This window comes from Manihot esculenta, chromosome 1, assembly GCF_001659605.2.
Source record: "Manihot esculenta cultivar AM560-2 chromosome 1, M.esculenta_v8, whole genome shotgun sequence".
Taxonomy (NCBI): domain Eukaryota; kingdom Viridiplantae; phylum Streptophyta; class Magnoliopsida; order Malpighiales; family Euphorbiaceae; genus Manihot; species Manihot esculenta.
In genome coordinates, this window is record NC_035161.2 from 25,855,979 (window position 1) to 25,921,293 (window position 65,315).

The 65,315-nt window shown below is 35.4% G+C and overlaps 3 protein-coding genes and 1 long non-coding RNA gene across 5 annotated transcripts; 3 read left to right on the plus strand and 1 right to left on the minus strand.

The window, feature by feature from the left end:
- The first annotated feature begins 10,366 nt into the window (after positions 1-10,366).
- Positions 10,367-13,656, plus strand: LOC110627688. Its single transcript, XM_021774039.2, has 2 exons — positions 10,367-10,889; positions 12,772-13,656. Exons 1-2 carry the CDS (start codon positions 10,612-10,614, stop codon positions 13,349-13,351), a joined length of 858 nt encoding a protein of 285 aa, XP_021629731.1. The 5' UTR covers positions 10,367-10,611; the 3' UTR covers positions 13,352-13,656.
- A 4,429-nt stretch (positions 13,657-18,085) lies between these two features.
- LOC110620471 lies at positions 18,086-23,392 on the minus strand. Of its 2 annotated transcripts, none has more exons than XM_021764239.2 (4): positions 23,138-23,392; positions 22,947-23,031; positions 21,759-21,831; positions 18,086-21,192 (listed from the first exon to the last, which is right to left on the minus strand). In XM_021764239.2, exon 4 carries the CDS (start codon positions 21,189-21,191, stop codon positions 20,352-20,354), a length of 840 nt encoding a protein of 279 aa, XP_021619931.1. In that variant the 5' UTR covers position 21,192; positions 21,759-21,831; positions 22,947-23,031; positions 23,138-23,392; the 3' UTR covers positions 18,086-20,351. The 2 variants fall into 2 exon arrangements, with proteins under 2 accessions (XP_021619931.1, XP_021619914.1); XM_021764222.2 differs by having other exon boundaries at positions 22,947-23,034.
- A 435-nt stretch (positions 23,393-23,827) lies between these two features.
- On the plus strand, positions 23,828-25,627 carry LOC110601485. Its single transcript, XR_002485836.2, has 3 exons — positions 23,828-24,039; positions 24,149-24,235; positions 25,436-25,627. It is a non-coding gene; the product is annotated as an uncharacterized LOC110601485 (long non-coding RNA).
- A 5,753-nt stretch (positions 25,628-31,380) lies between these two features.
- On the plus strand, positions 31,381-41,204 carry LOC110627697. The gene is made up of 8 exons (XM_021774050.2): positions 31,381-31,896; positions 37,024-37,086; positions 37,244-37,996; positions 38,126-38,260; positions 39,255-39,338; positions 39,439-39,498; positions 40,242-40,328; positions 40,674-41,204. The coding sequence occupies exons 1-8, from the start codon at positions 31,558-31,560 to the stop codon at positions 40,920-40,922; spliced, it is 1,770 nt and encodes a 589-aa protein (XP_021629742.1). The 5' UTR covers positions 31,381-31,557; the 3' UTR covers positions 40,923-41,204.
- Positions 41,205-65,315: the final 24,111 nt, after the last annotated feature.

Genomic DNA, 65,315 nt, shown 5'->3' on the forward strand with positions numbered 1-65,315 from the left:
CACTCCTCATCGTTTCTTTCCGTCAATGAAATCGTCCCTCCCTATATTTTCATAAATATATTAAAACGTCCTTATCTTTTTTCATATCTATTAAAACGTCCTTATCGTTGCTTTTTTTCAATGAAATAGTCCCTATCTTTTCTCACATCTATTAAAATGTCTTTATCGTTTCTTTCCGTCAACGAAATAGTCCCTCCTCCTCCTTCTCCTCCTTCTCAAAAAGGAAGAAGATGATGATGATGAAGAAGAAGAAAAAGAAGATGATGAAGGAGAAGAAGAAGAAGAAAAAGAAGATGATGAAGGAGAATAAAAAGAAGAAGAAGAAGGAGAAGAAGAAGGAGAAGAAGAAGAAGAAGAAGAAGAAGAAGAAGAAGAAGACGCAGAAGCAGAAGCAGAAGAAGTAGAAGAAGAAGCAAAAGAAGCAGAAGCAGAAGCAGAAGAAGAAGCAGAAGAAAGAGGAAGAATTGATGAAGAAGAAAAGGAAGGAGGAGGAGGAGGAGGAGGAGGAAAAGAAGGGGTAAATTGGTCTTTTACTATATTTTTAATAGCAAAAATAGACGGAAGGACTATTTCATTGACGGAAAGAAAACATAAGGACATTTTAATAGGTTTTAAAAATACAGGGACTGACTTGTTAATAATGGCAATACACAGGGACTAAATTGTAAATCTCCCTATAGTTTATCATGAACTCACTTCCTACTCAATGTGGGGCATTTTACATCAATTATAACGCACTGAAGGATAAGTGGAATATTGATAAATTGTCTAGTAAGCTTATTCAAGAGGAAGCGAGATTAAAGAAACAAGGAGTTCATTTAATTAACCTAGTGGAACAACGACCTGAAAAGAAAGCCAAACCAAAGGCCAAAAGTTTCAAGAAGAAACAGCGACCTACTAAAGCTCCACAGGTTGCTAATGATGAAAAGAAAGGACATAAGTCAGTATGTCATTTCTGCAAGAAAGAAGGGCATTTCCAAAGGATTTCCTGAAGCATAAGGCTTGTTTGAAAAGAAAGGTATACATTATGCTTCTATATGATTTGAATCAAATTTGTCTGAAATTTCTTCTAATATTTGGTGGTTTAATTCCTGTGCCACTACTCATGTTTCTAATATTATGCAGGGATTTCATACGATCTAAACCATAAAGTCAATTAGCAACTTTGTATTTGTGGGGAACTGAATGAAGGCCCTAATTGAAGGCATAGGGTCTTATAGACTGACATTAGACACTGGGCATCACTTGGATCTAATGAACACTCTCTATGTAAATTTAATTTCTAGGAATTTAATTTCTGATTCTAGACTTGAAGCTAGTGGATATACTTTGAATGGTGGAAATAGTTGTTTCAATTTGTATAAGAATAGTTCCTTTATTGGTAATGCAACCAAACATAACAAAAAAGGAGCCACAAGAAGCAGTCAACTTCTTGAAATAATATACACTGATATTTGTGGACCTTTTGATACTTCATCTTTTAATGGAGAAAAATACTTCATCATCTTTTTAGATGATTTTTCACCTTATGGATACATCTATTTGCTGCAAGAAAAATCTCAATCTATAAATTCCCCTGAGGTATTTGTAAAGGAGGTTGAAAAGCAATAAGATGGAAAGATAAAAATTATAAGATCTGATAGAGGTGGTGAGTATTATGAAAAGTATGATGAATCTGGACGGTGTCCTGATCCATTTGTCAAGTTCCTTGAAAGTCATGACATATGTGTACAATATAATATGCCAGGCACACCACAACAAAATGATATAGCAGAAAGGCGAAATAGAACATTAATGGATATGGTTAGGAGTATGATGATCAATTTCTCATTACCCAAAAGTTTGTGGATGTATGCACTTAGAACTGCTGTGTATTTATTAAATAGGGTTCCTAGTAAGTCAGTTCCTAAAACTCCTTATGAGTTATGGACTAGAAGGAAATCTAGTTTAAGACACCTACATGTTTGGAGTTGTCCAGCAGAAGCACGAATTTATAATCCATATGAAGGAAAATTGGATTTTCGAACGGTTAGTGGTTATTTTATAGGTTATCCAATGAAATCCAAAGGTTATAGGTTTTACTGTCCAAACTACAGTTCTAGAATTATTGAAACAGCAAACGCCAATTTTTTAAAGAATGATGAAGTTAGTGGGAGTGTTGAAAATCAAGTTGTGGATATTAATGAAATAAGGGTTAATGTTCCATTGATCATAAATGTTCCTAATCCAACAGCTACTGTAACGACTCGAAAATCGGACCGCTACCGGCGCTAGGATCCAGGTCGGCTTAAGGCCGCCGGGACCCATAGCAAGCCTGACATGCAACCTGTAAACCTGTTTAATCCCATACATGATCAACAACATACATAAAAATTAAAACTTTTTTTTCATACATTCTCTCATACACCAAACTCAACCTGTGCATGCACATGAACATAGTCATAATCATAAGCATTGACCCCCTCTGTGGGATCTCATCAATACCCCAAAGGGCGATATAACATACGTTGAGCTGGTCTACATGAGCATCATAAAACATCTAAGATCATGTATAAAAGGGGATACCTTACACATTGGGTCAAGCACAATCTCTAATCCTCAATATCATTACATACATTACTATTCATAACTTTACATCGTTTTACAATTTATCATGTCCACACTCTATCTATTACATACACATGACTTCATTACCCTTGCTGACCTCCTGGTCTACCCTGTACCTGCAAACCTGGGGGATTAGGGAGAGGGGTGAGCTACTAGAGCCCAGTGAGCAGAATAATAAAACATTTAAAAACATATGATAACATGGAATGCATCACATCACAATCATATCACATCAAGGATGAATTTGTCACCAATAGTCCTCTACATAGTCCAACTGTGCCAGAACGTAGAATGGGTCCTGGTCTTTCTCTTACATGGCATAACATAACATTCCAATGTGTCAGAATGTAGAATGGGTCCTGGTCTTTCTCTTACATAGTGCCAGCGAACGTAGAATGGGTCCCACTGGTCTTACATTCTGTACCGTACATTTCACATCGTCACATCATAGATCAAGGACTATGAATCATCCAACATTCATCCACAACAACAACAGTAGAGTATGCAATGCAACAAATTAGTGAATTCTAATGCAAACAACCTAGTGCATCTCATGGTATTAATGATGCGTGAATCATGCTACAATGTCCATTATTTGCTTTAAAAACGTAATAGGTTATTCCACTCACCTCTGGATAGCTCTGACCAGACACTGGAGCAGCTGACTCACTGCTGGGGTCCTCGGTTCCTCGGGTCCGAACCTACACAGGTAGACTCAAATGAGGGACCAAACATACATGAACATAACTCTAAACTACTCCCCAAAAACCCCCTAAAACAACATGAAACAATCATAGGAAAACATGTAAAGGAAGGCTGGACAGGGCACTTTCGGCGGCAGGTTCGGCGGCCGAAAGTCCCTCAAGAGCCGAAAGTCAGGCAGGTTCGGCGGCACCTTCGGCGGCCGAAATGCCCAGACAGAGACGAAACTCATGCATGTTCGGCGGCACTTTCGGCGGCCGAAACTGCCCTCCAGAGACGAAAGTCCTCTTTCGGGGGCAGGCTTCGGCAATACCCTTATCTTTTCTAAGGTTAGTTCCTTGTGAGTTCTTGTGCTTGTATGTATGTTTTGTTTATGCCATGCTATGTGTTAGTTGGTGAACATTCGGGGATGAATGTTCTTAAGGGGGGGAGAATGTAATACCCGGCTAGACTCCGGTATCGGGATTCCTATCGTCCGGTGGAATCTCGGGTGTCGGAGACCTCTAGAAGGGTAAAACTATGTTTTCATAAAATGTTTTAATGTGTTTTATGTTTTGAGCATGAAAGAAAATGAGTTTTTGCATGAAAACAACCTTGGAGGAAAACTTAGGTTCGGCCGCCGAACATACATGCACTTCGGGGAGTGCTTTAGGCCCCCGAAAGCATAAGTGAGGGAAATCCAGGTTCGGCTGCCGAACATGGCATGCATGCGGAGGCACTTTCGGCTCCCGAACGTGGCCTGGCCAGCCACCTATAAAGGGGTCCCTTAGCCGAAAACGGGCGAGCTTTTCTCCCCATTTTCGGCCAAGGTGAGCTCTCCACCATCCCTCACCGGTTTTGAGTTCCTTCCTTCAAATCTTTCTCGATTTTCATTAGTTTTACCCTTGTTTTGAAGATTTTGAGCTTTTGAGCAAGTTTTGGAGCTAGGAGGTTCAAGGAACTCTCTCTCTCCCATTTTTCGAGCTAGGGTCGTTACAGCTACAACAATTGTTGTCCCTATTTTGGAAGAACAAAATAATCAAGAATAACATTTGAACAATAAAATAGCGCCCCATTAAGAACATAACTTACAACCAACTCGTGTGAATGAACTAGGTGGTATAGCCTTATACAAACCCATAAGGGTTAGAAGGTCAGCTATTCCTGATGATTACGTGATTTATTTGCAAGAGTCAGATTTTGATTGTGGCATTGATAATGATCCTATTTCATTTTCACAAGCTGTGGATAGTGCTAAGTCTGAAAGATGGATTAATGCTACGAAAAAAGAGTTAAAATCAATGGCTCAATATAATGTCTGGGATATTGTAGACTTGCCAGAAGAATGCAAAAGAGTTGGTTGTAAATGGGTTTTTAAGACCAAACGCGACTCAAATGACAATCTTAAAAGACATAAAGCTAGACTTGTTGCCAAAGGTTATACTCAGAAAGATGACATTGATTATAATGAGACTTTTTCACCTGTTTCAAAGAAAGATTCTTTGAGAATAATTTTGGCATTAGTAGCTCAGTTTGATTTGGAGCTACATCATATAGATGTGAAAATTGTCGAATGGGGACCTTGAAGAGGAAGTTTATATGGATCAATCTAAAGGTTTTTCCATTAAAGATAAAGAACATATGGTGTGTAAATTGAAGAATTCAATATATGGACTTAAACAAGCTTCCAGACAATGGTATAATAAGTTCAATAATACCATTACTTCTTTTGGTTTTGAGGAGATCAGCTTTGACTAGTGCATTTACCGAAAAATTAATGGAAGTAAGTTTATATTTTTGGTTCTGTATGTTGATGACATTCTGCTTGCTGCAAATAATTTAGGTTTATTGCATAAGACTAAAGAATTTCTTTCTAAGAATTTTGAAATGAAAGATATGAGAGAGGCATCCTATGTGATAGAAATTTCAATATTCCGTAAGAGATCAGAAGGTTTATTGGGGTTGTCTCATAAAGCCTATATTGAAAGAATTCTTGAGAAATTTAACATGAGCAAATGCTCTGCAAGTTTAGTTCCTATTCAAAAGGGAGATAAATTTATTATTATACAATGTCTAAAGAATAATGTGGAACGTAAAAAATAGAAACAATTCCATATGCTTCAGTTGTGGGCAATTTGATGTATCTTCAACTTATACCAAACCCGACTTCAGTTTTGCAATAGGGATGCAGGGTATATATCAAAATAATTCTTATATCGATTATTGGAAAGCTGCAAAAAAAGCGTTAAGATATCTTCAAGGAACAAAGGATTACATACTCACTTATAAGAGGTCTGATCATATAGAAGTGATTGGATATTCAGATTCAGATTTTGCTGGGTGTGTTGATAGTAGAAAGTCAATGTTTAGTTATTTGTTCCTATTAATTGATGGAGCATTCTCATGAAAAAGTGCCAAACAGTCTATCATTGCTTCATCCATTATGGAAGCAGAGTTTGTGGCTTGTTATGAGGCTACTATTCATGCATTAAGGCTGCGAAACTTTATTTCAGAGCTTGAAATTGTTGACACAGTTAGCAGGCCGCTAAAAATTTATTGTAATAATTCTATACCAGTTTTCTTCTCTAAAAACGAGAAATACTCCAGAGAAGCAAAACACATGGAGTTAAAGTATTTTATTGTGAAAGGGAAGATTCAGAAACAAAGAGTGTGTATAGAATATATTAAGACAGATCTTATGGTTGTAAATCCACTGACTAAAGGTTTACAACCTAAGACCTTCAAAGAACACGTGCTTAGGATGGGTCTTGATTGTAATGATGATTGCTGATGATTTTTATGTTTTGCTTTAACATTCTTGAGCTTAATTATGACATGTTTTTAGATTTTATATTTCTTATTCATAATGTTTATATATACATAATTAATTGAATAAGAAATTTATTTATATTTTCATAACTAGTATGTGAACTTTATGTTATTTATATACAACTCATGAACCTGACATAATAAGTTCTTAATGTAGTGGTGTATGAAAGGGAGTATGCAACTATACTGTGTATAACTATCATAACCCACGTTATGTAATTTATTGTGTTGGAGTACTTGTGATGACTAACAATTTATAAGATTTAATTTTGCTAACTTTATGATATTATTATTAAATTGGGTAATTTACGATTTAGTCCCTGGGTATTGTCATTATTAATAAGTCAGTCCCTGTATTTTCAGAAACCTATTAAAACGTCCTTATGTTTTATTTCCGTCAACGAAATAGTCCTTCCGTCCTATTTTCCGTTAAAATTAGATAAAGGAGGAGAGAGAAAATTTTTAAAATCCAATTTTACCCTCAAATAAAACCATTTATTTAGTCCTTGTATATTGTAATTATTAACAAGTTAGTCCTTACATTTTCAAAAATCTATTAAAATATTTTTATCTTTTTTCATATCTATTAAAACGTCCTTATTATTTTTTTCCATCAATGAAATAGTCCCTATCTTTTCTCACATCTATTAAAACATCCTTATCGTTTATTTAAGTCAACGAAATAGTCCCTCCTCATCGTTTCTTTCTGTCAACGAAATCGTCTCTCCCTATATTTTTAGAAATATATTAAAACGTCCTTATTGTTTCTTTTTGTCAACGAAATAATCCCTATCTTTTCTCAGATCTATTAAAACATCCTTATTGTTTCTTTTTATCAACAAAATAGTCCCTATCTTTTCTTTCCTTTTCCTCCTCCTCCTCCTCCTCCTCCTCCTCCTCCTCCGAAAAAGAAGAAGAAGAGGAAGAAGAAGAAGAAGAAGAAGAGAAAGAAGAAAAAGAAGAAGAAGGAGAAGAAGAAGAAGAAGGAGAAGAAGAAGAAGAAGGAGAGAAAGAAGAAAAAGAAGAAAAAGAAGAAGAAGAAGGAGAAGAATGAGAAGAAGAAGAAGAAGATAAAGAAGAAAAAGAAGAAAAAAAAGCAAAAGAAGAAAAAGGAGAAGAAGCAGAAGAAGAAGGAGAAAAAACAGAAGCTGAAGAAGAAGAAGCAGAAGAAGAAGAAGCAAAAGGAAGAAGAATTAATGAAGAAGAAAAGGAAGGAGGAGGAGGAGAAAAATAATTGGGGGTAATTTAGTCTTTTACTATATTTTTAACGGCAAAAATAGACAGAAGGACTATTTCGTTGACGGAGAGAAAACATAAGGACGTTTTAATAGGTTTCTGAAAATACAGGGACTGACTTATTAATAATGGTAATATCCAGGGACTAAATCGTAAATTACCCTATTAAATTTAACGTTGAAAACATCCGGCCAAGTGGGAGAATGTAAGAAATACAGGCATGATGTTGAGCCGTATTTTAAGCCCACTTATATTAGGTTAGGGTTTTTATTTATTTAATAGTGTATTAAATCTAGACCGTTAAAATCAGTACTTGATGGACGTACAAGATCTAAAGTTTACATGGTATATAAACTAGTTCTCTCTCAACCCTAATGGCAACACATACATTTCATTAAATAACTGTTATATAAAAGAGAGTTAAGGGAGTGAAACTGGTTTACAGATTATCAATATCTTTTTATAACAATGACGAATTTCGCACAAAATTAGTAATTTATTATGTTTTTTTTTTCCTATGTGGTTATTATCATATTCAAGATCCAATTAAATGCATAATTACTTGTAGTTAATTTAAGGTTCATGTTGTTTTGATTGTACTTGAATGATTTTAATCGCAATAAATTATTAATAATTTTACATTTAGTGCTATTTCATTTGTGACCCTCACTTATAGTAGATTAGCATTCGATCGATTTAGTTTAAAATCAAACTGAACAGAATAAATAAAAATCAAAATTTTAGTATTTATGAAAACCAAATCGAATTGATTTTGAACAGAAATCGATTTGAATTGAATTGATGTGATTTTGTTCAATTCAGTTTGATCGCTTGGCCTTTTTAATAGACTTTTTATTTTTTACATCATAGTTTTAATATTATAAAATTTAATTAAAGTATTTCAATCTTGGTTATGGTCTAATTTATCTATATTATTAAAAATAATATACTATTGTCACTAATCAGTTTGATTTTACTATTTTTTTCTGATAAAAATTGAATTGAATTACAATAATATAAAGTTTTGTAAATAAAAACTGAACCGAACTTAAAAGAATAAAAAATCGAATTAAATTTTGAAATTAATTCGATTCGATTGATTTTTTCAGTTTGAACTGAATATTACTTGCCCCTATTCTTGCATATTTAAAACCTTAAAAGCAATATGCAATAGAGTAGCAGGGATGTGGATCGATTATGAGAAACTAAGATCAAGCATTATGTCTCTAGCCATTATGCCAAATAGTCTACACCTTATTGCTTTTTCATTTGGATTTTATGGTATTTGTGTTTTTTAGGAGATGATAATTTTACCATATAAAATTTATTAATTTAAGAATAATTTAGCAATAAAATAATGTAAGTGGAAGACATTATTAAGAAAGAAATATTCTTTATCTATATTAACTATATTTTTTAAATTCATGTAAAAATAATCATACATCTTATTTTATAAGATAAGGAGAATGATATATTATTAAAATTAATATATAATATTTTGAAAGGAAAGCTTCTATCTTTGGTGTGGTTTTGTAGCGATTTTATATTATTGTACTTTCTTTTTTTGCCTTTGAATAATAAAAGTTGTTTGTTGTTTCTAAACCTTTCATTCTTTGATTTTCTCTTTATCGATGGGCATGTTTTGTTGGCTCGTTGTATTTTGTGTTGTTGTTTTTATAGGTTTGTATTTATCGACAATGAGAGTTTTTCTGTCGAATATGTGGTTCTCGTTTATCTTGAGGGTGATGGCTCAGTTTGTTTTCCGCAAGAGAATTTTTGTATTTGGGGTTTGCCGCTCATAATCATACTACTATGTCTAACGCTCCCATAGGTTGTCTGAGTTTACAGTGTCTCCTCCTTTAATATGTTTGTTCTTCTTTCAACACCATCCTATCCAATTGAGTTCTCTGAATTCTTTTTGTATTGCATGCATGCTCTTTGCCTTGATTTCTATTGTTCTTCCCGTAGAGATTTTTGGTGTCGGATTTAGTTCTTGCCGCTTGCCGATCGTTTTCTTACCTATTCAGTGTTGCGATTCTCTAGCGATGAATCGGTGGTTGCATTCTGAATACGTTAGACCAGTCGGTGGTTTCAGTTTGGGCTTTGAATTATATAGTAAAGGAATTTAGAATGGTTTCAGTTTGGACTTCGAATTATACAATATAAGTTTTTAGACAGTTTATTCTAGATAGTATTTATGGGTTTGGATTGTGGTTGGTTTGATCATTTCTTGCATTTTTAGTTTAGTTATCCTTCATTTTATTTATGTTTTAGTTCATTGGACATTAAAAATGGAAGTTTGATTATATGGTAAAAAAAATTAATTTAAAAAAACTCAAATCGCATTATTTAAAATTTCAAAAAAGAAAGCAAGAATATATTTAAAAATAAAAACATCGAAAAAAGACAGTTTAGAAAAGTTGAACTACAAAATATATTTTTTTAATTATAATATTTGCGGTAATTTGTAAAAAAAAAAATCGTTCATAACAAATATAAAATTCAATTAGAAAACTATTTTATTAATAAAACAGCTTTAAAAAGCAAATTATTTCACTACATTTTACTTATTTTATTAGAAATAATGTAAAAAAATTAATTGTAATTTTAATAGGAGTAATTAATTTGCAGATTTATTAAAATGTTAATAGTTTAATAAGTGAATTTTAATAATAAAAAATGTATAAATTTTATTAAATTATAAAAATTAAATTTTAGTTTTACACCCTAATAAAATTTTTAGATGCATATTTAATTCTGCTGAATATATACTTCGAGTCATTATTACGACAAAAAACAAAAAAGATTTTTTCTTTTCTTAAAAAAAAAAAAAAAAAACAAAAGATTTTTCTCGACAAGTAGAGATCGTTCCAAGTGTCCAACTTGTATTTGCTTGCTTTGAGTCGGCTGAGCCGCCGAAGTTGACAAATTTCAGAAACGTCCAATTTTTGGACCCGCGTGAACATTCCGTGCTAAATTTGGGCTTAGACTTGGATCAATGACAGTGATGGGCTGATTTTAGGCCTCTGGGATATTGGGACTTGGAGGCTGCGAGAGCGAGACGGAAATCAAACGACGCCGGTTTCTCTTCGGGGAGCCAACCCTGTCGTTTCTCTCATTTGCTCCTGCCGTTTCGAGCCCAAGGACAGAAGCTCTTGCCCCCACGACACTGCTATTTCTGGTTCTCCGATACTCGTTTCTTACATTCTCTCCTCAACCACCAACTGTTCGTCTAAATTCCTTGCGCTTCTTAATAACATGGGCAAGAGAGGAGGCGTCAAAAAGCTACCAATCGCGCCAACTCTATCTCATAGTTCTGTATCGTTGAGAGAAGAAACAAGCGGTAAAATACAAGCTAAAGGCGTCTCTCGTAATCCCAAGTCTTTTTTGAAACTCGAACACTTGCAAAAGCTAGCTGTATGGGCAAGCGGAGAAACTTCAATTCCTTCTCTTGGTGCTTTTTTCGGCCGCCAATTCGCCGCAGCTGGAGAAATCTTGGGGGTTTCTCCTGATCCCTCTATAATTCAGTGCCAGAGGTTTGTCTGCTGCGCTTTTCCTGTGTATATGTGTCGTTGTTAACAATTAGGAGTTCTCTGAAGTTTTTGTTTTTACTTCGATTTTTTTGTGTTCTGTGTGTTATTTAGAGCCATTTATATCATGTACTGGTTTTTCTTTATCCTTTGGTTGGAATTAGAATTGCCTCTTCGTTTCAGTTGCCAATGCTAGTGCTAGATGGCTTGGGATGTGGTTACTGGGTGGATAAAACTTCTTTATATCTCCTTCTGTTCCTTTACTTTTTGCTTACGCTGGCTACTTGTTCATGTTTTAAATGTACCTTGAATTGTGTAAATTGAAGTTATAAAACAATGAGGATTGTCATGTGGATCATCTCAATTTGGTGCAAATACTGCAGATTAAGCTCTCTCTCTTGAGAGGGGGATGCTAATTGTGGTAGTGTAGTCCTTCCTTGCAACAACATTAGCTTGCACCCAAGTTTCTATATTCATGTTTTTAACAATCATAGTTGAATTTGCTAATATAACTTAAGTTGCTGAAAAGTTTCTCATTGATTGTATTTAGGTGCTGGTATCATGGTTTTAAATAACTGCCATTACGCTGTTATGTGACCCAACGGCCATTATTTACAGGTTTTGGAGAAGGCCGTGGCCGGTATTTAACGGTAATAAAATTTTGTTAGAGTCACCGCCGTTATGTAATGGTCACGGCTGTTATAGGCTGCGACTTAACGGCCATCACTTTCTTTTATCTGCAGGAATTTGCAGAGAATGTTATTTTCTTGTTGGGACAGCCTTCTCCATGTGATGTTTGAATAATTGAAGGCTTGAAAACTCTCTTTTCAGTCTTATCACTACATTTTTCCAAGCCAAATTGCCAAAACTAAAAAAAAAAAAACATGAGATTTCCCTCAATTCTCAAGCTCTCTTCTCAGCTTTCTCCTAAATTTCTGTAAGCTTGACTACTAAGGATTGCAGATTCTTTTGTTCACTTCTTCAAGAATCAAGAACTCTATATTTTAGAGTGGTTTCAAAATCTATAGTGCAGAAAAGTTAGTTTAGAATGTATAAATAAAAATGATTAGAAGTTAAAATGTTCGATAACTTTTATTAGAAGATCAAAGTAGATCTACTTAAGAACCTTTTAATGGTAATTGAGGTTAATTATCAAGCATGATGTTTAGAAATTGTAAATTTTGTGTTTATTTGATATATTTATACTTATTATTAAGTTGTATGACTTAGTTTTGATTGCACCTTTAAATATTTGTTAATTTTATTAACTTTGCAAATTTTTCAAAAAAATTTATGCATTGCAGCGACAGGCCGATACTGTTATGTTATTACCGTTATAGGCCTATTTCTATTACCCGCGGCAGCTACCGCGATTTAAAACCATGGCTGGTATCTCTAGTGCAACGAAATGCAATTATTATTCGGTTTTCGGTAGATTTTGAGCCTTATTCCTGTGAATTCAAACTTCTACAAGAGTAAAAGATGATAACTCATCCAGTTTTTTCAATAGACTGTCTTTCCTACTGATAAATTGTTGTCTCACTGGCACATCAAGTATAGTGCTTGAAACAGCTTTCTCCACTTTACATAGATTCCAAAGTAAAAGCATGCTTAACTACTGATGATAATGATTATTCAATTAGCATACCTAATTGAGAAATAAATTGTGCTAGATATCTCACTTTCTCTTCATATTCAATTATAGAGACAATGCACTTATCACCTGTATTCTTGCTCTCGTAAGGATACAATTGATTGCATCATGTGTTTGTCAGTCTAAGTATCTGGTCCTGTGATTTTAGATCAACATATTCTCTATTTACAAAATGCTGTCTTCTTATGAGTGGTAAGAATGCTTTAGCCTGTTTGTAAATCCAATGTGTTGCAGATGTGAGACAATTCTTCAGCCTGGCTTTAACTGCACGGTGCGAATTGAGAAGAATCAAACAAAGGCAAGGCAGAGACAAAAGAAACATAATACTCCAATGCAGAATAATGTGGTTTACAAATGCCACTTCTGTTCACATCAGAATCTGAAGAGAGGAACTGCAAAAGGCCATATGAAAGAAATATGCCCATCTAAGCCAAAGCCAAAGCCATCCGCCAAATCAGAAACTTGTAAGCCCATGGCTCAGAAGTCTGCCAGCTTGGAGAAAGTCACAAAAAGCAAGGATGAGATAGCTTTGCCCCCACCATCTGGGGAACCTTCCATTTTAAACAGCCCAGCAACTCCATCAGTGAGAAGTGGGGTGACTTTATTGGATGCAAAGAGAAGAAAGAGAACTAGATCAGGATCAAAAAAATCAGAGGAATCTGAAAGCAAGAATGGGGCAGAAGGTGGTGAAAGAACAGTCAGCGCATCAAGTAAAAGAAAGAGAAAATCTTGGACAAGCCTGAAGGAAATTACTGCGAGTAATGAGCATGATAGCATTCGAAACATTACTTTGGCAGCCCCATTTTTTATATAGTAGGTTAAACCTTATGGCAGTTAAGAGGACCCAGAAGATTCTAAGTAAGTCTCTCTGATTATTTGGCATCATTTGCTAGTGAGAGAGAGATAATATAGAGGAAGGGAAGGATAGGAAATTTGCAGTTTTACGTATTGGTCAAGGGAAAGGGATGTCCTTTGGCTGGTGAATCAGAAATTTGGTTCTTCACAATTTGTTATTTGTACCGGTTGATCACTGAGTTTATTTGTTTGTTTAGTTTCCCAGGGAATATCAAAGTAAAGAGATAATTAAAGTGAACAAATAATTTTTGTTTTTATTGTCAACTCTGCGTTGTTTAGCCAATTAGCCAACGGAATTTCAACAGTGTAGCAAAGTTTTTAACCCCCTGAATATGCACCCTTGTTTTCTTGTTTTTGAATGATGATTTTGTTAATGGCAGATGGGAGTTTAGTCTTAAATTGGGGATATGATGCTAGAGTCTGGTCGTGTACAATGATTTGGTGCTTATTTTCATCTAAATTGACTTGAGGTAAGCTGTCCACTTATTTGATAGATTGAAAAAAATTCATAACTGAACACACATGCCTTTTAAAAACTTCCTAAACATTGTGGAAATGGTAAGTTATTTTTCAATCCATGATTTTATTGAAATTAATGACTTGGTCCTTAAATTATGAAAACTACATATCTAATTAATACTTAACATTTGACACTATCAATGAGTTGGTCACTCCATTTAGATTTTCTTCTACTCGATGGATTCTTAGACTAGCAAAGAGATTTTCTTTTAACCTAAAATACTACATTATCTTCCCTGCTTCCTGTTCCTTGTTTCTTCTCTGTCTCTCCTGTTTTTCTCTCTCACTTCCTCTATTTCTCTCTCACTCTCTTGTGTTGATTCACTTAGTTTTGACTCTTAGAATGAAATTCATCTCATTAGAAATAGTTTATCGAAATCAAAATTAAATTGAAAGATTGATTTCTACTACGAATAACTTGTATTTAGAGTTTATAGAACTATAAAAAAAATATTTTGTGAGAAATTTTTTCCATCAAAATAATTTATTTTTTATTATTTAATTTTAATTTAACAAATGAAATATATTAATAAATTTATATATAGAAATTTTAATAAGAACAAACGTGAAAAATGACTTTCTTTTTAAAAATAGAAAGTCATTTTTTTAAAAATAATTTAATTTTTTTATTAATTAAAATTTTTAAATATTTTAAACGTTAAAAAATATAAAAAAAATTAAAAATTTTTTTTTCATGAAATAAACTGAGACTAAGTTGTAATTGTACTACCAAATTCTTCCCACAATGTTTAGTTCAATTTTATTTCTCACGATTTGAGAAATTTAATTGAATTCTAAGTTTTATTGTGATTTAAACAAAAATTAAAATTCAATTTTATAAAATTGATCTAACTAAAACCAATTTTTATTAGATTTGATGTAATTTAAAACAAAGTTTATAAAACTTATATAACAATAGTTTTCGGACTAAAAATGTCAAAAGTTTTTCTCTATATCAACTATTTTCTTAAATTTATTAATTAAATAACTTGTCAAGTACTATTTAAATAATTAAAAAAATTTAGAAGAGAGATAATCATTAATATATTTTTAATTGAGTTTTATATGTTTGTTAATTGTTTATATGATTATTAGGTATTATAAATTTATTTGGTATAATATTTTCTTATAGAGTAATTAAAAAAATTATGTATATATTTTAAATGTTTTACTCTTGAATGTAGTTTAGAAAATAAAAGCAAGTCAAATCTAATAAAATTATATCAAACATAAGTTATATAGATTCAGTAGAATTATGTGTTTTGTGTTACCTTAGGGAATAAAATTTATTTGACATGAGTTAGAATTCAATTAAATTTCACAAAATTTTGTGAATAGAATTACCCAAATAAAAAAAACATAGTAAAATAATGATCTCTCCTGCTCTCCTTCAAATTGAAGGAATTGGTCTCTATTATATTTGATTACCCAAATTAAAATATTGGAACTCCTCTTTCTGCTTCATTCGGATGGGTGTAAGAATGATAATGAATGAAAAGAGTAAGAGTGAGTAAAATACAAAGGATAAGAAGGGTTATAACAAAAAGAAAATTGAATGCTAGGGAAATGGATAAATTAATAAAAGGATAAGGGAGAGTAATATAGATTGGGATTTGGAAAATTATCTTACTTCTCCCTTTTTACGTTTTGAAAATTAGGGTTTTGAAAATTAGGGTTTAAAAAAGTTAACATTTAAAGAGGAAAAAAAGTGTAAGGCTTACATTTATCATCCCATTAATTCATCTCTTATTTACTCTTCACCCCTCTCACCCACCAAACTTAGTATTGGTATCCAGGAATAGGAGATTTAAGGTTAGTTGAACTCTAAGTGTCTTAGGGAGAGAATTCTCTCTCAATTTCTATTGTTCTTTAAGTTTAAGGCTTACCACATGTGCCACTATTGGTTTCCCTTTGTCCCTCCTTCTAGCATGGGGGACCTCTTCCTTTGACATGGCCATGAATTTGCCCTCCATGGGATTTATATAATCTTTGATTTGTTTAGTTTACTACAACTAGTCTTCAAATGCAAGGGTTCTTATTGACTACTAATATCTTTGGTTTTCGTTATTTGTATTTGTGTTTTGTTGTTATTTTCAATGAGAACTCCTTAGATCTAGATTTTCTAAGGTTGTACTTAAGTGATAGGAGGTAATAATAGCTCACAATTTTGGGATTTAAAAAACACGTTGAGTTGGTGTCACTAGGTTCTTTTTTCTTTCTTTCTTTCATGGGTTATTTTATGTTTTGTGTTTTAGAGACCCTTAGCTTTAGATCGTTGGGTCATTAGGTACTTTTGTATTTTATATTCTTATCAAATCATAAAGGCTTATTTTATTTATATAAATTGGAAAGGGTTTGGCCTAATCTTATTAATTTATCCTATCAATGAAATCTTTTTTACTTTCAAGTGAAATAAAAAAGTTAGTCGAATAAAAGGCTCTCTTAGTTATAAAATTTCAAAATAGCTAGAATGAAAAAGTATTTGTTCTCGATTTAGTAGGTATCTTTTGCTTATGTTTACCGTTTTCAAATTCTTTCTCATCAAATATTTCAATTTCTTTTATATATTAAAATTATGTTTTGAAAACTTGAATTACTTGAGTTAGAATTCTCTTTTGGGTTAGAAAACTTAAATATTTCTTCAATGTAATCCATTGCTAAGAGGTAAGTTAATCTCCTTTCAATTTTTGCTTTGGCTTCACACAAAAAAAACACAATGAGTTGGTTACATGTGGGTTGTAAGATGAATTGAAGGTAGAGTATTGACTTGCACGATAAAAATGATATGTTTTTTGGTGTGATATGCTTGATTGATTTTCTTTTTCATGTTGCTAGTTAGGTTTTGTTGTTGATTTTAGTTGTTTTTAGTCTATGAAGGTCTAAGATTGCCTAAAATAAGTTTGTATGGATGTTTTCAAGTGGTTGAAACTCGCAGAATCGATGCCAAAACACAGTTTTGACCGTAAAAGGGTTTTGCCTCCGAACTTGCACTTAAGACAACTACCTTTGGCTGCCACAAGTACTTTTGAAAGTTGCCTTTGGAAAAATTTTGGGACTTTAGGTTGTCAAAACTATTGTTGAAAGTCCCATGTTTAGCCTTTTCCATTTCTTTTTCTATATGTTTTCTTATATATTTATATTTTTTAAGATTTATTGGAGTAGTTTTACAAATACAAAAGTTTATATTTAGTCCATCATTTGAGTCTGTTTGTGTGGAGCTAGACTTTAGGAAACCATCGAAACTAGCAGTGAGATAGTTGTTTATACTGGGCAGTGTCTCTGTAAGAGGTGAGTAAAACTAAACTAAACCTTACACGCATTATAAATACTATGAATTATTATAGATTATTTTGTATTAGATTCATGAATAGGTTGCATTGTATTTTTTTATCTATTAATATTAATAAACTTTGGATGATTCACTAACCTTTATGATTTCACTACTACATATTTATGTAATAGTATCACAATAGTAGTTATAAAATTATTATCTTAATTCTACTAAATAGGAGTAAATAGTATTTGATTCAAATCGAAATAACTGACCGAAACGATTCAATTTATAAATTCGATTCGATTTTTTATTTTTTTTAGTTCGATTTTAATATTCAAAAAATTTTGTTATTTTGGTTACAAAGGGAACTTATTAGTTAGCAATACTATGTCATTTTAATAATATAGGGAGATTAAACCCAAAACAAGGTTGAAATGCTTTAATTAAATTTTAGAACACTAAAAATAAGGTGTAAAAAATTAAAAGTCCATTAAAAACTCCAACTGATCAAACTAAATAGAATCAGACTTATTTTATTCAGATTGGTTTCTCCTCTAATTCAATTTTGTTTTTACAAATGCTTAAATTTCAACTTTTTGTTTATTCAGTACAATTCAATTTTAAATCAAACCAACCAAATGTTCTTGTAACATTCCAAAAATAAAATAAAATAAAATAAAATAAAATAAATAAAATAAAGTAAAAATAAATAATAAATAAATAAATAATAAGAATAAAACTCATATTTGAGTTGAATTTGAGTTGAATTTGTCTGAAAAGAAGTATAAAACTCATGTTTGATCTGAGTTGAATTTGTGTTGATGTTAAAAGAAGTATGGGGTTAAGGTTGAAATATATAGAAGTGTGATATTACTTTTCACAGGTGGAATTAAACTCATATTTCAGGGGAAACTCTGCCGAATTTTTAGAAAAAAAAAGTCATGAATTACATGATATAAATGATAGGAAAAATAAGAGAACTGTTACAAAATGTGATATCTCCAACACGGTTAATTAAATGACCGGGTAGGGGGTGTTACATATAGTGGTATCAGAGCAGGTTTAGTCGATTCTAGACAGTATGTGGGTAAACAGTTAGATATAAGAATATGTACATGCCATATATATTAAAAATATAAAGTAACTCTGATGCAGATCTATTTTATGAATTTTAATATTATAGAATGATTGAAGAACAGAGAGAATTTCAAGTCGGAGAAGAGGTAGAAAATCATGTACCTACTGAGGCCATTGGCCATGCACCGCCACAGGCTCCTCCTGGTGCTAGAAGGCCAGAGCAGGAGGTCTTATTGCAGCAATTAACAGAGATTTTCAGGCAGGTGGCCGGAGTAGCTCAGCCAGCTATAGTTCCACCACCGGCTCTTGCATCAGCACCAGCCAAGCCGCCTATTGATAAACTGAGAAAGTATGGTGCTACAGAATTTAAAGAAAGAAAGGAAGATGATGCATCCGCAGCAGAATATTAGTTGCAAAGTACAGACAGGGTACTTCAGCAGCTACAATGTTCTCCAGAAGATAGTCTCGTATGTGCAGTGTCACTACTGTAAGAAGAAGCCTACCAATGCTAGAAGGCCAGAGCAGGAGGTCTTATTGCAGCAATTAACAGAGATTTTCAGGCAGGTGGCCGGAGTAGCTCAGCCAGCTATAGTTCCACCACCGGCTCCTGCATCAGCACCAGCCAGGCCGCCTATTGATAAACTGAGAAAGTATGGTGCTACAGAATTTAAAGGAAGAAAGGAAAATGATGCATCCGCAGCTGAATATTAGTTGCAAAGTACAGATAGGGTGCTCCAGCAGCTACAATGTTCCCCAGAAGATAGTCTCGTATGTGCAGTGTCACTACTGAAGAAGAAGCCTACCAATGGTGGGACACTGTGGCCCAGACAGTGCAACCAATACAGAGGACATGGGAGTTGTTTTTGAATGAGTTCATAAAGAGATACGTAGGAGACATATATATGGAGGAGAGAAAAAGGGAGTTTATCCAGTTGAGAGACTGTGGATAGACTGAAATCTAGAGCACCTGCCAGAGTCTATGCCATCAAAGCCAGAGAGGATCAGGATTCCCCAGATGTTATCATGGGTATAGTTTCTATCTTTGGCCGGTCTGTTCATGCTTTAATAGATCCTGGTACAACTTCTATGGCAAATTCTACTTCTCTTTCTGGAGGTAATCCTAGTAATTCGTCTGAAAAGACGTCAGAGAAGTCGCAAGCAGTAGGTATATCTTGCACAATAGGTTTCTCCTTCTTAGCCTCCAAAATACAGGCTAAGTATGCTTCACAACCCTTTCTTATCATTCTTCTGGCTACAGTAGCAGAAATAACATTGGAGAGAAAATCTGATCTTTCGCCCACAAGTACTACTTTTTCACCATCCAGTGTCATTAGCGTGATTCTCTTCTTTCTACAATCAACTATAACTTGGTGTCTAAACAACCAATCCATTCTTAGAATCACATCAAACTCCCGAAAAGGTAATTCAATCAAATCTCCATGAAAAATGTGACCGTGAATCAAGATGGGAAAATCTTTAAATACTTTACTGACAACTACACTGTGGCCAAGAGGATTAGTTACTGCTATATCCTGGTCTAGTATGTCTGCTTGTAGTTCTTTTTATTTGTGATAGGTATGCAAATATAAGAGTGTGTGGAACCAGGATCTATTAAAGCATGAACAGACTGGCCAAAAATAGAAAATATACCCATGATAACATCTGGGGAATCTTGATCCTCTCTGGCTTTAATGGCATACGCTCTGGCAGGTGCTCTAGATTCTGGTCTATCCACAGTCTCTGACACTCTTTGACTAGAGGTACCTGTCGGCTCATTTCTACCTTTGCTTCTGGTCTTTTGAGTTACTGGTGCAGTTCTTTCTGTTGCTGGTGCTGAGGCTGTATGCTTCTTAGGACAATCCCTCATAATGTGATCCATAGACCCACATATGAAACAGGCTCCCATCAGCAGTCTGCAAGTACCAATGAGTCTCCTTCTGCAGTGGTTGCACTCTGGTGGAAGACTTCTTCCTGAGCCTCCTGAACTGGCCACAGAAGCAGTCTGTTGAACAGATCCACTTGCTAAACTCTGAGCTGATTTTTTGCCCTGCCTTTGAGACTGGCTTGATCTAACAGATTGAAAACTTTTCTATCTCTTACTAGAGCCATGTGAAGCTATCATCTGTCCTTGACTCTGATTTTGACTGTGAGTCCTTTTTTGCTGACTCTTCTGTCTTCTACTCTGGTCTTCTTCCCTCACTTTCTCTACATTTAAAGTTGCATTCACTAGTGCTGAAAAATCTCTTATCTGAAGAGCAACTAGAAGCATATTGATCTCAGTGTTTAACCCTTGCTCAAATCTTTTACATTTTGCCTCCTCTGTAGGAATAATCTCCCTGGCATATCTGCTCAATCTAATAAACTCTCTTTCATACTCAACTACTGTCATACGTCCCTGCCTCAAATAGATAAACTCTCTTTTTATCTCCTCCAAATAAATATCTCCTACATATCTTTTTCTGAACTCATTTAAGAAAAACTCCCATGTCCTCTGTATTGGTTGCACTGTCTGTGCCACAGTGTCCCACCATTGGTAGGCTTCTTCTTTCAGTAGTGACACTGCACATACGAGACTATCTTCTGGGGAACACTGTAGCTGTTGAAGCACCCTGTCTGTACTTTGCAACCAATATTCTGCTGCGGATGCATCATCTTCCTTTCGTCCTTTAAATTCTGTAGCACCATACTTTCTCAATTTATCAATAGGCGGCCTGGCTAGTGCTGGTGCAAGAGCCGGTGGTGGAACTATAACTGGCTGAGCTACTCCGGCCACCTGCCTGAAAATCTTTGTTAATTGCTGTAATAAGACCTCCTGCTCTGGCCTTCTAGCACCAGGAGGAGCCTGTGGCGGTGCATGGCTAATGGCCTCAGTCGGTACATGACTTTCTACCTCTTCTCCGACTTGAAATTCTCTCTGTTCTTCAGTCATTCTATAATATTAAAATTCATAAAATAGATCTGCATCAGAGTTACATCATATTTTTAATATATATGGCATGTACATATTCTTATACCTAACTATTTATCTACATACTGTCTAGAATCGACTAAACCTGCTCTGATACCACTAAATGTAATACCCCCTATCCGGTTATTTAATTAACCGAGCCGGAGACATCATATTTTATAACAGTTCTCTTATTTTTACTTTAATTTATATCATGTAATTCATGACTTTTTTTTTTACTGAAAATCCGGCAGAATTTCCCCTGAAATATGGGTTTAATTCCACCTGTGAATAGTAATATCACACTTCTATATACTTCAACATTAACCCATACTTCTTTTAACATCAATACAAATTCAACTCAGATCAAACACTTCATAAATCATCTCATTAATCTCAACATAAAAACTTATACTAATAACTCATATTTACACCAAAATTAAAATCTTCAAATATATTTAATTCAAACTATATACAACTTTATCTCTAAAACCTTATGTACATGCCATATTTCCAAAATTAACTTTATATAAAATTTACAAAATATACCCCAATATAGTTAACGATGTAACTCTGACTGAGTTAATGCAGATCTTGATCTACTGCTCCTTGGATCTACAACCTGCGCGAGGAAAAATAAATTCCTATGCGCTAAGCGAATTGCTTAGTAGTGCTCTAACTTCTTTTTTTTTTTAAAAAAAAAACAAATCATGTAAATCAAAATTCATTTGTCAATAATAAATCAAACAAATAACAATAAACTATATAACAAATAATTTGAAACAATTCTAAATCATATTATTATTTCACATATATACAAATTTTAATTTCAGTCTTTTTCTTTTTCTTCATGTAAAAAGTTTTATTTTCTCTTAATACTTTTATTTATTTATTATTTTTCTTTTGGCCTCTATAAATTTAAATGAGACTGTTAAGTCAGATAAGGAAACTATATATGTATGGCACAAAGTGTCAAATAACTGTATGGCTCAAAAGTCGAGTTTATAACTGTAGGGTACCTCATTGTATCCCAAAAATAGTGTAACTATAGTGCAGTACAAGATTGTATATGGCATGCCACACCCTTAAACTAACTCACAATTCCCATCAAACTTACTAGGGCCAAACTTTAAATAATTTATATATTTAAACAGAGGGATAAAAACTTTCAATACAGTGTAACTTTCAATTATTCAAACTATAATATTTTATCATATTACAACGGTGCTTTTAAACATTGTCATGTAAATCTATTAATTTAATTCAATTACATAAATTACAAATTCATAATTTAATCCTTAATTAATTAACTATTATTATTTTTATTATTATTATTTTTACCATATCTCATTTTTCTTTTTCTTTTAATTTTTATTTCTATCCAACAACTTTCTTTCAACCCTAACTTAACTAATTTACAATGTTTCACATAGTATTCCTTATTTAGACTAATAATTAATTTATTATTATTATTATTACTATATCTTAACCAAATTACATCCCTATAAAAGAAAGAAAGTAGAGACATTCCACTTGGTTCATAACTTGAATTTTGCTAAAATTACATATTAATTTCAAAATTTCCTATTTATCAAATTTATCATTTCGTCAAACTTTAATCATGCTATATAACTAAAATATTATTTACTTGATCTAGTTCTACTAAGGTAGTAAAATTTTTAAATAAAACCTAATTAACAAATTATTGAATTTATTCAAATAAAGTTGAGCACAAACCTTAAACCTTCCAAAATCTTCCACAAGCTTAAAGTTTTCTAATCTTACTTTCCTTTTCCTTTAGAGTTTCCATTCTTCTCTTCCACTTCTTCATGAAAAATAAACAAATAAATCATATTAATACAATATTTCTCATAAATATTCATATAAAAATGATAAAAAACATTCCTACATCAAAACCCCTAACATACCTTTAAATTTTCAAACCCTTGGTTACTATTCACTCTCTCCCTCAACCTTGAATTTTCTCCTTGATTCTTCCTCCTACCTTGAATTTTTAACTAAGGAAGGGACTTGGATGAGATGGGCTAGCAAGTTGGGTGGAAAATTGGAAGAAAATGGAGTAGAATTGAAAAGAAGAATTTTTCGGAAAAAGATGGAGTGGATGAACGAGATTCTTCTTCTTTTCTTTTTTTTTGGAAGAAAATGGCATCTTCTACTCTTTACTTTTCTTTTCTTTTCTTCCTTTTTTTTTTGTTTTTTTTATTTACAAAATTAATTTAGTTAAGTGGCTAGTATTGAGCCACTTGTCTCTAAATTAATATTTAATTTATCTTTTTTTCTTTTCTTTCTCTTTTATTTTATTTTATTTTATTTTATTTTATTTTATTTTATTTTATTTTATTTTATTTTATTTTTGGGATGTTAAAAAAATAAAATAAAATAAAATAAATAAAATAAAGTAAAAATAAAAATAAATAAATAAATAAGAAATAAATAAATCATAAGAAAAAAAAAAGAGAGAAGATAAAGAAAAGATAAATTAAAAATTTAATTTGGGACAAGTAGCTTAATGCTAGCCAGTTACCCAAATTAATTTTATAAAAGAAAAAGAAAAGAAAAGAGTTAAGGGAATCATCTTCTTTCCAAGAAAGAAAAAAAGAAGAGTCCTGTTCATCCATCCCCATGTTTTTGTCCCTAAAATTCTTTTTTTCAATTCTACTCCATTTTCTTTCAATTTTTCACCCAATTTGCTAGCCCATCTCATCCAAGTCCTTTCCCTAGTTAAATATTCAAGGTAGGAGGAAGAATCAAGGAGAAAATTCAAGGTGGAGGGAGAGGAAATAGTAACTAAATATTGAAAATTTTAAAGGTATGTTAGAGGTTTGATATAGAAATGTTTCTTATAATTTTTTTATGTGAAAATTTATGAATGAGATTACATTAATATGATTTATTTGCTTATTTTTTTCATAAAAAAGAAGTGGAAAGGAAGAGTGGAAGTTCCAAAGGGAAAGGAAAGGAAGAGTAGAGAACTAAAGCTTGTAGAATATTTTGGAAGGTCTAAGGTTTGTGCTCAATGTTATTTGAATAAATTCAAGAATTTATTATTTATGTTCTATGTGAAAATTTTACTACTCTAGTGGGAATAAACCAAGTGAATAATAGTTTAGTTATATTGTATAGTCAAAGTTTGAGAAATAATAGATTTAATAGATAGAAAATTTGTAAAATGAATATGTAATTTAACCAAAACTTAAGTTATGGATGAAATGAAATGACTCTATATTCTTTGATAGAAATATAATTTGGTTAGATATAGTGACAATAAAAAAAATTAATAGACTAAAAAAAAAGAGATATTAGATTAGAGAATAAAAAAAATAGAAATTAAAGGAATAAGAAAAGTGAGATATAGTGTAAATATGATGTTTAAAAATAATAAGAATAATATAAGATAAAAATAGTAATTCAAAAAAAAAAAAGAAAAATGAAATAAGGTATATTGTGATAAATAGAAAAAAAATAATATTATATTAGAAAAAAAATAATAAAAAGAATAATAGTTAATTAATTAAGGATTAAATTATGAACTTGTAATTTATGTAGTTGAATTACATTAATAGATTTACATGATATGACAATGTTTAAAAGCATAATTGTAATATGATAAAGTATTATAATTAGAATAATTGACAGTTATACTGTATTGAAAGTTTTTGTCTTCCTGTTTAAATGTATAAATTATTTAAAGTCTGGCTCTAGTAAGTTTGGTGGGAATTGTGAGTTAGTTTAAGGGTGTGACATGCCATATACAGATCTTGCAGTACTGCACTACAGTTACACTGATTTTTGGGTTACAATGAGGTACCCTACAGTTATAGAATTGGCTTTTGAGCCATATAGTTATTTGGCACTTTGTGCCCTACAGATATAGCTCTCTTATCTGACTTAACAGTCTCATTTAAATTTATAGGGGCCAAAAGAAATATATAAAAAAATAAATAATAAAAGTATTAAGAGAAAATAAAACTTTTTACATGATGAAGAAAAAGAAAAAAAAATTATGAAATTAAAATATGTATATATGTGAAACAATAATATGATTTAGATTTATTTCAAATTATTTGCTATATAGTTTAGTGTTATTTGTTTGATTTACTGTTGTTAAATGAATTTTGATTTAAATGTTCTATTTATAAAAAAAAAAAGTTGAGCACCACTAAGCAATTTGCTTAGCGCGTAGGAATTTGTTTTTCCTCACGCAGGCTGTAGATTCAAGGAACAGTAGATCAAGATCTGCATCAACCCAGTAAGAGTTACATCATTGACTATCTTGGGGTATATTTTATAAATTTTATATAAAGTTAATTTTGGAAATATGGCATGTACATGTATTAGAGATAAAGTTGTATATGGTTTGAATTAGATATATTTAAATATTTTAATTTTGATGTAAATATGGATGATTAGTATAAGTTTTTGTGTTGAGAATAATGAGAAGTTCTGAAGTGTTTGATCTGAGTTGAATTTGTGTTGATGTTAAAAGAAGTATGGGGTTAAGGTTGAAGTATATAGAAGTGTGATATTACTTTTCACAGGTGGAATTAAACTCATATTTCAGGGGAAACTCTGCTGGATTTTCAGAAAAAAAAAATTCATGAATTACATGATATAAATGATAGGAAAAATAAGAGAACTGTTACAAAATGTGATATCTCCAACTTGATTAATTAAATGACCGGGTAGGGGGTGTTATAGTTCACTCGATGATTAACGCAACAACTTGGTAGGAGTTTAAAATTATTGTATAGAAAATTCAATTTTTCAATACATATATTAATATATTTTAGTAAATAGTTTATTTATGTTAATTAAATTATAATTTATTTATGCTTTTCTCTGTTGCAAACAAAAAAATTTTAAAAAAACTGCTACCTTATACAATAATAATCGAGACAGATGTAATAAATTTCAAAAATTTTAAGCATATAAGGCAATAATTTATAACTACTATCTAAATCTATTTTTATAGTAGTGTATGATATAGCTATAGCTGAATATGGAAGTCCAAGTCGAGACTCATTTTACACCCCTAACATTAGGACAAGTGAAAGACCAGGTACCCATTATATAAATGTGATCAGGTACCCATTAAATAAATGTTTGTGATATGATGTATACATGAGCATTTGACTGAACAAATTGATTATATACCATATTTACATTTACTAAGTTGTCATAGCTTACTCCTTTAAGCTAACCCCTAGGTTTGTAGTACAAAGATAGTGTTGGGGGACCTTAAAGACTAAAATATGTTTATCCTATGTAATAGTTTATACAATGGACATGTAATATTATTAGTGGATTAGAATTATGTAATGTCCTTAGTGATGTTTCTAATTCCAGTTCGATGTAATCTCTATTGTGTAAAAATTTAAAATTTTTAATCGAACTTTGTGGCACGTAGTTGATGGTTGTTGACTCGCAGTTGTCGAAACAGGTAAAAAATAACCTTTTCAGTTATCAACAATATTACTACTGCAGATAGTGGTGAAAGGATCGAATCCACAGGGAATTGAAAACTTACCTATCTTCCTTGTCAAGACCAAGAGAATTAACTGAAAGCAAAGAAACTGAAAGCAAAGAAACTGAAAGTAAAATAAAAATAAAGTGCAAGTAAAATAAAAAGGGGGGTTTTGAGATTGATTGAACTGATCTAATGCTGAAAGCAATAAAAGAAAGCGAATGGTAAAAATAAAGAGAAATCAATAATGAGAAAGATCTAGTTGAAGAATTGGATCCACTTCATTTGTTAGGATTGATCATTGATACTTAGTTTCCCTTGATAGATTCAATAGATTAGTTATGGAGATGGAAGACGCTTCTCACCATTATGTCTCTCCTTAATCATAAACCAATTAGGGAACGTCCTCTAATTAATCACTGATCAACAAGTTGCCAAGAAACGTCCTTGGACCTTAGGCATCAAAACAACTGTCAATTGCATTAAGAAATAGAGAGATCTAATTCTAGCTACCCAAACGCATGGTGATATTGTTAAATTATGCAACTTCCTTAGTTTTTAAACCAAGTGTTCTTATGTTTGAACAATCCAAGCAATTACGGACTCAAAATTATTCAAACTAACAATATATTACCTTGCAATCAAGAATCAACTGGCCACATTGATCAAAATAACAAAGCAATAATAGAATCAAGCATGAAATTGCACAAATATTGAATAACCAAAAGATGAATAATATATGATCAAGTCTCTTAATCCATAAAACAACCAAAGTATCACCTAATCTTCAACTAGAATAAAAGGTTTCAGCCACTCATGGCTGAAACAAAAACCAAAAATAAAGAAAAGAACAAAAGATGATGAACCCGAAGGTGGAGAAGAGATGGAGCGCTTGAAGAGGTGGCCGGTCCTTCAAGTGGTCTTTAAATAGATCTTAGGTGCTGCCCTAGGTCTTCCTTGCTGCCCTAGGTCTTTCTTGCTGCCCAAGTTGATGAGTTGCTGCCCAAGAGGCTGCCCTTATACAACTTGCCGCCCAAGTTGTTTCAGGAGAGAGGAGAGGCATGACACACATGTGCTAGAGCAAGGAGGCGTGCGGCTAGGGTATCAGAAGTAGGGGTGTGCATCGGTCGGTTCGGTTCGGTACCGAATTGAACCGGCAAAAACCGATTTAACCGAATTCTTTTAAATTGTAAACCGAACCGAACCAAATAAGATATAAAACCGAATCGAACCGAACCGAATTGGTTCGGTTCGGTTCGGTTCGAAATCGGTTTTTGATCTTTTGAGTTAGCTTAATTTCTAAGCAAATTCTTTTGTTCACAAATTTGAAACTAACAGATCATCTGCTTCATATACAGGCTTCAAATTTCAGAGCAAAAGCTAACTGAACATCAAAAGCCAACAATTTTACTCAGGAAATATAAAGTTCAAAATTTCCCCCAAATGTAGAGGAAATTTAGGAGGCGAAGAAATTGATTTAAACATACATCAAAAGGAGAATGGTGAACAATGAGAATCCACACCAGCAACAAATTTTCTTTAAAACCATTAGAAAAACAAAAGAATGGAATCAATTGAATTTACCTTGTAAGGATCAATAGTTTTCGCCTCTCCAAATAACAGAACCAAAGATAAAAACGACAGTCAATGACAATGTAAAGGGCTTGTTCATCTTCTGAAAATCTGCAGTGCGAAAGGGAATATCCCACTGGGTGGGTGGATGGCCGTGGCTGCGGGACTGAAGACCCGAAGGATGGAGAGAAAGACTCTGGCTGGCTTTCGCGAGTGGGTGAGTCCGTGGGTGGGTGGCTGCGGGACTGGCGACTGGGTGGGTGGGTGGCCGTGGCTGCGGGACTGAACTGAAGGACGAGAACGGAGAAGGGACGAGAAAGGTGAGGAGACTCTCGCTGCCGTCAGCGTGCTTCAACTGAGATTGAGGTTTGAGAGAGAGGGAGGTAGGTAGGTGGCTGCCTGTATGCGGGAGCGGAATGGGAACTTGGGAAAGTGACGAAGTTAAGTGATATAACCCTATCATAAAACGCAACGTTTAAGGCTGATTCGGTCGGTTCGGTTCGACCGAATTATTTTGTCTCTAAAACCGAACCGAACCGATCAACCCGAAATTTTCAAAAATTAAAACCGAACCGAACCGATTTTATTTTAAAACCGAACCAAATTATTAAATCAAATCGGTTCGGTCGGTTATTTCGGTTCTGACCGAACAGTGCTCACCCCTAATCAGAAGTGGGGAGTATGTTGTCCAAACTTTCCTTTTTAGGTGGAGCCTTCTTTTGAATTTCAAATTTTGAATTCTGAATGCATGAGAGGCAAATGCATCTTCTTGAGATCTTGCTTCCTGAATAGGCAGATCTGTCTGCTGAGGTATCTTGACATCTTTAAATGAGGAAAGAAAGATTTGCAATTTGAATTTCAAATAATCTGCTGACTGCGCTTTCCTTATCCGACTCTTTCCTTATTTGAAAACTTCCCTTATTTGGCACTTTCCATATTTGGCACTTTTTGACAATTTTAAGAGCATTTTCACCAGATTGTCTCTTTACACCTATCTTCTGCAAAATAAGATCCAAACCACAAAATTAGGCAGTAAAGGTGTAAATAAACATCAATAACATCATGATAAAATGATCTAAAATATGTTCTATCAGTTGTACTAGAGTATTTAATGAGGACTCCTAGTATATGATTATGTCTTATAATATGTGTGTTCACATGCTGAGTTTAATGATGATGATGATATTTTATGTATGTTTTGAAATCATAATGAGATTTTATTAGGTCCACAAAATATTCAGTAGACTTGTTATGAATTTCAATAATTTTAACTCAATCTAAACCCTAACACTAAAAGCGATCCCAAATTGGAGTCGTTACAATGAGATTTTGTAAGGAGAAGAAATTGAAAAAAAAAAAATCGATTTTTGTTGTCAATGAAGATCAATTAGTCTCAATTGAACTACTAAAAAACCCACATTTTTTTTTGAGATACTGAGAAATTGATACATTTTAAGAGTTGAAATTTTCAATTTTGTCATAGAGAAATGCTAAGAAATTATTATGCAAGATTTTAAATATTTGTATTAGGAGAGGAGCTTTTTTTTTTTTTTTGCCAAAGATGATTCATTACTCAAAAAAGGCCTCAAGCCCAGTACAAGAACAAATAAACCCATAAGCATTACAATACTAAAAATTAAATAAAGGAAGTTAAAGGCAACTCTAGCCCATTCAAAAGGTCTTAAGCCCATAAACTAATAGAACCTAACCTATCGGATTGACCCACCTCTCTATCTAGAAAAAGAGAAAAATGCATTTATCTTCTCAAGTAGAAACACCGATTTGAAGTCGGGGGAGGGTGGGGAAGGAAACACATGAAGCGCAAAAGAAAATACCCCATCTTCATACAACTAGCTCCATGCATTCCAAAGAGATTAGTAAATGATTCAAAAGACATAATCACAACAACAAAGGTTAGTGAGAAGAGAAATGGTATAGCTCTAGCTTTCACTTGTTGCCTTGAGGATCAGAGCAAACAAAAAATAGTCATTGTTAATGTCCCCGAGATAACCAAGACTCTCCATTCACCGGTGTTACCTGAAATAATAAACAAAAAGACTCTCCATCTCTCGAGCTATGAGATCCACCACTCAGAGTTCCATACATGCAAATAAATACACACAAACCCAACAAACAAGAAACAAGAAAAACAAAAACAAAAACACATATGGAGGGCTTCCACTCTATTGAGTCCAAAGAGACTCAAGAGTCTTTTGCATGCCAAGAGAAGGAGACCAACCGTAAATCTCTTGAAAATAAACCTTTACACTCAACACTCCATATATCTCATAAGCCTGTCTCATTAAACTTAATTATTGAATTTATTTTCAAGTATATATCTAAATTTTGAATAATTTAATTATATCTCACTAATATCGTTTGTTTTTTTAATTGAAGCACTACATTACTTAATCCATTAAAGTAAACAACAACAGAATAGGCTAAAAAAATATTGACCTATAGAAAAACCTAAATTATCTCAACCCAAAGTCACTCAGAATGCATAAACCTGCTTAATAATCCAAATGACAATTGAAATATCAAACTCTTTCAAAAACACCCAAAAACAACAAATAAAGAAAACAAAATATCGAACCATGATTATCATATTGCTAACCAATAGAACATAGAGAACACAAATCAGAATGGGAATAAAGATGAACATTAGTCAAACTATTTGTAACCTAAGGGAAGCTTGATGCATGCATGCACAAAGTATGCTAATTACTCTCAAACATTCCCCAACAATAAAACGATTAACTTCAGCCTATATAATAACAACACTCGATGAATCATCAATAATCAATGAGGTCGGAAGAAAACTAAATCCAAAACTACTTTCGCAACCAAAACACTAATAAAAACTCACACCAATAAAAATAAATAAATTTATTGATAATAATTTATTTATAAAATTTGCTTTTTATAAAATATTTAAATTACATTTTAAAACTGAATATATATATATATATACACACACCTTAAGTTTGCATATAATTTCTTTTTATAGTAATAATTAATGTAAGGTTATCTTAAAAAAGGCATATTAAACTGAATTAAAATTGAAATACAGAAAATTCAACTCAATTAAATTATAAGAAAAATAAAAAAACCAAAAACTCACATAAAAACCGTATCCAAATTTCCATTGGATTTTAACTTGCAGATGTAGATTCGGAACTGAAACCCGAACCTGACATACTACCGCCAAATTTGTTCCTTACCAGCAGTGCTGGAGTGGAGCCTGTCTTTTGCAATAGCAGAAGGCCCAACTGAAGACAATATTACGAGATGGGGAACCGGAGATTTGCGCAGGTCTCCACCAGCGACGAAGAAGACGATGCGCCACCTCCGCCGCCGAAAACTCGTTCGTCAACGAAGCTGGAAGAGAACGAGAGTAATAGGAAGAAAATAAAGCTTTCAGATGAAAACGAAGAGAAAATAAGCGGAGGAAAAGTGAAAAGAAAAGCTAGGGTAGAGAAAACTGTGGAGGATCCCGACCAGGAGGAGGAAGAGGTGCCGCAGGAGGACGCGAAGCCCGTCGGTGAACCAGTTAAGTTGTCGGGGAAAGGAAGAGGACGAAGGAGTCATTATGAGGCTTTTGATTTCGATGGAAACCGATACGATCTTGTAAGTTGGTTATTTTTAATTTGATTGGTGCAGTTAGGGTTTTGTGTTTTGTCGAATTTTGAGGGTTTTGTGAATTTAAGTTGCTTTTCAGAGGATTTAGGTTTTTCCACAAACTATGGTTTGTTTAACTTGTGCTTCTTGTTTTTGGTTATTTTGTTCGTTTTTTCATGAATGCTCTGTTCAGTTGGTGGTCTTTGGATTTTATTTTTCCCTCTTACGATTAATGATTCATTCATTCCCAAAGAACACTAGAGCAGGCGGTTAGCCAGCACAAAGCCCCTCCAAAAGCTACAGAAAAAAAAAAGCGATTTGAACAGCTAAAATGAATGATATGCCTTAACATGGTTACAAATGATTTTGATTATTGTGTTATATATTATCAGTCTACCAGATGATTGAAGTTATCAGTAAAGATGACTTAAATTTGTCTGTCATTATATCAAATGATTTTTTCTAGTCTAAGAAATTAAAATTCTGTTGTTTTCTCATATTGTTTACAGCATGCATATATATATGTAAAGAGAACTAACTTGCAGAAAATAGGACTGATAAGTTAAAGGAGAAGAAAACAATAGAAAAAACCCAATAATTTTCACAACTGAAATTGAAATCAAGCAGCCTATAAATAGGCAATACAAAAATAACCAACCAACCCGTAACTCCTACAAAATAGAAAGCACTAAATCCACTAACCATAATCTCCCCTAAACCCACATTCATGTAACCATAATCAGCACTAAACCCACGAACATTTATGTAATCATTATCCTAAAATTAGGAGAAAATCACAAAGCACTAAGTATAAAAATCTCTAACAGCTAAAAGTAATTTTGTTGACACCCTCCTTTAAACTGATATCTGCAGAAATCAGTTTAAAGAAATTGTCTTAAAAAATCTAGCCAAGTTAGCTCTTGAACAACTTCCATTGAAGAGCATACCCAAGTATTCTTCTAAGCTTCACAAATACAACTTGCTTGAGTGGTTTTGTCATGATATTTGCTATCTGGTCTTGACTTCTGCAGAACTTCAATTCAATTGTTCCATTGTTGCAAAAATCATGCAAAAAATGGAACCTCATATCAATGTGCTTGCTTTTTTTCCATGTAAAATTGGACTTTTAGATATCATAATTGCTGAAATATTGTCAAAAAATATTATTGTTGAACCTTGTTGCCGACTTTGGAGAACTTCGAGCAATCTTCTTAACCAGATAGCTTGACATGAACATGTTGCTACTACAATAAATTCCGCTTTAGTACTTGATAAAATAACAATCTGCTGCTTCTTTGATGACCATAATACAACCCCGGAACCCATCAGAAAAACAAATTCAGATGTGCTTTTCCTATCATTGAGGTCGCCCACAAAATCACTATCAAAGAAGCCAATCAAATTTTCTTTCATTTCAGCTTACAAAATCAATTGTACCTTTTCAATAGCAAAGAATTCTTTTTGCAGCAAAGAGATGATTTTCTATAGGATTCTCCTTGTATTGACTTATCAAACCGACACCATACATTATGTCAGGCCTGGTAGAGGTTAGATACATCAAACTTCCCTCAATCTGCTTATACAAGGTAGCATTTATCTTCTTTCCTCCTCCATCTTTCGCCAACTTAAGACAATATTCAGTTGGAGTACAAACTGAGTTACAATCTTTCATTTTGAACCTGTCCAAAATCTCAAGAACATACCTCTTTTGTGAAATAAAAATACCTGCAGTTGACTGCATAACTTCAATATCGAGAAAATAATGCATTAATCCTAAATCAGTCATATCAAATTCCATACTTCTTCTTTTAAATGCTTGAATCATGACACTATCATTCCTTGTACATATTAAGTCATAAACATACAAACATACAACAAGCATTGAACCATTATCATCAAGTTTTGTAAAAAGAGTATGTTCATGGGGATATTAAGAAACCTTTCTATGATAAAATAGGCATGTATACGACTATACCAAGCTCTTGGAGCTTGCTTTAGAAGCCTTTTATAATTTATGTACCTTTTCTTCGTTGCCTTCTTTCACATATCTAAGTGGTTGATCAACATATACTTCTTCTTGCAACTCACCATGCAAAAATGCCGAGTTTACATTCAATTGATAGATGAACCAAGAATTTTGAGCAGCTATGGATAACACTAATCAAATAGTGTCCAATCTTGCAATTGGAGCGAACACCTCCTTGTAGTCAACACCAAATTCTTGTTTGTACCCCTTTGCAACAAGACGCTCTTTGTACTTAGCTATGATGCCATCTTTGTTTAGCTTCATTTTAAAAATCCATTTTACTATGATGGAATTTTGTTCCTTTGGAAGTTCTACCAATTCCCATGTATTGTTTTCTCTATGGATCTCATCCTCTTCATCTATGGCATTTTGCCATTTTGAATCCTTGATAGCTTCTTCAAATGTAATCAGATCACAATCTACAAACAATGCAAAATGAGCCGTTGAAATATCGTCAGATAAATCATCTCCACTTACGTAATCTATCATCCAAGTTGGTTTATTTCTTGGATGAGGCTGAGGACTCCCTATAGGATGAAATGCCATTGAATTTCCACCAGAGGGTGTGGTTGTTGATATGAAAGTGGAAGTTGCACTTGATGGTTAGCTTTGTCGTCAATTTCTTCACAGGCAGTTGGTATGGGCTATTGTCCTGATTCATTTTTTGTCCATTGCCATGTATTTTCTTCATCAAAGATCACAGGTGGTTTTCACCCACTCCAAGCTTCTTCTAATGTCATATTTTGCATTGAAAAATTAGGGCCCTTATTTAGCACATGAATGCTCCAATTTGCTGCTTTAGGCCAAAAATTCGTTGGAATATTGCCTTTTGCTAACAAGCGTCTCACCATATTGAAAATCATTATGTATTTCCTTTCCCCTACTCCATTTTGTTGAGTGAGTGGGCAGCTGTGAGTTCCCTTCGAATACCTTGTTCATTACAAAAAGTTTCAAACTCTTTTGAACAATACTTTCTACCTCGATCAATTCTCAAAGTTTTAATGGCTTTGTTGGACTCATTTTCAACATGCACCTTAAAGCTTCAAATTTTTCCTGCAAGAAGTAAACCCAAGTTTTTCGAGTATAATCATCAATGAAAGTAATTAAATATTTCTTATCCCTATTAGAAATTGGGTTTATTGGCCCACAAATGTCAGAATGAATCAGCTCTAACACATCCTTTGCGCTCCGTGACTTTCCTTGTGGAAATTGAGAGAGATGTTGTTTGCTAACAACATTCTTCACAAACTTGAGATCGAAAGGCAATTTGAGGAAGACTTATAATCATACTTTTCTGCTGAAGAGTTTTTAGTCCACCAAAATTCAAGTGGCCATAGTGAAAATGCCAAAGCCATAAATAATTCTTCAATTCAGCCAATAAACAAGAATGAGCAGTTTGAATTTTCAATGGAAGGAGCCTATTTGCACTCATTTGAACAATAGCAATAGCTCCTCTTAAAGGATCATATGTTTCACAAGCACCTTTTTTCATGGTGATCTCATAGCCCTTGTCTTGTAATTGACCAGCACTCAACAAATTACTTTCAGGTCGAGAAAATAGAATACATTTGAAATAGTCTCCACAACGCCATTCTTGGTTTTAATATTAATATCACCTTTTCCCATTACTTTTACTTTAGAGCAATCACCAAAACTCTCAATAGAATGAAAATCTTTATTTAAATGAGAGAAAAGAGACTTGTTACCACACGTGATTGCTGCATCCTGTATCTACATACCAAAGATCAGACTCAACGTCTTCATCAATTTGAGCAGCCATCAACAAAGTTTCTCCTTCTTGATTTTCTGCAAAATTTAATTTCTCCCATTTCTCTGTCATTTGGCAACTTGGTGCGACATTCATAACGATAGTGACCAAATTAATGACACTTAAGCACTCAATTTTGAATTTGTCAAAAATATATGTCCTGTCCTCTCCCTTTTTGTTGAGAATGCTTATTATTAGCTTTGTAAATTTCGTTGTCATTTTTATTGCCGTGATCTCCTCTTCATCTTCCTCTAGAATTTGAGGAACGATCAAAGGTAGAAGCCTTTAGAGGTTGCTCCATTGTTGAATTCCGCTCATGCACTAATAAAGGGCTTTGTCATTCATCAAGTGATAGTGCATCTATGTCTTTGGATTCTTCAATCGAGCAAACAAAATAATCAAATTTTGGTGCCAAAGAACGCAAGATTTTTCTACAATGATGACATCATTCATTGTTTCACCAAGGTAATGCATTTTATTGCTTATCTCCATGGTTCTTGCAAAATAATTTGTAATAGACTCACCATCCTTCATCTGTAAAGTCTCAAAATCCCGTCTCAAAGCTTGAAGTTGTGCACGCTTGACTCTTGTTGAACCTTGATATTTCTTTTTTGTCAAATCCCAAATTTGCTTGGAAGTATCTTTGCATAAAATAGGCTCCAAGATTGATGGATCAATAGCTTGAAACAAATAATTCTTGGCTTTGAGGTCCTTCAACTTCAGCCCTTCAATTTTTGTTTTCTGCATGTCTGATACTGCTGTACCACTTGCTGGTTTTGGTAATCCTTCCAAAACAACTTGCCAATACTCCTTCGATCTCAGGAAATTCTCCGTCAACATGCTCCAATGATTGTAGTGACCATCAAAGTGAGGAATTGCTGGCTGCACAAAATTGTCAGATGACATTGACAATAATGGATTGTGCAAAGGAAGCTGCTGCTTCTATTTTAAGAACCTAGGACCTGTGGGATAGTGGCTCTGATACCACTGTCAAGAGAACTAACTTGCAGAAAATAGGACTGGTAAGTTGAAGGAGAAGAAGACAATAGAAAAAACCCAATAATTTTCACAACTGAAATTGAAATCAAACAGCCTATAAATAGGCAATACAAAAATAAACAACCAACCAATAACTCCTACAAAATAGAAAGCACTAAACCCACTAACCATAATCTCCACTAAACTCATGTTCATGTAACCATAATCAGCACTAAACCCACTAACATTTATGTAACCATTATCCTAAAATTAGGAGAAAATCACAAAGCACTAAGCATAAAAATCTCTAACAGCTACAAGTAAGTTTGTTAACAACATATATATCCCTTTTGTTTTTCTGCAGGAGGATCCTGTACTCTTAGTTCCTGAGGATAAAATGCAAAAACCTTATGTGGCAATTATCAAGGTAACTATATGGAACTGCTTTACAGTGTTCCACAGGATTACTGTTACTTCTTTTTCTTTGATTTATCCCTTAATGCACTTCTTCTGCTTCACACTGGACCATTATATTTTTTTTAAAAAAAAGATTTTTTCTATTTGTTTGGTTGTGTCTCATATAGGATATTGCTCGGACCAATAATGGTAGCATGATGGTAACTGGACAGTGGTTTTATCGCCCTGAAGAGGCGGAAAGAAAAGGTGGAGGAAGCTGGCAGTCACGTGATACCAGGGAACTGTTTTATAGCTTCCATCGGGATGAGGTTCCAGCAGAATCTGTAATGCACAAATGTGTGGTGCATTTTGTTCCTATTCACAAGCAACTTCCAAATCGCAAGCAGTATCCTGGTTTTATTGTCCAGAAAGTGTATGACACAGTAGAACGAAAGCTTTGGAAGTTAACTGACAAGGATTATGAAGACAACAAGCAGCATGAAATTGATCTTCTTGTTCAGAAAACTCTATCACGTATGGGAGACCTTCCTGACATTGAAACTGAAGATAATGTTGCCGAACCAGAAGATCTCTCAAAGGTTAAAAGATTTTTGAGGAAAAAGAATATCACTCCTCTTGATGTTTCAAGGGAGGAAGAAGCGACTATCCGGACAGATAATTTAAAAGGTGAAACACCAGGAAGTTGTGCAGCCAATGCTTCAGAGTACTTTGCAATCTTGGGAAAGTTTAATGCAGTAACTGGAGATACTCATCGTGACAAATGGTTGGAAAGGCTTCTTCAATGTATTCAATATATGTGCAGTTCTCCCACTGGCACACTTGATGGTGATAAAATGACTGATTGTGCTGATGTTACAGAAGACGAAAAAGAGCACAAGTCCCAGGGCACTGCAAATGGATCGCAGAAAAAGAGTCTTAAAGTATGTAGTGAGTTGTGTGTACCTAGTCTTGGCATATACTATAAGAATTCTGGATTTGATGGCATGATTGACAAGCATGTACATTAGGGAAGTTTTCATTTTAATGTTATTCTCTTTTGCATTTGACAGAGTAGCGAAAATTTTCAGTGGCCTGATGCTGCTGTTCTTGCAGTAAGTGCTCTTGAGAAGGCCTCACATGAAGCTCTTTCCACTGATTTCCAGAAATATAACCAGAAGTTGCGTCAGCTGTATTTCAATCTGAAGGTTAGTTTTATCTGCTGAGGCATACATAGGTTTTATCATTCTCTTCTCTCTGAATATATACATACATATATATACATACATATATATACATACATATATATACATACATATATATACATACATATATATATATATATATATAGTTTAATTTACTCAGTAAGTACAAAATGGTTGGGTTTGCTTATAGAGAATTGCTCTCTTCCATTTTACCCTGTTTAGATTTAAAGCCTTTAGGTTTATTTGACCTTGTTCTTAGAGATGTTCTTAGAGGGTATTAAAAATTGATTTAAAGTTAAAATTTGGCATACTTTATCACAAGAGTTTTTTAACAATTACACAAGTTTCTTAAATTTGTTTTTTTCCAACATCTAAGATGATGTGTTTTTAAAAGCGTTCTTTGGTGTCCCAGCCTGAACCCAAATGGAGCCTCAATAGGGTGGATAAATGATGTACAGGCATGAGTCATGACATGTGACCGTGATTTAATACTTGAAATTTAGTAGAATAGGACAGAAAACTTTAAATAATAATATACAGATACCAATGGGCATTGGTATTTCGTATTTATCTGTTCATTAGAAAAAAAAAGTTTATGTTTCTGAAAGAAAAATTACAAAATATTCAAGTTGGAGGGAGGTGGTATTATAATATACAAATCTTTTTCCCTGCTTTTCAAATTTCAGAGCTAGGATTATCTTTTTTGATTTGTCTATTAGGTGCTTGGTGCATTTGTATGCTTGCAAGTTTGAGGGCCTGCGGTGCCATCGTATTGTTTCTCTCTCTCTCTCTCTCTCTCTCTTTGTGTGTGTGTGTGTGTGTGTGTGTATACAAACCCAGATGCATGTATGTTATTGGTAGTGAAGAGTGCAAAGTGCATCATGATTGATTTGAACAGAAAATAGAACAGCTGTAGGTGTGCCTGGTAGAAAGATGATGATATGTTGCTCAAGATGTTGGTTTTTAGTTTCATACAAAAAAAATGTTCTTTTGGCAGAATAATGCACTCCTGGCCCGGCGCTTACTTAATGGAGAATTGGAACCCTCAAAAATACTAAATATGTCGCCTAATGAATTGAAGGTATGATCAAGTTATCTGACGTGGTTTGTTTTTTAGATAAACTGGTATGCACTCTTGTGATTACTAGTGGCAAAATGTCTGAATTTTAATGTAATTTCAGGAGGGAATGACAGCTGAGGAGATGGTGAGAAAGGAGCCTGAGGAGTCAGCAAGCATGCAGGTCACTGCTTCTTAGGGCCTGTTTGGTTAACTGTTGGATAGAACTGATACCTGTTGCTGATAGCGGATAGCTGATTGTAATCGATAGCTGATAACTTATTTTAGTTTATATATATTAGGTGTTTGGTAAATTATATGTAACTGTTATGGTTGGTATGTAAAATGTCTAATAAGGACATATATCAATTTATTATTTTAATATAGTAAATATAAAAATATTAATTTATTATTCACATACAAAATATTTACATAATTTTTAAAGTATAATTATTTATCATGCATATACATAATTTTTTTATCATATTTTAATAAATAGTATAATTATCTTAATTATTATATTATAGTATATTTAATTCATTGTTTTTCCTTATAATTTTAAATAATTTATTGATGTAAAAAAATTAATTTAAAATGTTATAACTAATAAATTTTAAAAGGATAATATAGTCTAAATAAAAATTAAAATCAAAACAGCTACCAGCAGGTGAGAAACAGCTCTAGTCGTAGAGTTGATTCAAAATGTAGCTGATAGACCTCATATCTGTTGCTTATCAGCTATCAATTGATTATTTAAAAATTTACCAAATGCTTTGGCTTAGCTGTTTGGATGCCATCAGCTCCCAGCTGCATTCAAAAGCTAAACCAAACACCCCCATTGGTTTAACTTCAAGATTTTGGATAGCTTGTTAATTGTGACTTGGATTTGTGGTTGTGCATATTGTCCGACTGTTGCTTATGTTGCAGATGACAGATGCTTGTTGCTCAAGATGCAATGAGTTGAAAGTAGGCGTAAGGGACATCATCCAAGCAGGACATGGAGATCGCTATCAGGTTGGCTATATTTTCTATGTTGTTTGTAAATTGGAAGTGCTATTCCCTTTGCCTTTAATATTTATATTATTAAATTACAGAATTATTTTTAAAACGGAACTGAATGCTCATACGGCAACAACTGAGCTTTAAACCTAAACTAGTTGGAATTGGTTATTATTGTCTGTAGTACATTTGAGGATTTATCAAGACAATCTGATTCAATAAAAATGTCATTTTAATGCTTGTTATCATTGCTTTTGGCCTTGTTCTGATTGAGTTAAGAGGGCTTAAATTGTTGCTGTTTGTTAATTGTGAAATGTATATTTCTGACCGATGGTTAATCTTCATCTTTTTGGATTTAAGCTGGAGTGCACTGCCTGCGGAAATTCATGGTATGCTTCCAGGGATGAAGCATCCATGCTGACAATAGATGGCCCGAGTTCTGCCAGAAGTGTAGGCACTGCACCCTGGGCTGCTGCTAAATTTGAAGAGGTAGGGAAGAAGCAGGTCAGTCCCTGTGAACCTGAGAAGGCAGTTGAGATCATCAAGAAGAGTAGCGAACCATGTGCACCTGTTATAAACCCAGAGATCGATTGGCAAACCCAAGGATGAAGAGAATTCCGAAACTGCAAAGAATGCTGAATAATATATACATGCTGAAAGAGATTGCCTTTTGTACAGTTAAAGTTGAGTGGCTTGTTATTCATAGATGGCCTTAGTTTCTGAAGCCGAATTTCATCATGTGTAGTAGTTAGCCAGGTCATACGCTACGCATGAGGAGTACAACTTTAGTTTCTCTCTGATATCAAAGTAGTGGAATACAAATCTTTGCAAGTGGACAATGCTGTAATGCTCGAATATAATTTATTTGAAGGCCAAAATCTTTACCCTTTACCATGGAATTCTCTGCCGGCCTTATGCCATCTCCATTCTCCATTGTGCAGTCACATTGCTCGAAACTAACCGAAGAAAGATCGCAGATCGCAGCCCAAGGCCTAATTTTAATTAGTCTTGCTTCAGCTTTTTAACAACATATGTTGGGTTTGAGCCCTACAAACCAATTCGAAAATGGGTGATTCTGTTTTCAAATGCTAAATGGTGATTCGTTCTTTAAAATGCGATTTTGACATTCTCATATTGAGCTTGAACTCAGATGGTTCTAGCTGAAAGAGATTAATGATTTTGAGTGTTACTTCCTCGACTTAACTTGCTGTTGTATGTGGCCGTTTGGTTCGTGAAAACAGAGAATTGATATCGGAATATAGGCCAAATGGTTAACGAAAAAATAAAAAAAAAACTGTCATTTTTCAATTTTATCTTATTTTATTAATTTTGTTAAGTCTATTCTAATCATAAAAGTTTGTGTTAGTCGTAGCGTGCAATAAAAATTAGAATTGAAATTACTGATATGACATTTTATATTATTATTTTTTTATTTTATAATTTTTATTTATTTTATTTTTTTACACATTAAAAATATAATTATTTTATTAATTTTTTAATTATATTTATTTTAAATATATTAAATTATATTAAATATAAAGAGATGTTTTAAGAGATTTTTTGAAAATAAAATAAAATAAAATAAAATTATAATAGTCAATTTACATATTTTATAGTAAAAAAATAGACAATAATTTTAAGATAATAAAAAAAGATAGATAAAAATCATTGATGTGTTATAAAATTTAATAGAGAAAAAATCAATTTTTTTCGAGTTCTTAATCTTATTTGCATTAAAATTAATTAACTAGTTATAATTAAGCAAAACTAGTTAATTAATTTTGATGCAAATAGGTTAAAATTAATATTTTATTACTATGATAATTTTAAATTTTGTTTTTCTTAGAATATATGGAATTAACAATATAAGGATAATTGTTAATAGTGCATTTTTTTTATGAAGTAATAGTTAATTACAAAAAAAAATTTCTTTATCATATTTGGTTTAGTTGGATATTAAAAATGAGATTAACCTTTCATATGTTTGGTATAATAAAATAAAAAATAAAAAATAAAAAAAATTAAGAAATTAAAAAATTTAACCTATTTAATATGATAATGTTATTCTGAATATTGTAATATGGAATATAGTGCAATGAATATGCACTCATTAGGAGTGATTCATGATCAGGGTGATCAGTATATGGATTAAATTAAAATAATTTAATGAGCTGAATTAATTCAGAAATTTAGCTTAGTTTTATATTATTTTCGGTTAGTTCAGTTTTAAGTTTTAAAAATTTTAATTATTTCAGCTCGATTCGATTCTGATCAGAAAAAATCAATAAAATCAAACTGAATCGACTCTAAATAAAGTTAAAATATTTTAATTAAATTTTAGAACACTAAAAATAAGGTGTAAAAAATAAAAAACTCAACTGACCAAATCAAATCGAATTAGATCGGTTCAATTCAAATAAGTTTTTCTCTTAGTTCTGTTTTGTTCGATTTTCAAAAATCTGAAATTTTAATTTTCAACTTATTTAGTTCAAGGTGATTAGGGGTGAATAGTATTCGGGTCAAACCGAAATGTAATAGAACAAGAAACAATTGAAAAGTTTTGTGTATATTCTCTATTGAAATAAGTATTTTTATATACAGATTACAAGGTCTTATTGAGACTACTCTTAAGAATCATCTATCAATCAATTAGTATTAGCCTTTAATTATGTAATCTCCTTTAATTATATACAGATTATGTTCACTCTAACACTCCCCCTCAAGTTAGAATATATATTTTTATCATACCCAACTTATTAGAAAGATATTATAGTCGATATATATTTAAAGTTTTGATGAGTAGATCATCTAGTTGCTCTTCAGTCTTTACATAACTGTGAAAATTAAATTTTTTTGAATCTTCTCATAGAAGAAATGACAATCAACTTCAATATATTTATTCCGTTCATGGTATAATGGGTTGGAAGCAATGTGAAGAGCAGTTTGATTATCACATTTTGCTTAGCTGTGGTATGAAAACTCGTATGCAAGAAGGATTTGAGAGAAGAGATTTTTGCACTATCATTCCCTGTAATGACAATGTCGTTAACATACACAGAGAATAATACCAGTATCTGAATTTTTATAAAAGATTGAATGGTCACACTTGTTTTTTTTTTCAACACAAATTCTTAAATAACTTTATTGAACTTGTCAAACAATGCATGGAGACTCTACTTCAAACCATACAAAGATTTTTTTAAACGGCAGATTTTTCCATACTCTCTCTGAGCAACAAACTCAGGCGGTTGCTCTGTATGCACCTTTACATAGTTCGACTATAAGAGCCTACATCCATAGACACAAAACCTTAAAGTGCTACATCTTTATTGAATTGGATTATCTCACTAGTACAAAGGTATCCTATTTATAATGGTAGATCCAAAACATATAAGATATGATATCATAAATGAAGGGATTCTCCAATTATAATAGGAATATATTAAATCCCATAATCAAAGAAATATATAGACATAATTATTCTATCTATTTAGAAATACAAATCTATATTAAACAGATTCAACTTTCTATAACATTCTCTCTTAATTGTAGTTTGGAATCTCATCAATTCTAACACTTCCCTTGATGAGATTTACGTAGAAGATAAAAACTTCCTTATAATAGCCTCCAATCAGTAACTTATAAGCACATTGAAAAAAATACTCGTACAAAAGCACTCACACAAAGTACCAAAATATAAAAAAAAAAAATTCTTATAATTGCACTTTCCTCTCCAAAGGCAATCCCAACAAGAAAATATCTACACAAAATTTCTCTCCAAAAGTAATACCGACGAGAAAACATCACCACAAAAAAATGTCTGGGATTGAACAAACCACACCAATCGAATACAAATATAGATGTGAACAGTGCTCATAAACAGTACCAATAAATAGTGATCATGAATAGTAATAATGAACGGTGCTTGTGAATAGTGTCCCCGAATAGTATTGATGAACAGTATCTGAGAATAAAAATTTCAAACAAATTGAAGGCTTTGATACCATATAATAAAACAAAGAATAATAGAAAAGTTTTGTGTGTGTTCTCTGGTAAGTGTGTTTATATACGGATTAAAATGACATATTAAGTCAACTTCTAAGAATATTTTATTAATAAATTAGTTTATGATTATGTAATTTCCTTTTAATTATGTACAAATTATATTCACACTCAAACACAAAATAATCAACTGAACTGAATTAATTAGGAAATTCAACTAAGTTTTATATTATTTTCGGTTGGTTCAGTTTTAAGCTTTAAAAATTTTAGTTATTTTAGTTCGATTCGATTTTGGTCAGCAAAAATCAACGAAACCAAACTAAATTGATTAGTTGGCAATACTATGTCCGTTTAATAATATAGAAAAATCATATCTTAATTAAAGTTAAAATACTTCAATTGAATCTTAGAACACTAAAAATAAGGTGTAAAAAATATAAAGATCAACCGATTAAACCAAATCGAATCAGATTGAATCAGATCGATTCAATTCAAATCAATTTTTCTCATAATTCTATTCTGTTTGATTTTCATAAATAATTAAATTTTAATTTTTATTTTATTCGATTTAGTTCAATTTTAAATCAAGCCAATTGAATATTCACCCTAAAAATGATATATTATCTTTATATAAATTTTAACTCAAAACCAATCACAGTTATCATTGTAATATATAACCCCCTTCAACCTTATACCAAACATACCCTAATACAATAAAAATAATCCTTTTTTTCTCTATTTTTTTAAAGGTGTATTTATAAAACTTATTTGTAAATTTTTAATATTAAAAATTTAAAAAATATGTATATTTTTATAAATAAGCTTTTATAACTATATTTTAAAAAAATAGAGGAGAGGTGAAATTTTATTTTCATTATATTAATTAAAATAAAATCTCTTTTTAAAATAGTAAAACAAAATCACAAAATATTAATTGTTATTGAATAAAATAATAAAATATTAATTTAATCAATTGAAATTAGTCCATTGACTATAAAAGAAATAAAATTTTAAAATTGAGCTATAATTAACAAAAACCAAAATAATTTAATTTTTTTTATTATCAGATTTCATGCCACATCAACAACCATACAGCAATTTCGTTTCTCAAGTTTGACCAGTAGCTAAAATTATTATAAACCTTTAAAATTAGGTTAAAATTAATAAAATTAGAACAATTTGCTTTATGTAGTTTTGCTCCGAATATATGAAAAATTAAAGAAAAATTATTATTTAGCTTTCATCATATACAAGTTGCTAGTTGTTGAATTTTCAAAAATATATTTACTACGCCTTGTGATTTTAAAAATGAAAAAAATTAATTTTTAGTTTATAAGATATAACATAATTAATAGATTTATCTCTATTTTTAGAACTAACACTTTTATTTCTCTATTGTTAGAACTAATATTTTTGTTTAGGGGTGAGCAATATTCGGTTTAAACCTTATTTTTTATATATTTTGATTCGGTTTAATTTTTAATTTCAAATTTTTAGTTATTTTTATTCGGTTCGATTTTGATTAGAAAAAAATCAAAAAAATCAAACCGAACCAATTAGTATTAATAATATATTATTTTCAATGATAAAAGAGATTAGATCATATTAATATTAAAATATTCTAATTAAATTTTAAAATGTTAAAAATAATGGGTAAAAAATAAAAAAAATTATTAAAAATTCAAACCGATTAAATTAAAACGAATCGAATCAAATTAGACCGATTTAGTTTAATTCAATTTCTGATCAAAATAGGTTCGGTTTGTATAAATACCAAAATTTCAGTTTTCAGTTTATTCGGTTTGGTTGGTTTTAAACCGAATCGATCGAATGTTCACTTCTACTTTCGTTCTTAAAATTTAATTCCGTCAAAATTCAATATCTTTCCATTAAAAATTTTTATTAAGTCAATGGTTTACACTTGATTAAAAGAAAAAAATTAAAATATAATCCTAAAAATACTCTTTATCAATAATAATAATAATAAATTACTATTTAATTCCTATAATATAGAAAAACTCACTAATTAGTCCTTCAATTTTAAAAAATACATTAAAATATTCCTGACATTTTAAAAGATATACTAATTAGTTCATTCGTTAATTTTATCGTTAAGTATTTTACTATTTAATCCCTATAATTTTAAAAAATTTATTAGTTGGTCCCTCAAATTATTAAAAAAAATTTACTAATTAGTCTTTCCGTATCAATGGTATTTTAATGTATTTGTAATACGTAACGACTAAAATTAACGGAATGACTAATTAGGAACTAAAACGTTGAATTTTAAAAATAATAGTTCAATCATTTTTTCTTTTCACTAACAATTTTTTTTTACATAAGAACCTCATATTTTAATATAATTAAATTTCAAAGACTAAAGTATTAGGTTTGAAAAATAGATGGACAAATATGTTAATTATGCTATGAAAAAATAATTTTTTTATTTAAATTTTTATATATTTTGATTTTTATTATATTTATTGAGTTTAAATCTTAAATTTGTTGAAAATTTTTATTTGTTTGTAGAGATTGAATTTAAATTTTGAGTTTGCTACTTTGATATATAAATGAAATTTTGTTAATTCGATTTTTTGATAGAAAGATCTATAAATTTGTATAAATTAAATTTCAGAAACTAAAGTGTTAAGTTTTAAAAAGGTAGTATAATCATTTCTTTTTTCACCCGCAACATTGTAATTAAAGGAGAATTTTTACAAAATTAAATATGAGAGACTAAAACATTAAATTCAAAAAATAGAACAATAAATTTATTAGTTATACTATATTTCAAGAATGAAAATATAATTTTCTTTTTTAAAAAATAAGACAAATCAAGCCCTTACACCATATGACAGCAAACTAACGGAGGGTAATTTTGTGTGTGTACATCGAAAGAAGAGTAATTTTAGGAAAAAAAATATTTATACCTATTACTGTTAAAAAAAGCACTTTTTAATTAAATTTTTAAAATTATAGAAATTATTTAATGTATTTTTAAAAATTAAAATTAATTAATTAATTTCGCTATATCATAAATTAAATAATAATTTTTTTTAAAATCCATATATATTTTTGAACAAATCTCAAAAAACATTTTATAATTTACTTATTACGTTTGATTTCCTCTTCCTCTCAATCAGCCTCTTGAAATTACTCTAATTCTCAACCTCATAACATGAAATTAATGTGTACGCTGTGATACGGTCAGGAATACAATCAATTCGGACCTCTTTAATACATTTTTTTTTTGCATATAAAATAAATTTGTTTGATTTATTGTTAAAATTATTATTGAAAAAGAAAATTTGTTAGATGTACTAAATAAATGATATTAAAACAAAAGTTTTTCTCTGTGATTCTTTTGTGACTCGATACTCTCGCTTTTTCCTCTTTCTTAAACCTAACTTTTTCTTTCCACTTCATCGTGGAAGACGATCTGTATCAATTGACTATCCATGAAAAAGAAGAGGTTGTTGTCCCTATTAAGAGATCCGTAGATATTACGATTGTCACTTATAATTTCTGTATGGTAGGGATGTTTCTCACATATAATCCAATCAATTTTCAGAATATGCATACATCTTTGGCAGATTTATGGCGGCAATCTTCAGATAGTTATTGCATTGACTATCCATGAAAAAGAAGAGGTTGTTGTCCCTATTAAGAGCTCCAGAGATATTCCGATTGTCACTTATGATTTCTGTATGGTGGGGATGTTTCTCACATATAATCCAATCAAATTTCAGAATATGCAGACCTCTTTGGCAGATTTATGGCGGCAATCTTCGGATAGTTATTGTATTGAAGGATTTGGTTCCTAGTTACAAGTCGGACATTTTATTTTTGATGGAAACAAAAACTCTTAGTTCTCGTATGAAATTTTTTCGTAATTTTTTATATTTTGATGGTTGCTTCTCAGTCAATAGATAAGGATTGGGAGGAGACCTTTCGTTAATGTGGAAAAGTCATGAGTTTGTTTCTGTGGTTGGCTTTTCTTCAAATTTTATTGGTTCGGTTGTTTCGGAAGGTAATATTCAATGGAGGTTTATTAGTTATTATGGGTTTCTGGAATCGCAACGACGATGTTAATCTTGTAACCTTATTCGAGTTTTATCTCGTAGAAACTCTTTTTCGTGGCTTTGTTCGGGAGACTTTAATGATTTATGCTTGAGAGATGAGAAAGTGAGAAATATTTTTATCAAATTATCTTATGCAGGGTTTAGATAAGCACTTGAAAAGCATTTTTGGCAAATTATCTTATGCAGGGGTATTTTGAATGATTGTAAATTTTTATTAGACTCTTGTGCGAGAGAGAGAAAATTTTGAATTCTTATTTCAGAAAGAAAAATGACGTTACAGCTAAGGTCTGAAAGCATTGTGCTTCCTTATGTAGCAGACAAGTACACGTACACATGTTGTGCAAAATAAGCCAATCACAACAAGCCAACTCAGCCCTATTACAATGGAGAGGGAAACATAAAAGAAACGACATAGTTTTAATCAATATATGCATACATGCTCAATAACTAAAACTCCTCAAGTTGAAGCTGGTAAAGATAATAAATTCAACTTGCGGGTGAGACTGTCATGGCGAGATGTAGGCAATGCTTTCGTGAAGATGTCTGCCAATTGTTCTTGAGTAGGGACATGACTAGGTAGGATAAAGCCTTGTTGAAGTTGGTCCCGGACGAGATGGCAATCTATTTCAATATGCTTCGTGCGCTCATGAAACATTGGGTTAGCTGCAATATGCATTGCTGCCTTGCTGTCACAATGCAGTGGAATGGGCAGCTGGATGGCAACCTGCAAGTCCTGCAAAACATAGCTAATCCAAAGTAGCTCACAGACAGTGTTAGCCATTGCATGATATTCAGCCTCAGCTGAAGATTTAGAAACAGTGGTTTGTTTCTTCATCTTCCAAGATATGAGGCAAGGACCCAAGTATATGCAATATCCAGATAGAGACTTTCTTGAATAAGTGCAGGCAGCCCAATCAGAGTCACAATAGGCATTCAAGCATAGATCATTGCTCACAGGGTAATAAAGCCCCTGATAAAGGGTGCCCTTAAGATAACGAAGCACATGTAGAGCAGCCTCCTAATGAGGCTTTCGGGGCATGCTCATAAATTGACTTAAGTATTGAATGGCATAGCATATATCAAGCCTTGTAAGATTAATATAAAGAAGCCTCCCAAGGAGCCTTCGGTACATGTCAGGCTCATCAAGAATTTCTCCTGAATCAGGAGTTAAATGTAACCCTTGAGGTAGAGGACAAAAGGCTGGTTTACAGTAAAACATCCCAACATCCTTTAACACATCCGAAATGTATTTAGTTTGACTGAGAATAGTTGCTTGAGAAGATCTAACAATCTCCAAAGTATTTCATAGGTCCCAAATCTTTGATAGTGAACTTTGAGTCTAATGCAAGCTTGCATTTATTTATAGCATCAATAGAGTTTCCAGTCAAAATGACATCATCAACATACACAAGTAGAATCAAAATCAAATTGCCAGTGTGTTGTGTAAAAAGGCAGTGGTCATGAGGGAGTCCTTCTAACAGAGGGACTTTTCTGAAGGCCATCATTGGTATGACCAGATTTATAAGGAATAGGATTTGGGAAATCACATTCAATCACAGGTATAGGAACCACAGAATCCTCTATTTCACTTGACCCTTGGAAGGGAAAGATATTTTCATGGAAAATTACATCCCTACTGATAAAAAAAGATTTATCAAAAATGTTATACAACTTATAAGCTTTATGAGTGCTGGCATACCCCATTATTATGGCTTTACTGGCTCTCCCTTGAAATTTATCTTTATGTGTACCTACAGTAGTGGCATAGCACAAGCATCCAAATTTTCTCAAGTGAGAATAGTTAGGTAAGGTGCCATATAGTCTTTCATAAGGGGTTGTCCAATTAAAACCCTCCTGTAACGACCCGGAAACCGATACCCCTCTGTAACGGCCCGAACCGCCACCGGCGCTAGGATCCAGATCGGCTTAAGGCCGCCGGGACCCGTAGCAAGCCAAACATACCTCCTATCACCTGGTCAAATCCCATACATGAACAAAACTTTATCATAAAAACTGAAACATATGATGTATAAACCGAGCTTGTCCTGTATGCAACATAACTGGAAACATAAAGAAACCCCCTTTTTCTAGAGCCCTCAAAACTCTAGCTGGGTCAACATAACATACATCAAGCTGGGATACATCCAAAGAACTAGAACCTAACCTGTGCATGCATCAAACCACAAACATAAGACCTCTACTAGGGTCCTCATCCATAACATAACGTGGTAAACAACACATGCCACAAGATTAGTTCAACACAACTCAACATCTAAAACATTACATACATCATGTATTGAACAGGGACTAACCAAGTCTTAGGGCCAAGCACAGTACTAATCCATGAACATAACTCTGCTCTACTTTACATTACATTCTCTTACAAATCATTATCTCAATTTATAATACATGTCCACACTAAAAGTGCTAATCTAAAACTATTACATAAGCTTAACCTTTGCTCTGAGACTTCCCGATCAACCTCAAACCTGCAACACTGGGGTTAGGGGAGAGGGGTGAGCTAAAAAGCCCAGTGAGTAGAAACAAAGAAAACAGTTCATTAATTACATGCTTTCATGGAATGCGTCACAACACAAACATTTCACAGCACGGATTGGACATGACTCCAAAACTCCCTCTGTCAGTGCCCGGCCCCCACCTAGGAGGCTCACACAGGACTTTCAATGGTGCCCGGTCCACAGAGAGCTCACACAGGACTTTCAATCTCATAATATGGTGCCCGACCCTACATGGGCTCACACAGGACTCATCCATCAAATGCCCGGCTCTCAAAGGACTCACACAGGACTTTCAAGATGACAGATCTATGGGCTATTGGAGGCGCCTTGGTCCATCCACATTATCATATTCATCATAATATGCAATGCGTCATATTCGTGTAACTAGTGCAATCAACCTATTTCATATAAATATGATGCATGGACATGCTTTAGGCATTTGATTTCATAAAATAAAGGATTAAGTTTAGTTCTACTCACCTCTGGCAGACGCTGGACTGACTCTGCAACTGCTAACACTGCTGGCCTCCTCGGTCCCTCGGGTCCAATCCTACACAGGTGGACTCGAATGAGGTGCCAAACACACTCTAAACAACTCATAAACAACTACCCAAAAACCCCCTAGAACATCACTTAAATATGCATAGAAAACAACCTTGAAAAGGCTGGACAGGGAACTTTCGGCGGCACCTTCGGCGGCCGAAGGTCCCTTCCAGAGACGAAAGTCATGCAGGTTTGGGGGCGCCTTCGGCGGCCGAACCCTTTCTCCAGAGACGAAAGTCATGCACTTTCGGCGGCCGAAAATCACCTTCGGCGGCCGAAAGTCTGCTTCGGCTCTGAACACAACTTTTGGGGGCAAGGTTTGGCGGCCAATCCATGCATCCATAGGCAGGTTCGGCGGCCGAAACCACCTTCGGCGGCCGAACCTGAGTTCGTCCAGAACTTAGCCTCATGCATCAACAGCCTCCCCAACCATTTCAAACACCCCAAAACAAGCACTAAACTTAACCAAAACATGCATAAACCTTAACCATGCACAAAGGAGCATAACAACTAGATTAAACTCCAAAAACAATATCAAAACATACATAGATAGCTTATGACCCACATAGGCCAAAACCATCAAAACAATCCATAATCTCACATACTCTCTCCCCATCATGCATACTCACTCCCACAAGCATAAACTAGCTTAAAACTTCTTCATAACATCACATAAACATACATGTGCATAAAAACCCACATAAAGCCTAACATGCATATCTACTCATACTCAACCATTAAAACCTCTTAAAACTTACTTAAAACTTCATGAAACATAAAAGAAAGCATAGATTCGCGCTTACCTCTTGAAGATCGAGGGCTGGTGCGACCCAAAGCTTGAGGTGTGGAGAATCCAAGCCCCAAAAGCTCCAAGCTCTCCAAACCTTGATCCAAGCTTTAAAACTCTTCAAAATAGCCATAAAACTCATGAAAACATGAAGGAGATGAAGAAAAACATGAAAACGGCCAAGGGAGGACAAAAACTCACCTGAGCTCGAGAATGGGGAGAAAACTCGCCCATTTCCGATCTGAGGGCCCTTTATAGGTGGCCTGGTCAGAGACCTTCGGCAGCCTAACGTGCCCCCTAAACTCATGCATGTTCGGCGGCCGAACTTGAGGTTCGGCGGCCGAACTTGAGGTTCGGCGGCCGAACCTTGGCTCGTTCAAACAAGACTTTCGGAGGCCAAAAGCACTCCCGAAGCCTTTCCATGTTCGGCGGCCGAACTTCACTTTCGGCGGCCGAACCTGGCAAATGCCTCATTGGTCTATTCTTTTCAAAACTCAAATCTTTTCCATTTAAAACCATGAAATTATTGTGAAAATATTTTAGAAAACACATTTTACCCCTCTAGAAACCTCTGGCATATTCAGAATTCCAGATTCCAACGGAGATTCCGCCGAAAGGTAGGGATTCCGATGCCAGAATCTAGCCGGGTATTACACCTCCATAGGCATTCTGTTAATCAAATAGGTGGCAGTTAAGATGCAGTCTGCCCAGAATTGGGTAGGTACTTGGGATTGCATTTTCAAAGCTCTAGCAGTGTCAAGTATGTGTCTATGTTTCCTTTCCACAACTCCATTCTGCTGGAAAGTGTATGGGCAGGATTTCTGGTGTATAATTCCCTTACTAGCAAGTAGAGAGTTATAAGCATGACTTAAAAATTCCCTTCCATTATGAGTTCTAATGGTCTTAATGGTAGTGTTGAATTGATTCTCTACCATATGAATGAAGTGTTCAATAAGACCAAAAGTTTGGCCTTTTAAGTGCATCATAAAGGTCCATACGGCCCTACTGTAGTCATCAACAATGGTGAGGAACAATTTAGCTCCAGTGATTGAGGTGGTCTTATAAGGTCCCCATATGTCAATATGGATCAATTCAAAAGGTCTTGAAGCTAGAGTATGACTTCTAGGGAAGAGTAATCTAGCTTGCTTTGCTAGAGGGCATCTGGGGCAGCAAGTCATAGCATTATTATTGATGTTTATGCCCTTGATATGTTTGAGTTTGTTAACAGATGCATGTCCTAGTCTATCATGCATGTCATTCATGCTCACTATACAATTGTATACCCTTTCACATTGCATAAAGTTTCTTTTATTTGAATCAAACATAGGAAGCATGGCATTTACAAGGTTGTGAAGATTAACATTTAAGTTCATGATCTGAATTAGGCAATGTCTAATCTCAGTTTGACAGAAACTCATCTTGTTCAGTCTGAATAGATCTCTTTGTTTCTTTCCTATAGTCACCACTTTCTTATTCAGAGGGTCCTATATGATACAGTAATAATGGCATATCACAATATAATAGCCATGACTATTCATCAATTGACTAATGGATATCAAATTGTATTGAAAGTGAGGAATATATAGAACATCATTTAGAAGTAATTTTCCAAAGAGGTTTACCCTTCCAGATTGGGTTACTTGTGTTGTGTTCCCATCTGGAAAGCAAACAGATATGTGCTTGTGTAGTGTTTGTAAAGTGCTAAACAAACTGTTGTTTGAGCACATGTGATTAGTGGTTCCAGTGTCTAGGATCCAACTATCATCAGTGTCCAATTGTGCATAATAGGTTTTATGAAGGCTAAGATTACCTGCAAAGTCCATGAAGTGTGACTCCGGTTCAAGGCATGTCCTAGGAGCTAGGCTCCCTTTCCCTTTGACAAGTTGAGAAACTTCTTGCTTTAGGGAGGTCAGCATAGATGTCAGTTCATTTATCTTACTTGATGTATCAGTATAATCAAGAGGTTTGTCCTCTTCAGGTTTATTTCGTTCTACAGCAGCCACAATTCTGGTGTTCCCATATCCTTTTACACCTTGTGTGCCACTTTTGTTCTTTAACTTGAACCAATCAGGGTATCCAATCAGTCTAAAACACCCCTCCCGGGTGTGCCCATTCATATTACAAAAGGTGCAATGTCCCTTCTTGTTATCAGGCTTTCTTGGTCTGGCCTGACTTTGAGTGTAGGTTTTGTTCAACAACACAAGGGATTCAGAGTTGCACTCATGGCTCCTGTAATACCCGGCTAGACTCCGGTATCGGAATTCCTACCGTCCGGTGGAATCTCGGATGTCGGAAGCCTCTAGTAGGGTAAAACCATATTTTTATGAAATGTTTTAATGTGTTTTATGTTTTTAAGCATGAAATAAAATGAGTTTTTGCATGAAAATAGCATTGGAGGAAAACTCAGGTTCGGCCGCCGAACCTCAAGTTCGGCCGCCGAACATGCATGCGTTGCGGGTGTGCTTTAGGCCCCCGAAAGCATAAGTGAGGGAAGTCCAGGTTCAGCCGCCGAACATGGCATGCATGCGGAGGCACATTCGGCCCCCGAACGTGGTCTGGCCAGCCACTATAAAAGGGTCCCTTAGCCGAAAACGGGAGAGCTTTTTCCCCATTTTCGGCCAAGGTGAGTCTCCGCCGCCCCTCACCCATCTTTGGTGTCTTTCCTCTAGATCTTTCAAGGTTTTCACTTGTTTTTACTTTATTTTGAAGATTTGAGCATTTGAGCAAGGTTTTTGGAGCTTGGAGGTTCAAGAACTCAAGCTCTCCCAACTTCGAGTTTAGGTCGTCTCTCTCTCGATCTTCAAGAGGTAAGAGCCGATCTTAAGCTCATTGCATGTTTAAAGTAAGTTTTAAGTAGATCTATGGGTTAGAATGCATGTTTAGGTTATGGTTATGCTTTTAGAGTTTATGGGTATAAATGTATGTTCATGAACAATGTGAGTTTTTTGATGTGTTGTAGATGGGGTTTATGATGGTTTGAGGCCCCTAGGAACATGTATGCTTGTGTTTGTGTGTTGTAGAATAGGTTTGATGCATGTTGGAAAGGTTTGGAGGCGAAATGTGCATAGGGAGCCAAGTTTCTGCCCTTTGGCAGAAACCAGGTTCGGCAGCCGAAGGACTTTCGGCCGCCGAACATGGCTGGGAAGGCAGCCTTTCGGCTGCCGAAGCTTGCCCCCGAAGGGAGACTTTCGTCTCTGTCTGGCAGTTTCGGCCGCCGAAGGTGCCGCCGAACCTGCCTGACTTTCGGCTCTGGAGGGACTTTCGGCCGTCGAACCTGCCGCCGAAAGTGCCCTGTCCAGGCCTCCTTTGCATGTTTTTGTATGGTTGTTTTAGGATGTTTTAGGGGGTTTTTGGGGAGTAGTTTATAGTTATGTTCAGGTATGTTTGGTCCCTCATTTGAGTCCACCTGTGTAGGTTCGGACCCGAGGAACCGAGGACCCCAGCAGTGAGTTCAGCTGCTTCGGTGTTGTCAGAGTCTACCAGAGGTGAGTGGAACTAAACTTAATCTTTTAAATTAAATGTTTTATCATGTTTCATGCATCATGATTATGCAATAGGATAATTGCATTAGTTTCACGAATATGCCGCATTGCATCGATTGTTGTTGATGTGGGTGAATGTTGGATGACCCAATTAGTCCATGACAGGAAGACCAGGACCCCATTCTACGGCCTGGCACTATGTAAGGAAAGACCAGGACCCCATTCTACGGCCTGGCACGGTTATGGGACTCGAAGACCAGGAGCCCAGAGGAGGCCCTGGGGCAGATGGTAAGTAATGTATGTTATGACAGGAAGACCAGGACCCCATGCTACGGCCTGGCACAATGTTAGCTTGGACTAATTGGTGACAAGTTCACCCAACCCTTATGTGAATTGTCTGTGTTATGATGCATTTCATTGGAGCATAGTATTAATATGTTTTATAGTTCTGCTCACTGGGCTTTTAGCTCACCCCTCTCCCTTTACCCCCAGGCTTGCAGGTACAGGATAGAGCAGGAGTCCGGATAGAGTAAAGAAGTCATGTTTATGTAATAGCTAGCAATGGACATGATCAAATTGTAATGTAATGTCTTAAGTACAGTATAGTTATGTAATGAGGTTTATGGATGTTAGAGGTGTGCTTGACCCTAGAATGTTGTTATCCCTTTTAATACATGATCTTGGTTATTTTATGATGTTTATACAAACCAACTCAACGTATGTTATGTCACCCATTTGGGGGCACTGATGAGATCCCACAGAGGGATCAATGTTTATGATTTATGTTATATACAGTGCATGCACAGGTTGAGTATGGTTGATGTATATGGAAAGAAAAGTTTTAATTTTTATGTATGTTGTTGATCATGTATGGGATTAAGCAGGTTCACAGGATGCATGTTAGGCTTGTTACGGGTCCCGGCGGCCTTAAGTCGACCCGGATCCTAGCGCCGGTAGCGGTCCGATTTTCGGGTCGTTACAGAATGGTATCAGAGCCCTAGGTTCATATGGTCGGACCTAGAGTGTCGGGCTCATAGGTGTTATAGAAGGTCAAGCACAATAGGAAAGATCATGTCTACTAGGATAGGATGTGGAGTCCTGTCTTGAATAATGATGTGAAATGCCATGATAATATGCATGTGCATAAATGATATGCTATGATATGTGATGTATGTGCTGAGGGTTCATGTGTGCCCACATGAACCATATGATGCTAATGTTTGTGCTATGTGTGCTGTTTTCCAGAAACAGGATGAGGGGAACTCGTCGATCAGCAAGATTGACTGGAGTACCACCTGAGGATGAGGGCATGAGCGCCCGTCCTCCAGCATTGCCGAGGGCAATGTGTAGTAGGTCTAGCAGAGAAAGAGTAGCAAGAGACCCTAGAAGGTCTTTGGATCTGGGTAGAAGCAGATCAGTCAGAGGAACAGTTCAGGGAGGAGCGTCAGAGGACGTGGGGGATGATATGGATGTAGAGCAGAGGAGGGATGGCAGTCTGGGAGTTAGCATGTCGGGGAAAGGTATGGGAGAGTCCCAAGGAGGCACTCAGGCCTCGGGATTTGTTCAGCCACCTTACTACCCACCCTTCTCACAAAACCCCGGGTATTCGATGGGAGGCACATCGGATTACCCTAGCTTCACTCCTTATCCCACACAGATGCCATACCCACCTTACTACCCACCTTACTCACAGTACCCAATGTATCCACCCCACCTTACTCACAGTACCCAATGTATCCACCCCACCTTACTCACAGTACCCAATGTATCCACCCCCACCTTACTATCCAAATCCAACAAACCCTACCTCAGAAAATGTTGCACCACCTCCACCACCTACAGAACCAGCAGCCCCAGTTACTCAACCTACTAGACCTAGCTCAGCCAGTGGGAGCAAGGTCAAGATGACTGAATACATGAAGCTGGGTGCTCCCCAGTTTGAGTCAGGTGATGACCCGTTTGTGTATCTTGAGAGGGTCAAAACTATTACAGAGGAGTTAGGGGCGGATGACAGTAGAGCCATTCAGATGGCTGGGTTCACGCTTAAGTGCAAGAAGGCACGAGAGTGGTTCAAGAATTATGTGAACCCGAGAGTGGACAACATGTCCTGGGAAGAGTTTGCAAACGAGTTTGCAGGTTGGGCTTTTCCCGATAGTTCAAGGGAGCTGAAAATGATAGAGTTCGAACAGTTGAGGCAGATAGAGGATATGAGTGTAGAGGAGTACACCGACAGATTCTTGGAGCTGTTGCCTTTTGCTGGGCAGAGTCTGGATACGGATTCAAAGAAGTCAAGGAGGTATGTCATGAAACTTCATTCCAGGTATTCCTCCTTGATTCAGTCCGTGGACAGGGAGAGTTTCCATGCCATAGTAGAAATGGCTAGGAAAATGGAGGCCAGTGCCATCATTCAGGGGACAGTTAAGCAGACAGTGGCACAGCCTTCTGGTTCTAAAACTCCGGATGGGGGAAGATTAGATCCTTCTACCCTGAGTGCAGCAGCTTCAGGCAGTAAGAGATGGGGTAAGCCCAAGGGTAAGAAGAATAAGTTCTGGAATAAAGTCAAGTCCAGTCTGGGATTTGGGAGTGGCTCAAGCTCTGGTGCGGATAATGCAGTTTGTGCGAAGTGTGGTAAGCCACACAGGGGAGTATGTCGGTTTGGGATGAACGCCTGCTTCAGATGTGGTCAGGAGGGGCATATGGCTCGAGAATGTCCAAGAGCAGTCCCGATGGCTCAGTCCCAGCAGACAGCCTCAGGCAGTGTAGTGCAGCCAGCAGCTCCAGCCATGACTCAGGCCAGTGGCAGAGGCAGAGGGAGAGGGGCAGCCTCTTCTTCAGTGGGTTTCAGAGGTGAAGGTCCATCAGCTCCAGCACGGATCTTCACAATGACACAGCAGGAGGCAGATGCATCTAACACCGTGGTGGCAGGTAACTTAGTCATTGGTTGTTCAGATGTTTATGCCTTGATGGACCCTGGTGCATCTCATTCTTTTATTGCTCCGAGAGCCGTGGGGAGGTTAGGTCTGATGACTTCTGGGTTAGAGTGTCCTCTCTGGGTCAGTGGACCCAAGTGTGATCCATCGGTGGCAGAGTCAGTCTGCCAGTGTAGTCCTGTGTTTGTTAAGGGAAGATGCTTGTCCGCCGACCTAGTGGTTCTAGATTTGACAGATTTTGATGTCATTCTAGGGATGGACTGGTTATCTACCCATGGTGCTACCTTGGACTGTAGGGACAAGGTAGTCAGGTTCAGAGGTCAGGATGGGTCTGAGGTTGTCTTCAGAGGAGACAGGAGAGGTACACCTAGAGGTCTGATATCAGCTCTTCAGGCTCGTAGGTTGCTCAGGAGGGGATGTCAGGGGTATTTGGCTCATGTGAGAGAGCTTAGTGGTCAGGTCAGAGAGCCCGCCTTAGTGCCAGTGGTTAGAGAGTTCTTAGATGTGTTCCCAGACGAGCTGCCAGGTTTACCACCTGCTAGGGAGATAGAGTTCGAGATAGAACTGATGCCTGAAACCCGACCGATCTCTATCCCTCCCTACAGGATGGCGCCAGCAGAATTGAAAGAGTTGAAGGAGCAGTTACAGGAGTTGGTAGACAAGGGCTTCATCCGATCGAGTACCTCACCCTGGGGTGCTCCAGTTTTGTTCGTGAGAAAGAAGGATGGATCCCTTAGACTTTGTATCGACTACAGGCAGTTGAACAAAGTCACTACCAAGAACAAGTACCCTTTGCCAAGGATCGACGATCTATTCGACCAGCTAGCAGGAGCGGGTTGTTTCTCCAAAATAGATCTGAGATCTGGGTACCACCAGCTGAGGATCAGAGATGAGGACGTGCCAAAGACAACGTTCAGGACCAGATATGGGCATTTTGAGTTCCTTGTGATGCCGTTCGGGTTAACCAACGCCCCTGCAGCATTCATGGATCTCATGAATAGAGTGTTTAGCCAGTACCTGGATCACTTCGTTATTGTCTTCATAGATGATATCCTAGTGTATTCCAAGAATGCAGAGGAGCATGCCCATCATCTGAGGTTGGTTCTACAGACCTTGAGGGAACATGGCTTGTATGCCAAGTTCTCCAAGTGTGAGTTCTGGCTGAGGAGCATTTCGTTCTTGGGGCATGTAGTGTCAGAGAATGGGATAGAGGTGGACCCCAAGAAGACAGAAACTGTGGCTAACTGGCCTAGACCCACTTCAGTGACGGAGATCAGGAGTTTCTTGGGTTTGGCAGGTTACTACAGGAGGTTCGTTCAGGACTTCTCGAAAATAGCAACTCCTCTGACCAGACTAACCAGGAAGAATCAGAAATTTCTGTGGACTGACTAGTGCGAAGAGAGTTTTGAAGAGCTTAAGAAGAGGTTGACTTCAGCGCCAGTTTTAGTTCTGCCATCTAGTGATGAGGACTTTACAGTCTTTTGTGATGCGTCCCGTGTGGGACTGGGTTGTGTACTGATGCAAAATGAGAGGGTGATTGCTTATGCTTCGAGGCAGCTAAAGAAGCATGAGTTGAATTACCCCACACATGACCTTGAGATGGCAGCAGTAATCTTTGCACTCAAGATGTGGAGGCACTACCTCTATGGGGTAAAATGTGAGATCTTTACAGATCATAAGAGCCTGCAGTACATCCTGAGTCAAAGAGATTTGAACTTGAGACAGAGGAGATGGGTGGAGCTGCTGAGTGACTATGATTGCAAGATTCAGTATCATCCGGGTAAGGCGAATGTCGTGGCAGACGCCCTAAGCCGGAAGTCACTAGGCAGTCTATCCCACATCACGGCAGAGAGGAGACCAGTAGTGAAGGAGTTTTACAAGCTCATTGATGAAGGTCTACAGTTGGAGTTGTCTGGTACAGGTGCCTTGGTTGCTCAGATGAAAGTGACACCTGTGTTTCTGGAGCAAGTGGCTCAGAAACAGCATGAGGACCCAGAGTTAGTAAAGATTGCCAGGACTGTTCAGTCAGGCAAAGACAGCGAGTTCAGATTCGACAACAAGGGGATCCTTCGCTATGGGAGTCGTTTATGTGTACCAGATGACATAGGGCTAAAAGGAGACATTATGAGAGAGGCTCATAATGCAAGATACAGCATTCACCCCGGAGCCACCAAAATGTATCAGGATCTGAAGAAAGTTTATTGGTGGCCAGCCATGAAGAGAGAAGTGGCACAGTTTGTGTCAGCCTGCGAAGTTTGTCAGAGGGTGAAGCTTGAACATCAGAAGCCGGCTGGAATGCTTAACCCGCTACCTATTCCAGAGTGGAAATGGGAGAATATAGCTATGGACTTCGTAGTGGGGTTACCGGCGATGTCCAACAGATTGGACTCCATATGGGTGATTGTGGACAGACTCACCAAATCTGCTCACTTCATCCCTGTTAGGAGTGGCTATTCTGTGGACAAGTTGGCGCAGGTGTATGTTGATGAGATAGTCAGACTGCATGGGGTTCCTGTTTCTATAGTATCGGATAGAGGACCCCAGTTCACCTCCAGGTTTTGGCGGAGTCTGCAGAATGCCATGGGTACTAGGTTGGATTTCAGTACTGCCTTCCACCCTCAGACTGATGGACAGTCAGAAAGGACCATCCAGACTATCGAAGATATGCTTAGAATGTGTGTGCTGGACTTTGGCGGTTCTTGGAGGCAGCATCTACCTTTGGTGGAGTTTGCCTACAATAACAGCCATCATGCTAGCATCGGAATGGCCCCATACGAAGCTTTATATGGGAGGAAGTGCAGGTCACCTGTTTGCTGGGAGGAAGTTGGAGAAAAGGTCTTGGCAGGGCCTGAGCTAGTAGAGATCACCAGCAGGATGGTACCCTTAATCAGAGAAAGAATCAAGACTGCTGCAAGCAGACAGAAGAGTTATGCAGACATCCGCAGAAGGCAAGTGGAGTTTCAGGAGGGGGATCTGGTATTGCTTAAGGTGTCTCCAATGAAGGGAGTGGTTCGCTTCGGGAAGAAAGGTAAACTAGCCCCACGATACATCGGACCCTTTGAAATCTTGCAGAAGATTGGGAATGTGTCGTATAAGCTAGATTTGCCTGCTTCTATGGCAAGAATCCATCCGGTTTTCCATGTTTCAATGTTGAGAAAATTTGTGTCAGATCCGGGCAAGGTTCTTAGTGAGCCTGATGTGGAGATCCAAGAGGATCTCACCTATGTGGAATAGCCAGTACGGATCCTAGACACCCAGATCAGAAAGCTAAGAAACAAGGAAATCCCGATGGTGAAAGTCCTGTGGAACCACCACAACATGGAAGAATGCACTTGGGAGACACGGGAGTCTATGCTCCGGCAATATCCTCATCTCTTTTAAGGTTAGTCTCTATGTGTTTTATGTTGTATGCCTTGCATGTGCTAGTTGAGGAACATTCGGGGACGAATGTTCTTAAGGGGGGGAGAATGTAATACCCGGCTAGACTCCGGTATCGGAATTCCTACCGTCCGGTGGAATCTCGGATGTCGGAAGCCTCTAGTAGGGTAAAACCATATTTTTATGAAATGTTTTAATGTGTTTTATGTTTTTAAGCATGAAATAAAATGAGTTTTTGCATGAAAATAGCATTGGAGGAAAACTCAAGTTCGGCCGCCGAACATCAAGTTCGGCCGCCGAACATGCATGCGTTGTGGGTGTGCTTTAGGCCCCCGAAAGTATAAGTGAGGGAAGTCCAGGTTCGGCCGCTGAACATGGCATGCATGTGGAGGCACATTCGGCCCCCGAACGTGGTCTGGCCAGCCACTATAAAAGGGTCCCTTAGCCGAAAACGGGCGAGCTTTTTCCCCATTTTCGGCCAAGGTGAGTCTCCGCCGCCCCTCACCCATCTTTGGTGTCTTTCCTCTAGATCTTTCAAGGTTTTCACTTGTTTTTACTTTATTTTGAAGATTTGAGCATTTGAGCAAGGTTTTTGGAGCTTGGAGGTTCAAGAACTCAAGCTCTCCCAACTTCGAGTTTAGGTCGTCTCTCTCTCGATCTTCAAGAGGTAAGAGCCGATCTTAAACTCATTGCATGTTTAAAGTAAGTTTTAAGTAGATCTATGGGTTAGAATGCATGTTTAGGTTATGGTTATGCTTTTAGAGTTTATGGGTATAAATGTATGTTCATGAACAATGTGAGTTGCTTGATGTGTTGTAGATGGGGTTTATGATGGTTTGAGGCCCCTAGGAACATGTATGCTTGTGTTTGTGTGTTGTAGAATAGGTTTGATGCATGTTGGAAAGGTTTGGAGGCGAAATGTGCATAGGGAGCCAAGTTTCTGCCCTTTGGCAGAAACCAGGTTCGGCAGCTGAAGGACTTTCGGCCGCCGAACATGGCTGGGAAGGCAGCCTTTCGGCTGTCGAAGCTTGCCCCCGAAGGGAGATTTTCTTCTCTGTCTGGCAGTTTCGGCCGCCGAAGGTGCCGCCGAACATGCATGAGTTTCGTCTCTGTCTGGGAGTTTCGGCCGCCGAAGGTGCCGCCGAACCTGCTTGACTTTCGGCTCTGGAGGGACTTTCGGCCGCCGAACCTGCCGCCGAAAGTGCCCTGTCCAGGCCTCCTTTGCATGTTTTTGTATGGTTGTTTCAGGATGTTTTTGGGGGTTTTTGGGGAGTAGTTTATAGTTATGTTCAGGTATGTTTGGTCCCTCATTTGAGTCCACCTGTGTAGGTTCGGACCCGAGGAACCGAGGACCCCAGCAGTGAGTTCAGCTGCTTCGGTGTTGTCAGAGTCTGCCAGAGGTGAGTGGAACTAAACTTAATCTTTTAAATTAAATGTTTTATCATGTTTCATGCATCATGATTATGCAATAGGATAATTGCATTAGTTTCACGAATATGCCGCATTGCATCGATTGTTGTTGATGTGGGTGAATGTTGGATGACCCAATTAGTCCATGACAGGAAGACCAGGACCCCATTCTACGGCCTGGCACGGTTATGGGACTCGAAGACCAGGAGCCCAGAGGAGGCCCTGGGGCAGATGGTAAGTAATGTATGTTATGACAGGAAGACCAGGACCCCATGCTACGGCCTGGCACAATGTTAGCTTGGACTAATTGGTGACAAGTTCACCCAACCCTTATGTGAATTGTCTGTGTTATGATGCATTTCATTGGAGCATAGTATTAATATGTTTTATAGTTCTGCTCACTGGGCTTTTAGCTCACCCCTCTCCCTTTACCCCCAAGCTTGCAAGTACAGGATAGAGCAGGAGTCCGGATAGAGTAAAGAAGTCATGTTTATGTAATAGCTAGCAATGGACATGATCAAATTGTAATGTAATGTCTTAAGTACAGTATAGTTATGTAATGAGGTTTATGGATGTTAGAGGTGTGCTTGACCCTAGAATGTTGTTATCCCTTTTAATACATGATCTTGGTTATTTTATGATGTTTATACAAACCAACTCAACGTATGTTATGTCACCCATTTGGGGGCACTGATGAGATCCCACAGAGGGATCAATGTTTATGATTTATGTTATATACAGTGCATGCACAGGTTGAGTATGGTTGATGTATATGGAAAGAAAAGTTTTAATTTTTATGTATGTTTTTGATCATGTATGGGATTAAGCAGGTTCACAGGATGCATGTTAGGCTTGTTACGGGTCCCGGCGGCCTTAAGTCGACCCGGATCCTAGCGCCGGTAGCGGTCCGATTTTCGGGTCGTTACAGCTCCCAAAATCTCCCTTTGAGATTCAAATTTCACCACCATTGAGTATGCCTTATTCACTGTTGGTAAGGGATCCATTCCTAATACATGGTCCCTTATAGACCCAAAGGACTCGTTCAGTCCCATCAGAAACTGCATGAGTCTGTTTCTGTTGGTTATTTCTACTATAGCCCTAGAGGCTCCACATGTATAGGTAGGGAGGGTCTCCATAGAGCCTAACTCATCCCAAAGTCTCTTTAGCTTAGTAAAGTAGATAGCAACAAAGGCATTCTCTTGAGACATAAGAGAAATTTTTCTGTGTAATTCATATATCATAGGGCCATTGCATTCTCCAAACCTTTCACATATTTCTAACCAGAGATCTCTGGCTGAAGCAGTGTATATAAAACCATCCACCAGTTCCTTGGAGATGGAGTTGAGGATCCAAGATGTGACCATGAAGTCACATCTCTTCCATTGTTCGTAACCCTCAGAGTCTTTGCTAGGTGTCGAAACTGTTCCTTTGACAAACCCTAGCTTCATCTTGGCACCTAGGGCAATTTTAATCGCCCTAGTCCATGATCTAAAGTTTGATCCTAGGGTGTTGAAACTAGATTCATACCTAGATGATCAGAAGCTTGGAGACTCAAAGGATCTCCCATTCCTTGGGCCATGCCTTGTGATTTTTCCGATGCACCCGTCGCCTTCTGTTCCTTACTACTGTTCCCTCGCTCCGTCGCCATCAGATCTCTCAAAAAACTCTAGATCCCACTCATGCAGCCATTGACGCGCCGTCGTGAGCCAAAATGAGGCTCTGATACCATGTGCGAGAGAGAGAGAAAATTTTGAATTCTTATTTCAGAAAGAAAAATGACGTTACAACTAAGGTCTGGAAGCATCGTGCTTCCTTATGTAGCAGAAAAGTACACATGCACATTTTATGCAAAATAAACCAATCACAACA

What these genes read in the sequence shown, in the direction of transcription:
- LOC110627688 (XM_021774039.2), top strand. Translation starts at nt 10,612, where the DNA reads ATGGGCAAGAGAGGAGGCGTCAAAAAGCTACCAATCGCGCCAACTCTA. An exon ending in TCTATAATTCAGTGCCAGAG is followed by an intron (nt 10,890 to 12,771) that starts GTTTGTCTGCTG and finishes AATGTGTTGCAG; the next exon opens with ATGTGAGACAATTCTTCAGC.
- LOC110620471 (XM_021764239.2), bottom strand. Translation starts at nt 21,191, where the DNA reads ATGACTGAAGAACAGAGAGAATTTCAAGTCGGAGAAGAGGTAGAAAGT.
- LOC110627697 (XM_021774050.2), top strand. Translation starts at nt 31,558, where the DNA reads ATGGGGAACCGGAGATTTGCGCAGGTCTCCACCAGCGACGAAGAAGAC. An exon ending in AGCTGTATTTCAATCTGAAG is followed by an intron (nt 38,261 to 39,254) that starts GTTAGTTTTATC and finishes TTCTTTTGGCAG; the next exon opens with AATAATGCACTCCTGGCCCG. An exon ending in GACATGGAGATCGCTATCAG is followed by an intron (nt 40,329 to 40,673) that starts GTTGGCTATATT and finishes TTTGGATTTAAG; the next exon opens with CTGGAGTGCACTGCCTGCGG.